Source organism: Erpetoichthys calabaricus, chromosome 1 (genome assembly GCF_900747795.2).
Source record: "Erpetoichthys calabaricus chromosome 1, fErpCal1.3, whole genome shotgun sequence".
In the NCBI taxonomy this organism is placed as follows: Eukaryota; Metazoa; Chordata; class Cladistia; order Polypteriformes; family Polypteridae; genus Erpetoichthys; species Erpetoichthys calabaricus.
In genome coordinates, this window is record NC_041394.2 from 146,066,034 (window position 1) to 146,126,981 (window position 60,948).

General features: G+C 38.0%; 1 protein-coding gene across 1 annotated transcript; it reads left to right on the forward strand.

The window, feature by feature from the left end:
• The first annotated feature begins 6,924 nt into the window (after positions 1 to 6,924).
• lemd3 (LEM domain containing 3) lies at positions 6,925 to 57,487 on the forward strand. The gene is made up of 13 exons (XM_028806991.2): positions 6,925 to 8,370; positions 38,527 to 38,567; positions 38,882 to 38,951; positions 43,494 to 43,570; positions 44,141 to 44,223; positions 46,017 to 46,162; positions 46,344 to 46,445; positions 46,667 to 46,769; positions 48,134 to 48,303; positions 48,668 to 48,749; positions 49,086 to 49,191; positions 49,489 to 49,567; positions 55,467 to 57,487. Exons 1-13 carry the CDS (start codon positions 6,969 to 6,971, stop codon positions 55,628 to 55,630), a joined length of 2,625 nt encoding a protein of 874 aa, XP_028662824.1. The 5' UTR covers positions 6,925 to 6,968; the 3' UTR covers positions 55,631 to 57,487.
• Positions 57,488 to 60,948: the final 3,461 nt, after the last annotated feature.

Here is a 60,948-nt window from a genome sequence, read left to right on the forward strand (position 1 = left end):
GTTATGGCACTGGGGATAAAGACAACAACATCACTGAATCAATATATACTGAAAATTGACATAGTACAAAAATGGACACTTAAAGTGACTCCTGGAGCAGTAATGTAATAGGTAAGTTCTGGCACCTGGTGTAAATAAGAAGTTTGTGTTATTCAAGAAAACAAACAGATGTCTGGGAAACAGGTACTGCTACCTTGTATGACCTGGGTCATTCAACAAGTAGCTTTGCTGCACCATTTTTGATTTTGAAGAAACTTTGAAGAGCTCAGAAATATTTGTTGATTATTAAAAAAAAGAAAAAAAAAAGCCTTAAGATAGGGGCACTTTCCTTCACCACATACAGCTCAAAATGGGTACTTTTAAATGAACTTTTGCATAAGTCCATGTTTCTTTTTTCAAGGTCAAAGTTCATCTTACAAACTGCATTTCTTACTACTTTTAATTAATAAAAAATGAAGGGCTTGGAGAAACAAGTCAGTTTTATTTATACTGTAATATGTTTGCATGGATACTATGGTATTAGAAAAAAATTACCTGCTACACAGTCATCTTCATGAGATAACCATACCAAAAGTGTTCCAAGTTTGTTAAAAAAAAATTGTAGCTTCTGAGCCAAAAGAAGCATGGTTTGGAAAGATTATTTTTTTTCCCTTAACTTGGAAGAAAGTATGGTGTTCATACAGATCAAAAATTGTGTTGTTATGCAAAGGGGTTTACAAGCTGGGAGGCTCTGACACTAATCTCAATTGTTTTTTATCCTCTTATTTCATAAAGCAGTTATATTGTTGAGTAGGGGGAGAGAGAATAAGCTCATAAGCAGAAAAAAAACAAACAAAAAAAATCATGTGCTTTATTGTACTGACAATAAAATGGATTTTAGCACTCCAATATGTCCTGGTGATTGTGGTGAATGTTAATAGAGGACAAACTAAGCTTGAAATTTTGATTACGAAAAAATCACATCAATTTTGTGCCAGATGCTTCTGCCAGGACACAAAATTTCTGTCTAACCTCAGTAAATTAAAAAAAAAGTCCTATTTTCAGTTCTGTCTCTTTTTCTCTAAAACCTTGATAGCATTCTTACTAATCACACTAAATGTTAAATTTCTACATCATCCATCCCTCTCTTCAAAACTCTTGTATAATTTTAATAGGTTTAGTATAAAGAATGTTATTCAGACAATTTTCTTCAACGGTCAGTAAAACCTTTTTTTAAATTAAATCTAGTTTTATCATTCTAAGTAATGAATAATACAAAGTTATTTTTGAATTTTGGCATTGCTGTAAGTGAAAGGAAACAAATGTACGATTTTGATTTTTTTCTTGAATGGATTCTGCAGTTTTCATTCTCTCTCTTTAAGGATTTCTGCCAGTTTCTCTTACTGTTCACTTAACTCATTATAACGTGAACTACAGTGATATTCTTCATCTGTGGCAGAAATCGCAAAGTCAAATGATTTACTTAAACTACAAGCAACTTTTCTGCAATTTCAGTCATTTTCATTTTGAGACCAGATAATTTGGCATCTGTTGACAATTTAGCTACTTTTACAAGGGAAATACCAAGAACAAAACATGTTTCATTTACAGAGTCAACCAATACAAAACCAGGTTCATAAATGTCATTGTTTTTATTTTCTCTCTGAGCTCTTTAAACTAATTGTTTAAGAGGTTTTTTCAAACACTTGAACTACAGGGTTTTTCCAGGAATTAGAATCATAAATAGGATTCTTGGCAGACATACACTTAATACAAGGTTTTTATTGTCAGAAATGGGATCTCAGTTGACTGTCTACTGTAAATTAAAATTTTGTGAAAATACCAATTGTGCATTCCATGTTGCATTTGTCAATGAAAGATACACAATTACATCTTGATTATAAATATTGAAAAATGTCACTTTAAAAATAAAACTAGAGTGAGACAAAGTAATAAAAACAAGAACCATTTGTAACTATCACACAGTACTGAGGGGAACAGGACACTAATAAAAGGCACCATGACACTGGAACAGCACCTACTCTGTCAGAGTTCAAGTGCTGCTGAGCCAGCAGACACCGGTCATACCTGTGAAGACAAGCCTGGTCCTGCTGAAACATGCACACACCTGTTGGAGCTTGCTAGTGAAGCATGACTGGAAATGTCAAGTTAACAAAACACCCTACAATATAACATATTAACAATTTAAGTGTTTTTATTAAATAAGAACATTAAAAGAGAGTGAGATTATTGTATCATTTCAGTGTACTTTTCCATATGTACAGAGCCTCGTAGCTCCAAAACCCATTTGGACAACAATACAACTATTGTATTGTTTGGAATTGGATACATTGTGCTTTCTTACCAATTAAGTTTAAAAAAAAAAACCCTCTTCCCCTACATGCCTTTTTTGAGGCTCAAAAACAGTATTTTGATCAAGTCTCTAAATTCTTAGGGTGGTTATCTCAAGAAGTGGACCACGTAACAGGTAATTTTGTTTTAAATACAAGTAACAAAATGTTACAGCATATAAGAAAACACTCTAAATTTTTATGCTGTCCTCAGTGAAGAACACTGGATAAACCTCAATGAGATTTTTTTTAACAAATAAGCAAAAAATATATTTTGAGCTCAGGAAAGTAGGTGTAATTCATATGTGAATTTTAATCAAAATCAAAAATGGTGAAGCAAAAAAAGTTTTGGAAAATCTGTTGAATTAAAATGGCATAATTCACATGTAAATTTGGAAAACAAGGCAAATCTGAGTTAACTGTGATTAAAAATGACTATGATTAGATTTAATGTGAAAATTAATAGAATAAAGATGGTGGGTTTTAATTATCAAAATATTTAAAAAGAATTATTAACTGACTCAGAAATGCCTAAAGCCTTAATTGATAATAATTTTAACAGTGTTCTAGCTTGGCAATGATTTGTGTGGTCCTGTGTTTTCTCAAGATTGTGAGAAATCGAACAACCTCAACATCCATCCATTATCCAACCCGCTATAAAAATTTTAAACAATTATTGACAGGTGCTGTACCTAATTGCTGGTTTAAGTGTAATTCTGCTGCATGTTACATATGTACTGTCTTTCTTTAACTACTGTTAAACTGTAGGATCTATGTGTCTGTACAGTTCTATTTTGCACTATGTACATTAGGCCATTCATCTACTATTCCTATTTATTGTAACTATCCATCCACCCATCCATTTTCCAACCCGCTGAATCCGAACACAGGGTCACGGGGGTCTGTTGGAGCCAATCCCAGCCAACACAGGGCACAAGGCAGGAACCAATCCCGGGCAGGGTGCAACCCACCGCAGGATTTATTGTAACTATTTAATTATATATCATCCTAATGTCTTATGGACCCTATATATTTCTTTGCACAACCAAGCCCCACTATTGTAAAATGTCACTATTCTGTAGCAATGTATGTTATAGTAAAGATCCTAATCTATTTTATGGTGCCCTCCATAATGTCTGGGACAAAGACACATTTTTCCTTGATTTACCCCACTGCTCCACAGTTTAAAATTACAAATCAAACAATTCATACATGATTAAAGTGCACATTGCAGAGTTTCATTTAAGGGGATTTGCATAGATTTCAGTCAAAGCATGTAGAAATTACACTTTTTATCCTGCCCAAAATATTTAAGGGTGCCATTATGTTTGGGACAATTAGTATTACAGGTATTTGTGATTACTCAGGTGTGTTTGATTGCTTCATTAGTGCAGCCACAAGACATCTAGGCTTGCTTCTACCCTTTGTAGTCTGTAGATGCCATTGTTCAACATAAGGACAAGAGGTGTACCAATTAAAGTCAAAGAAGCCATTATGAGGCTGAAAAACAAGAATAAAACCATTACAGACATCAGTAAAACCTTAGGATTACCTAAATCAACAGTCAGGAATGTCCTTAAGAAAAAAGAACACACTGATGAGCTCAATAGTCGCAAATGGACTGGTAGGCCAAGGAAGACCTCCACTGCTGATGACAGAAGAATTCTTTCTATGGTAAACAAAAAACAAATGCCTGTCCAATAGACCAAAGACAGTCTTCAGGAGGCAGATGTTTATGTGTCTGAGACTACAATACGCAGAATACTGAGGCCACATTCAAGATTCAAACCACTAGTTAGCCACAAAACCATGAAGGCCAGATTACAGTTTGCTAAAAAGTACTTGCAGGAGCCTGCAGAATTCTGGAAAAAAGACTTGTGGACAGACAACACAAAGATTAATCTGTATCAAGAGTGATGGCAAGAGGAAAATGTACAGACAAAAAGGAACTACCCAAGGTACAAAGCATACCACCTCATCTGTTAAACATGGCTTTGGCATGTATGGCTGGCACACTTATCTTCACTGATGATGTAACTGCTGATGATGGCAATTGCACAATGAATTCTGAGGTGTGAAGAAACATCTTGCCTCCTCAAATTATAGTAACATCCTCCAAACACATTGGATGGCACTTCATCCTGCAAGGGGATAATAGTCCCAAATATACTGCTAAGGCAAAAAAGGTGCTTTTCAAAGCTAAAAAATGGAAAATTCTTGAATGGCTAAGCCACCCTATTTAAATCCAATTGAGCATGTCTTCCATATACTGAAAAGAAAACTTAAGTGGACAAGCCCCCGAAAAAGCAGGAGCTGAAGATGGCTTGCCAGAGAAGATACTCAGCACCTGGAGATGTCTATGAATTGCAGACTTCAAACAGTCGTTGCATGCAAGAGGTATGCAAAAAGTACTAAATACTGTATGACTGCTTTAATATACCTACCACTGCAATGTCCCAAATGTTATGGTTCCCTGAAAAGAGGGGACCATATTGAAAAAATGTTGTCATTTCTACATGGTAAGACCAAAATGTATGCAAATACCCTTAAATTACAGTCTGCAATGCACACTTTAATCATGCCTTAATTGCCTGATTTGTAATCTTAAACTGTAAACCAATGAAAAATGTGTCTTTTTCCAAATGTTATGGAGGGTACTGTAGGTGCACATAAACTGATACTGTTGCTTGAAGAGCTAAACTCTGCAGATTCCCTCTCTTCTTCATTTGTTGTCTTAATTGGACTTCTACCTTAAATAAGCAAGCCTAGTTATTATTATTTCCCTGTTTCTATGTTTTTCCATCTACAAAGAAATTACAAACTGGTTATTTTATATTTTTACTAAATGAAACAAAAATTTGTTTTCCTTTCATTACTTTTTAATGTTCTAATTATTTAGACAATTATATACTAATAAGCTCACAAGTGGGTAACACTTAAGTAATTGCTCCTTTCACAGGTGTGCTAGTGTCTGCTCTGCTCATCATTAGTTGCCTGTGTTCAGATACACAAACAAAGTATAATCAACAGAAAATGTGAAATAAAAAATAAAACAAAAATGTAAAGAAACACAAAAAATACAAACATATTAATTTCCTATAATTGTAAATCTGAATCTAATGCACTCTTCTAAATACAAATAAAGCCTGAATTAGTGTAACCTGCCCAAATTCGTGGTGTTCACATGAAATGTAATCATTTACTTCATAAGGCAGAAATACATAATAAAAAGCAAGAGTAGTTGCATCAAGTGTTTGAAATATTAAAATATATGCTTCAGTGTAAATATATGAAGTCTAAATATTCTCGATTGTAGTATAAATTCACCTACCAACAGAGGTCCATAGAGGGCTAGATACGTAATACAGAATTACAAATCAAAAATAACATCCCATCCTGAAATAGTCTAAATAAATACCCTACTTGTTTATGTTTGAAACTTGTCATTTTTAACCTTCTGGGAATGGCTCTTAAAGAACTTGAATTACTGGTAAAGGATCAAGGAAAAATATTACCATATTCATGATCAGCCACCTCAGAATAACATAAAATGACAATCCACATGCCTATATTATCAATTCCCCCTTTTTTTAACGTTTTGTGAAAAGAACTATCTTTGACAACTCATATTCCTTCAGGGGTGAACTCCTGGAGTCGGTTGGTGTGGTTTATCATAAGGGTGTATTTTCCTGCACAAACTATTTTCCAAAAATGGCCTAAAAACAAGGGTTTTTCAGGTTTATAAAGCCCGAAAATAGAGGGGGCCCCAAAAAGCATGACTTCTTGCATGAGGGTAACACATGTGGGGAGTTCCTCGTACCAGTGAGTCAGGAGGCGCCGAATAAAAAAAAAACTTTAAAGTGATTTTAAAGCGTTCATAAACAATTCTTAAGGACAGAATAAATGAAAAACAAAACGGTTCAGCTAACAATGAGATTAAATGGCAATTAAAGGTAAAAACTTGAACTTGAGAACTTTTCTAGTTTTGTAATTACGGAGGATTGTATGGGCGATGTTGGACTAGCTTCTGTCCCATTCTCCTACCATAAAATAAGCACGCTTTTTAACATATCATATGGATAATTTTAATAATGGACTTATAATGTATTTATTCACTGCCCACTTCGACAGTCTTCAGAGAGCAATACGGCAAATTCCACACAAAATAATTTTCATACAAAAATACGCTATTCCTGCTTTTTTGCCCACGTAACTCCATGAGTTACTGACTCATTCCTTAAACGTTCTTGCTCGAGTACCCATCAACACACGAAGCCATGGTTGTTATCGTGTGCTACAGTAGTATACAGGTTGGGTAACTTTCTTGAGAAATACAGATCAGTCCCTCTAAATAAAGAAATTACAAAACAAATTGTATTACTATAGACGCCTATTTCATACTTTAGTGTAATTTCACTTATACGCATATGATTGCGTTTAGTTTTCTTGTGCATCACTGTCTCTCTTTAAGAAGCTTACCAATACTTTTCTTACTTATAGTAGGTGTTCCTTGCAGGTAAGGCACCAAAGTTCCTATCTCTTTACGCGAGATGTCGCGCGCGACTCCCAGAAGTTTCATTTCTTCGCTTGCCTGACGTCACTTCCTGCAGAGCCCTGTGCAATTGTCGAGGGCAAAAAATGGCGGCTGCGCAGCTAACGGATGAAGAGCTCTTAGCTGAACTTAATCGACTCGGTTGTTCCCCGGGTCCAGTTACCGAGAGCACTCGACCGGTATATTTGAAAAAGTTGAAGAAGCTACGAGAAGAGCAACAGAAGGGGAGTAGGACGAACAAAACGAGAAGCGGCGGCGCGGCGGGAGCGTCTGCGCCTGGAGCCAGGCCGGCCAGCCGTGACGTCACCCGCATGAGCGCCAGCGGCGGCAGAAGCTCTGGAGGTCGGCTGGCGCTCAACAAAGAGTACTTGGAGACAGCGAGCAAACCGCTTTTGGGCTTTAGCTCGGACGAGTCGGATGCAGAGGTGAACCAGAAGGGCGACCTGCACAGCACATCTAGTCGAAGAAGAGATCGGTCGTCAGGGCAGCATCACCACCACCATTACTACTACGAGCAGCTTAGGCCGGCGTTCCCCAGCAACAGAAACCAAAGGCTGGACGTGAGTAGCGATCCAAACTTTGATAATTTAGAAGGGAAGAAGAGCAGGGAAGGGAGCCCATTCTGGTTGGGAAAGAGAAAATGTACTACGGACTTATTGTACAGTACGGAGCCTTTAGTCAACGGTGAGATCAACGAGGAAGATGAGCGAGAGCAACGAAACGGCCGTGGGCTCAGTAGCAGTCGGTTCGCATACAGCTGCAGCAAGCCGCAGGAGGAATACTCCGACTCGGAGGAGGATAGGGATGAAGAGGATGACATGCAGAAGCAGCACCACCCCCGTAGTCGCCGTCTGAGTCCCAGACGGAGCCTGACTCCTTCCGAGCTGTCTGCTCATAAAAGTGCCAGGGGGTTGGAGAACTGCCAGGAAAGAACAGGAGGCGGCGTGAGCGCAATGCGCGACAAGTATCCTGAAAGGAGTCTAGACGAGGTGGAGAGTATAGACTGGCGGGGGTCCGCGATAGGCAGTATTAGGGAGAGTGCCAGTCGCCGCCCCCCATACTCCGAGAGAAAAGCTGACTTGTCGGCGAACGTAATGCTCAGCAGCCCGACTCTTGACAGTAATCATGTGGATCTTGGAAGTTTCTCTTCATTCACAAAGCCCAGAGTGTCCATATACAATAGCTTCACCGACGCCACCACTACGACCACCAGCAGCAGTTGCGGTAATGCTTCAGTTCGCACTAATCACTCGAATCATACCATCTCCAACCATGTAACATGCAAAGTCCCCCAGATCAAGAAACTGACTGAGCCGGAAGAGGAGCTCCTGCAGCAGTTTAAGGGGGAAGAGGTGTCCGCCACCAGTGGAGTCAGTGCCCACTACCTGTCAATGTTCCTTTTAACTGCCGCTTGCCTTTTTTTCGTCTTGTTGGGTCTTCTGTACCTAAGGATGAGAGGCTCTGGAAGCGTTGAAACTGCCGTGGCAAGTGAGTAAAAGATTTTTGTCACTTTTTTTTTCTTTTCCATCCAGGCCCAAAGTACGTTGCTATGTTGATCCTTCCCCCCTCTATAGGTTAATAGTTCTCTTTTCCACAAGTACTAATTTTGAGGCTTTTGTAGAATTATCAGCTTTATTACTGTAATGTCAACTTAGACAACATCACCTGCACAAGAATTACTCATTACTAAATCATTTCAGAACTGAACTATATATGTAGGCAGCCTGTCTATTAGAGTTTACTTTCACTGCACCTAAAATCGACAGAGAGCAGATTTTCCATTGCCATTACTGTGGATAATAACAAAAGTAACACTGTAACATTCTGAAATCAACCTAATAGAACTTAGGATTATGTGAGTGAGAACCTGACCTGGCAACATTGGGCCAAAGGCGGGGGACACCATGTCACTAAAACCATGTTGGAATTATCAATAAACCTAATGTGCATGTCTTCTTGATTTGGACCTGAATAACCCATAAATACACAAAATGAACGTCAGAAAACTCTGTACACAAAGTGAAATTAAATATTTAGTTTTAGTGCACTAAATTACAAACTGGTTATTTTTTTGTTAACATAGAAAGTTAATTTTAATCACATTTTTTTCACAACATAAACCTAAATTGCCATGTTTGTATCCCAGATTGTAAAAAATGTGTAAAACCAGCTATTTTTTATTCACCTTGGGGCATCTTACGATAGCTGCCATTCTGTTGTAAAATCTGCTTTTATTGAGGTCTTTTTTATAATGTAATTGACAGGGAGTTTGTTTTCATGTTTTAGGTAAAGTTAGTTTAATCAAGTCATATACATATTATTTTTTTAATTTAACAATTCTAGAATTCCCCCTACTATTTTTAGTTGTGCAATTGCCCAAAGGAGGAATGTGGTTAGAAGAAATGTGTTAAGAACCACATCTAAATGTTAAAAATCAACTTGCATTCAAAGCAATACCCATCTGTCAGTTTGTACTTGTATCAGTGTCGTACTGTATGTAATGTTTGTTTCTGAAATTACATTTATTATGCAGGTTAGGATTACAGTTGAGTTGTCATGTATTAGTTTGGGAGTTATTGTTTTTTTTGTTATGTAGATGCTTCACTTTGCGGAAGCTGCCTGATTAGTTTACTTGAGTCTAATTCATGCCAGGGAACTTTCAGAATGTCACATTGAATCTTTGAAATTTAAGAACATTTTTAGATTGATGGTGAAATTTTGTGGTGTGGTGGAGTTTGCATTTCCTCCCCGTGTCTGCGTGGGTTTCCTCTGGGTGCTCCGGTTTCCTCCCACAGTCCAAAGACATGCAGGTTAGGTGCGTGACCCTGTTAGGATATAGCGGGTTTGATAATGGATGGATGAATGTTTATACTGCAGTTGTTCTTTGCTGTAGCTGACATCAGCTTTAGGTGTGTTCTATACATTTGTTTTTTTTGGAGGGAAGTGTTCTTTAAGCTAGTAAGTTTAATGTATGTTTATTACAGCAGCTATGAACTGTAAGCAGCATCCAAAAAGCCACATCTCAATGTTGGGAACTTTTTAAATTTTTTTTGCAAAGTAAGTTTCTCCAGGCCAAGGTAAAATACCAGATGAAATTGGCACAAAAGTCAAGGCAGGCTCATTCACAAAATACAAAGGCAACAAATCAGTCTGTAAGAGAAGAATTGGTACCAAGAAAAAACAAATACAGAACACAGGTAGAAACACATGGGGTCACTACAATGATTTGTCGAGTATGGTGAGAAGCTGCTCTAAACGGTAGCTTTGTTATATCTGTAATGGAAATCAAGTGAACTAGGACATCTGCGAAAGCCCACAGAATCAGTTGAGAAAGATAGCTCTGGAAAAAAACAAAAAAAAAAAAATTAAAACAAGGTCTAATTCAAAGATTGATACCAAAATTGAGTTCTGTGACCCCTAACACGAATATGCAGATGTATATTGTAATAATGATATCTTGAAGGGACAAGTAATTTTAAAACAAATTATAACACTAGCAAGCAATATAAAAAAAGTCATTATTGTCAAGGATTGGCTTCTAATTAAGGTTTTGGTTTGTATTTGAAACCTGCAGCCACTGCAGTGGGCCAGGTAAGAACTTAAGAACTCCAGTGCTATAGCAGCAACTGGTACTACGGGCTGTCTGGCTGCTTGGAGGTATACAACAACAACAACATTTATTTACAGTGCATCCGGAAAGTATTCACAGCGCATCACTTTTTCCTCATTTTGTTATGTTACAGCCTTATTCCAAAATGGATTAAATTCATTTTTTCATCAGAATTCTACACATAACATCCTGTAATGACAACGTGAAAAAAGTTTAATTGAGGTTTTTGCAAATTTATTAATAATAAAAAAACTGAGAAATCACATGTACATAAGTATTCTCAGCCTTTACTCAATACTTTGTCGATGCACCTTTGGCAGCAATTACAGCCTCAAGTATTTTTGAATATGATGCCACAAGCTTGGCACACCTATCCATGGCCAGTTTCGCCCATTCCTCTTTGCAGCACCTCTCAAGCTCCATCAGGTTGGATGGGAAGCGTCAGTGCACAGCCATTTTAAGATCTCTCCAGAGATGTTCAATCGGATTCAAGTCTGGGCTCTGGCTGGGCCACTCAAGGACATTCACAGAGTTGTCCTGAAGCCACTCCTTTGATATCTTGGCTGTGTGCTTAGGGTCGTTGTCCTGCTGAAAGATGAACCGTCACCCCAGTCTGAGGTCAAGAGCGCTCTGGAGCAGGTTTTCATCCAGGATGTCTCTGTACATTGCTGCAGTCATCTTTCGCTTTATCCTGACTAGACTCCCAGTCCCTGCCGCTGAAAAACATCCCCACAGCATGATGCTGCCACCACCATGCTTCACTGTAGGGATGGTATTGGCCTGGTGATGAGCGGTGCCTGGTTCCCTCTAAACGTGATGCCTGGTATTCACACCAAACAGTTCATTCTTTGTCTCAGACCAGAGAATTTTTTTTCTCATGGTCTGAGAGTCCTTTAGGTGCCTTTTGGCAAACTCCAGGCGGGCTGCCATGTGCCTTTTACTAAGGAGTGGCTTCCGTCTGGCCACTCTACCATACAGGCCTGATTGGTGGATTGCTGCAGAGATGGTTGTCCTTCTGGAAGGTTCTCCTCTCTCCACAGAGGACCTCTGGAGCTCTGACAGAGTGACCATCGGGTTCTTGGTCACCTCCCTGACTAAGGCCTTTCTCCCCCGATCGCTCAGTTTAGATGGCCGGCCAGCTCTAGGAAGAGTCCTGGTGGTTTCGAACTTCTTCCACTTACAGATGATGGAGGCCACGGTGCTCATTGGGACCTTCAAAGCAGCAGAAATGTTTCTGTAAAACTTCCCCAGATTTGTGCCTCGAGACAATCCTGTCTCAGAAGGTCTACAGACAATTCCTTTGACTTCATGCTTGGTTTGTGCTCTGACATGAACTGTCAACTGTGGGACCTTATATAGACAGGTGTGTGCCTTTCCAAATCATGTCCAATCAACTGAATTTACCACAAGTGGACTCCAATTAAGCTGCAGAAACATCTCAAGGATGGTCAGGGGAAACAGGATGCACTTGAGCTCAATTTTGAGCTCCATGGCAAAGGCTGTGAATTCTTATGTACATGTGCTTTCTCAATTTTTTTATTTTTAATAAATTTGCAAAAACATCAAGTAAAGTTTTTTCACGTTGTCATTATGGGGTGTATAAAAAAAATGTATAAAAAAATAAGATTAGGCAATACTAATGACAAAGAATAAAGTAAGGTTTGATGGCCAGGAGGACAGAAAAAAAAAAAACACTCCAGACAGACTGGCAAAAAAAAATCTACAGGGGTTCCAACACCACAAGACTGCCCAGCCCCCACTGGGCATTCTACCAAACATACATGATCTAAATCAGTCCTCATGGTTTTCAGGCCTTGTGTGAAATAATTTGATGATGGTCCTGTGGACATCTGGGGTACTGCCTTCAGTCCATTAATGTAGGGAATGCAAGGTGCCTTGATCAGGTGAAAAACAGAGAAAAGTAGGGATTAGTATAGTATCTTTGTGGCCAAGGGGTTATTATGAATCACATCTGAAATCTGGATCTTTGAAACAAAAATCCAGCAACAGTGGATTAGAATTTTAGTATTTTCACATGAATACCCTTAGTAAAATTAATTTGATAATTGTGATACAGAGGTAAGCTAATAAGTGACTATTGACTGTAGGTGGGTTACTGTAACTCGGTCTGAAACACTTGCTTATAAAGCATGTTTTTTTTTTTGTGTCAATATCTTGCTTATGTCTTTTTTTTTTATAAAGGAAAATAAATGTATCAACTGCTGTCATCACAATTTAGTTTAAGTGACATACACTCAGATAAGCACCACAATTCCAACATTTGCCCATTCATTTTTAGTAGTAAAAATCATTGTGCTTCTAATAAAACTATACCTCCAGTTTTTTCGGGTTGGCCACATTAGGTGGTGGTTGTGGTGGTGGTTTGACCACAACTTATTGAACAGTTAATTCTGCTGCTTGTCAAGAGTATTGATTCATTACATTAAGAAGATGAATGTGTAATCTCTTATTTGGGCGAAAAATGACTGTTTTCAACTACACCTCATCAATTGATCATGTAACCAGATCTTCAAAGCATGCACAAAAACAATTTTTAATCTTACACCGTAAAACTGCCATAACATTGGACTTTTATTTCAGCTTTGTTTTAGCTCTGAAATTAAACTTTTAATTGGAACAGATGATACTTACAAAACTGCACTGAAATTCAAGCCCATCTATCATACTCTGGAGCAACATTAATTTATGAAAAATTTTTTTAAAACCTACTTAAGAAAATATATAGCTTATTAAGTTTTAAGTCTATGACAAAATATTTGAGAATTGGCATTTGTGCAGAAAGGCAAACAATAAACACAAATGTGACGCTTCCAAATTTGGTACATCACCACAGAATGAATTTAGCCTGTGGTAGCTTTTTGTCCCCATTTACTCCCAGCCAGTGAATGTGGCACAAAACTGGGAATTGTATATACAAGTCTGATTATAATTAAGAGTTGATAAAACCTATAGAACATGGCCTGTGTCAACAAGGTAGTTAAAGCAGTTGCTAAAGTAAAACACATTTAAGTTACCCACTGAAAGAGCTGGTCCTCAGGGTAAATTTAGAGAAGCCCTCTTCTTCTTTCGGCTGCTCCCGTTAGGGGTTGCCACAGTGGATCATCTTCTTCTATATCTTTCTGTTCTCTGCATCTTGTTCTGTTACACCCATCACCCGCATGTCCTCTCTCACCACATCCATAAACCTTCTCTTAGGCCTTCCTCTTTTTCTCTTCCCGGGCAGCTCTATCCTTAGCATCCTTCTCCCAATATACTCCGCATCTCTCCTCTGCACATGTCCAAACCAACGCAGTCTCGCCTGTTTGACTTTGTCTCCTAACCGTCCAACTTGAGCTCACCCTCTAATGTACTAATTTCTAATCCTATCCATCCTCATCACACCCAATGCAAATCTTAGCATCTTTAACTCTGCTACCTCCAGGTCTGTCTCCTGCTTTCTGGTCAGTGCCATCATCTTCAACCCATATAACATAGCTGGTCTCAATACCGTCCTGTAGACCTTCCCTTTCACTCTTGCTGATACCCGTCTGTCACAGAGTACTCCTGACACTCTTCTCCACCCACTCCACCCTGCCTGCACTTTTTTTCACCTCTCTTCCACAATCCCCATTACTCTGTACTGTTGATCCCAATTATTTATACTCATCCACCTTCACCAACTCTACTCCTTGCATCCTCACCATTCCACTGACCTCCCTCTCATTTACACACATGTATTCTGTCTTGTTCCTACTGACCTTCATTCCTCTCCTCTCTGTAGCATATCACCACCTCTCCAGGGTCTCCTCAACCTGCTCCCTACTATCGCTACAGATCACAATGTCGTCAACAAACATCAAAGTCCACGAGGACTCCTGTCTAATCTCATCTGTAAACCTGTCCATCACCATTGCAAATAAGAAAGGGCTCAGAGCCGATCCCTGATGTAATCCCACCTCCACCTTGAATGCATCTGTCACTTCTACCACAGACCTCACCATGGTCACACTTCCCTCATACATATCCTGTACAGCTCTTATGTACTTCTCTGCCACTCCCGATTTCCTCATACAATACCACAGCTCCTCTCAAGGCACCTAGTCATATGCTTTCTCCAGGTCCACAAAGACGCAATGCAACTCCTTCTGACCTTCTGTATACTTCTCCATCAACACCCTCAGAGCAAACATCACATCTGTGGTGCTCTTTCTTAGCATGAAACCATACTGGTGCTCACCTATCATTACCTCTCTTCTTAATGTAGCTTCCACTACTCTTTTCCATAACTTCACGCTGTAGCTCATCAATTTTATCCCCCTGTAGTTACTACAGTTCTGTACATCCCCCTTATTCCTAAATATCGGCACCAGTACACTTCTCCACTCCTCAGGCATCCTCTCACTTTCCAAGATTCCATTAAACAATGTGGTTAAAACCTCCACTGCCATCTCTCCTAAACACCTGCATGCTTCCACAGGTATATCATCTGGACCAACAACCTTTACATTTTTCATCCTCTTCATAGCTGTCCTTACTTCCTCCTTGCTAATCTGCTGCACTTCCTGATTCACTATCTCCACATCATTCAACCTCTTCTCTCTCTCTCTCATTCTGTTCATTCATCAGCCTCTCAAAGTACTCTTTCCATCTGCTCAAAACACTCTCCTCACTTGTGAGTATGTTTCCTCTCATACAACTCATCATAGGCCTTTTCTTTAGCCTTCGACCGCTTCTCTCTTCACCTTGTGCCTTATCTCCTTGTACTCTTGTCTACTTTCTGCATCTCTCTGACTATCCCACTTTTTTGCCATTCTCTTCCTCTGTATATTCTCTTGTACTTCCCCATTCCACCAACAGGTTTCCTTTTCTTCCTTCCTCTGTCCAGATGTCACACCAAGCACCCTTCTTGCTGTCACCCTTACTACATCTGCTGTAGTTTCCTGACTGTCTGGTAACTCTTCATTACCACCCAGTGCCTGTCTCACCTTCTCCCTAAACTCAACCTTGCAGTCTTCCTTTTTCAACTTCCACTATTTGATCCTTGACTCTGCCCTCACTCTCTTCCTCTTCTTGATCTCCTACGTCATCCTACAGACCACCATCCTATGCTGCTTAACTGCACTTTCCCCTGCGACCACTTTGCAGTCTTCAATCTCCTTCAGATTGACTCTTCTGCATAGGATGTAATCTACCTGTGTGCATCTTCCTCCAGCATGAATGTGACTGAGAGAATAAAACTGAAAAAAAAGCTAACTTTTAGAAATGCCATACATTTACAGCTGATCTGACGCTGTTCATTTTCAAATAAAATTGCATTAGTGCGACAGTGTTTTCTGATTGGTACTATTCAGGTCATAAAATGATTTCTTCAAAATGTCACATACAGTGGAACCTCGGTTCACAACCATACTTCGTTCCAAAACTCTGGTCGTAAACCGAGTTGGTCGTGAACCAAAGCAATTGCTCCCATAGGATTGTATGTAAATACAATTAATCCGTTCCAGACCGTACGAACTGTATGTATATATATATATATTTATTTTAGTTTTTAAACACAAATATAGTTAATTATACCATAGAATGCACAGCGTAATGGTAAACTAAATGTAAAAACATTGAATAACACTGAGAAAACCTTGAACAACAGAGAAAACTAACACTGCAATAGTTTGCGCTCTAGTGCTAGGAACCGCTCGCTAAAAACACTTTTTTAATGAGTTTTAAGCACAGGGGAAAAAATGAACATTTGAAAAATCCGTAATTTAATAAACCACCAAGAAAAGTAACATTGCAACAATGCAGGCTACGAACCAATCACTGTAAATAGAACTGAAAACAAAAACAAGTCTTCTCTACCTTATGCGTCCCTCGCTCGCTCGCTCGCTCTCTCTCTCTCTCTCTCACACCAGTGTGTGTGTGCGTGCGTCCCTCTTTGGCGAGCCTGGAGCGCCTGTGTGTGTGTCTGTCTAGCACGCTCCTGTGTGTGTGCGCGCCTCTCTCTCCCACGCCTGTGTGTGTGCGTGCGTCTCTCTTTTGCAAGCCTGGAGCGCCTGTGTGTGTGTCTCTCCAGCGCGCTCAAGTGCATGTGCGCACACCTCTCTCTCCCGCGCCTGTGTGTGTGTGCGTGAGTCTCTTTTGTGAGCCAGGAGCGCCTGTGTGTGTTTCTCTAGAGCGCTCCTGTGTGTGTGTGCGCCTCTTGTGCTCCTGTGTGTGTGCGGGGCTCTCTCTGTCTCGTGCTGCCTGTGTGTGTGCCCCTCTGTCTCTCGTGCTGCCTCTCTCTTGGGCTGCCTCTCTGTGTGTGTGTGTGTGTGTCACGCTCTCTCGCTCTCTCTCTTGCTCGCTGCACAGGAAATGCACAGGGAGAGACTGAACATGTACAAACCGAAAGGGAACCTGGCTTGTTTGTATACCGAGTGTGTGGTCGTGAACCGAGGCAAAAGTTTGGTGAACTTTTTGGTTGTAAACCGAGTTGTACGTGTACCGAGACGTTCGTGAACCGAGGTTCCACTGTATATTTGTCTTTCTTTTTTGCCTGGTGCCGCGTTTACATCATGCACCAGAAGGCGTGAGCTTTTTCAGTGCGGGTGGAGCACGCAGGTGGCTGGTTGCTTGCGCTATATCACAGTTGACTTGGTGGCGATCAACGCACATGTACTGTACAAGGCATGCACGGGGGCCACTGAGAAAAGAAGAGTGTACTTTGCTCACCTTGCAGAGGAGCTTCGCCGTCGCTTCTTACAAGAAAAGGCAATGGGTAAAGCAAAACAGGATGCAACATCGACAAGCCTCTGTTCCAAGACCGCCGCTCCTCCCAGCCCCTTCAGTGTAATAGTAACCACAGCACAGACAGAAGTGTGTACATTGCAACAGGTACACATGTTGTAAATGTAGAAAGGACGGCCCTTGGTTGTGTGTGAACTGATAACATTTGAATCTGATGATTGCCTATAGCGTGGAACTGACCTCTCTGTACTATTCTTTCCTCTGCATGTCCTGGAGTACAACAGAAACAGCCCCATGCACCCAAAAGGGGTGGTAAGATCGAAAAAAAAAAATGCGGTCACTGATTACAAGTGCAAGATGTTATGCAAATGAATATGAATAATATTGCATCAGTGCCACAATGTTTTCCAAAATGTGCTATACAGGTTATAAAATGAGTTATTCCAAATATCATATATACCTATGTCTGTTTTTTTTGTCAATGCGGCTTTGACATCATGGACCATAAGGCGCATACTAATTCAGTGTGAGCGGGAACACTCAATAAAACTGAATAAAAAAAAATTCAAGTGACGATGAGATACGAAGAAGGCAGATTCACCAGCGTTTGTGTGTCAGCTTTTATCCCTCCAGATCGTAGAATTTCCAGTTCCATTGTCTCAAAACACCACTTACATCTACAATTATTCCCAGTTTCAGATAAAAAGTAACCGCGTCAGATCTGGGGTGGGGGTGTTGTATCATGATGGTGACTGAGAGAGTAAAAGTGGGGGAAAAAAACCCACTAACTTTTACAAGTACTATAAATTTACACAGGCTGTTATAGACACAAATCAAATGTATGGTTTTATTGTATAATATTAACGAAAAGTGCAGCTCACGACTCTAAATAGTAAATTTGCCCGGTAACTGGTTTCGAACTCGTGACTTCTGGATTATAAATTGGCAGTTCTAATCACAGCACCACGGAAGCTGTCTTATCGTACTTACACCTTTTGTGAAAGTGTTTATTTGATATTTGGCCATCAGCCTTCACATATTATACAGGTCATGTCTACATTTTGTTATTTATTACTTAAACATGAAAAACGTTTCTGTTTTAACAATGTCTTACATGGTTTGTTGTAGACACAAAACACACATCAAATTATTTCCCCTTACAATTCTGGGTAGCTCACTCCCAGATAATCAATCAAGGCAGGAACTGGGAGAACTTCTTGCCTGTTCTGAGCTGGTGGGGGGATGGTATAGCAGGCTGCTTGCTGCTTGGGCTTATAGACACATTTAGAAGACAAAAGACGCTGACGGAGAGGTGCGAAGGGATTTAAAGTGGGCCCGAATTACGAGTTTTTTCGTTGGCTCTGGTAATTCTAGTGTTAAAATACGTATTCACCACAGCCATGTCCATCCTTTTGGCAAAATCCACTATCATCTGACCTTCTTCATTCCTTTCCTTGACACCATACCTATCCATCACCTCCTTGCCTCCTCCGTTCCCTTCACCAACATGTCCATTGAAATCTGCTCCAATCACCACTTTCTGTTCGTTGGGTACACTGTTAATCACTTCGTCCAACTCACTCCAAAAATCTTCTTTCTCATCTATTGCACACCCAACTTGTGGGGCATATGCACTAACAACATTCATCCTCACACCTCCAATTTCCAGCTTCATAATCTTTACCCCTACCCCATTTCTCCTACTATCCACACCATGATAGAACAATTTGAATCCACCTCTGAATCACCTGGCCTTACTCCCCTTCCATTTAGTTTCTTGCACGCACAATATATCAACCTTCCTTCTCTCCATAATAATCTGCTAACTTTCTCCCTTTACTAGTCATACTGCCAACATTCAAAGTTCCTACCCTCAGTTCCACTCTCTTTTCCTTCCTCCTCTCCTCCTGCCTCCAGACACGTCTCCCCCCTCTTCTTCTTCTTCAGCCAACAGTAGACCAATTTCCGCCAGCACCCTGTTGGTTAACAGTACTGGTGGCGGTCGTTGTTAACCCGGGGCTCAACCGATCCGGTATGGAAATTTGTATTGTTGTCCGCATATTGATTTGGCAAAATTTTACACCGGATGGCCCTCCTGACGTAACCCTCCCCATTTATCCGGGCTTGGGACTGGTAAAGAGAAACCCACTGGTATGTGCATCCCTGTGGCATGGTTAAATTTAAAGAAGCCCTCTACTATGTAAAAAGTCAGTCAGTCAGTCATTGACAGGGGTCTAATGGAGCCAATCCCAGCCAACATCCATCCATCCATTTTCCAACCCGCTGAATCCGAACACAGGGTCACGGGGGTCTGCTGGAGCCAATCCCAGCCAACACAGGGCACAAGGCAGGAACCAATCCCAGGCAGGGTGCCAACCCACCACAGTCCCAGCCAACAAGGCAGGAATAAATCCCCGGGCAGGGCGCCAGCCCACCGCAGATGTAAAAAGTAATAAATCTTATAATCTTACCCATATATGTTGCTATTATGCAACATACCATGAACTCTAGTGACTAGGGATATGACAATACCAGAATTTTTGTATTCGATACAAACACCAGTGAAATTTCACATTTTGATACCATTGTTTAAAAAAAAAAAAAAAGAATCGAGTAGTTTCCCAGCTGTAACATAAGTAACCTATCATTCACATTCATAACTATAGTCATATAAAAAGTTTGGAAACCCCTCTTAATTCTTTGGATTTTTGTTCATCATTGGCTGAACTTTCAAAGTAGCAACTTCCTTTTAATATATGACATGCCTTATGGAAACAGTAGTATTTCAGCAGTGACATTACGTCTATTGGATTAACAGAAAATATGCAATATGCATCATAACAAAATTTGACATGTGCATAAATTTTGGCACCCCAACTTCAACTTTGTGACTGATGCTTGAACATTATACTGAAGAATTTATTGATATTGAGTTGAATTCATCCGACCCTCGACTTTAACAAGGGCCTCAGTCCCTGAACTAGCCACACAGCCCCACAACTTGATGGAACCTCCACCAAATTTGACAGTAGGTAGCAGGTGTTTTCCTTGGAATGTGGTGGTGGTGTTCTACCACCATGCAAAGTGCTTTTTTTTATGACCAAATAACTCAATTTTTGTCTCATCAGTCCAAAGCACTCTGTTCCAAAAAGAATCTGGCTTGTCTAAATGAGCATTTGCATAAAACAAGCGACACTGTTTGTGACGTGAGTGCAGAAAGGGCTTCTTTCTCATCACCCTGCCATACAGATGTTCTTTGTGCAAATTGCACTGAATTATAGAACGATGTACAGATACACCATTTGCAGCAAGATGTTCTTGCAGATCTTTGGAGGTGATCTGTGGGTTGTCTGTAACCATTCTCACAATCCTGTGCATATGCTGCTTCTGCATTTTTCTTGGCCTGCCAGACCTGGGTTTAACAGCAACTGTGCCTATGGCCTTCCATTTCCTGATTACATTCCTTACAGTTGGAACTGACAGTTTAAACCTCTGAAATCGCTTTTTGTAGCCTTCCCCTAAACCATGATACTGAACAATCTTTGTTTTCAGATCTTTTGAGAGTTGCTTTGAGGATCCCATGCTGTCACTCTTCAGAGGAGAATCAAAGGGAAGCACAACTTGCAATAGACCACCTTAAATACCTTTTCTCATGATTGGACACACCTGTCTATGAAGTTCAAGGGTTAACGAGCTAATCCAACCAATTTGGTGTTGCAAGTAATCAGTATTGAGCAGTTACATACATTCAAATCAGCAAAATTACAAGGGTACCCACATTTTTTCACAGCCAGTTTTTCACATTTGATTTAATTTCATACAACTAAATACTGCTTCACTGAAAATCTTTGTTCAGAAAACACCCCAGTGCTCAGATGCTCTTAGGAAATGAAAGACATACAACTGTTGTCTTTTTTTGTTGAAAGTAGCTAGCTGCAAAATGTGGCCAGAGGTAAACCAGTTCTCCACTCCTGACGTCAAGCTTCCCCTTCCCCTCGGCCCGCAGCATGTGTCTCAGATTAGCGTGAATATATCGTTGCTGCAAGCGAACTGTGATACTTAGTGTGATGGGAGAAGCCGCAAAATCAATCACAATGCTCAAGCAAATTATAGAAAAACACTTATATAAATCTAAATCCGTTAAGTAGTTCTCTCATGAAAAGCAGACAGACAGACATTGGATTTTATATACAGTGCATCTGGAAAGTATTCACAGTGCATCACTTTTTCCACATTTTATGTTACAGCCCATAATGACAACGTGAAAAAAGTTTACTTGAGGTTTTTGCAAATTTATTAAAAATAAAAAAACTGAGAAATCACATGTACACAAGTATTCACAACCTTTGCTCAATACTTTGTCGATGCACCTTTGGCAGCAATTACAGCCTCAAGTCTTTTTGAATATGATGCCACAAGCTTGGCACACCTATCCTTGGCCAGTTTCGCCCATTCCTCTTTGCAGCGCATTTCAAGCTCCATCAAGTTGGAGGGGAAGCGTCAGTGCACAGCCATTTTAAGATCTCTCCAGAGATGTTCGATCGGATTCAAGTCTGGTCTCTGGCTGGGCCACTCAAGGATATTCACAGAGTTGTCCTGAAGCCACTCCTTTGATATCTTGGCAGTGTGCTTAGGGTCGTTGTCCTGCTGAAAGATGAACCGTCGCCCCAGTCTGAGGTCAAGAGCGCTCTGGAGCAGGTTTTCATCCAGGATGTCTCTGTACATTGCTGTAGTCATCTTTCCCTTTATCCTGACTAGTCTCCCAGTCCCTGCCGCTGAAAAACATCTTCACAGCATGATGCTGCCACCACCATGCTTCACTGTAGGGATGGTATTGGCCTGGTGATGAGCGGTGCCTGGTTTCCTCCAAACGTGACGCCTGGCATTCACACCAAAGAGTTCAATCTTTGTTTCATCAGACCAGAGAATTTTCTTTCTCATGGTCTGAGAGTCCTTCAAGTGCCTTTTGGCAAACTCCAGGCGGGCTGCCATGTGCCTTTTACTAAGAAGTGGCTTCCATCTGGCCACTCTACCATATAGGCCTGATTGGTGGATTGCTGCAAAGATGGTTGTCTTTTTGGAAGGTTCTCCTCTCTCCACACACGACCTCTGGAGCTCGGGTTCTTGTTCACCTCCCTGACTAAGGCCCTTCTCCCCCGATCGCTCAGTTTAGATGGCCGGCTAGCTCTAGGAAGAGTCCTGCTGGTTTCGAACTTCTTCCACTTACGGATGATGGAGGCCACTGTGCTCACGGGGACCTTCAAAGCAGCAGAAATTTTTCTGTAACCTTCCCCAGATTTGTGCCTCGAGACAATTCTGTCTTGGAGGTCTACAGACAATTCCTTTGACTTCATGCTTGGTTTGTGCTCTGACATGAACTGTCAACTGTGGAACCTTATATAGACAGGTGTGTGCCTTTCCAAATCATGTCCAATCAACTGAATTTACCACAAGTGGACTCCAATTAAGCTGCAGAAACATCTCAAGGATGATTAGGGGAAACAGGATGCACCTGAGCTCAATTTTGAGCTTCATGGCAAATGCTGTGAATACTTATATACAAGTGCTTTCTCAATTTTTTTATTTTTAATAAATTTGCAAAAACCAAGTAAACTTTTTTCACGTTGTCATTATGGGGTGTTGTGTGTAGAATTCTGAGGAAAAAAATGAATTTAATCCATTTTGGAATAAGGCTGTAACATAAAATGTGGAAAAAGTGATGCACTGTGAATACTTTCCGGATGCACTGTAGTTAGATATATACTGTAGAGACAGAGAGAGAGATGATTTTATTAAAATGCCAACAAAATACTTTGTTAGAAATATTTTAAGTTACTAGTAATTTATTGCAACATGTAGGGAATCCTTATTCTGTTGTGATTTATGCCAAAATTACAAAAGTTTTCCATTTTGTTGGATTTGGGGGTGGCTTACAGAAACCAACTTTGGTAGTTCAGGCATGTTTGAACAGTTTATTTTCATTTATTGTCTTGGAGTAAAATAATGAAATCAAGATTGTATTCTGAGAATCAGTGCACTTTGATAATAATTTTTTACATTCATATAGGGCTTTTCTCACTACTCAAACCACTTTGCATGAGTCTTGAAAATAGTCTTGCAATTTGAACTAAAAGCTATATATAAAAAATGTTCACTTTGGTGATAATACAGCAGTGCTTTAACACATGTCAAGAAGAACAACGGAGATATGGATAGAATGTGATCGTTTCACTTGCACTTGAAATTATTTGCTTCCAGCCAGTTTCTTATTCATACAACTTGTGCAAAATACTTACTTATTTAGCGTTAAGAGCCAGTCAAAATATTCTGCAGCTTTTTTTTTTTTTGAGTTTGCGTTTTCAACATTTTGGGTCTGATTGGATTCAAAGGAGTTAAATCAAGTTGGAGCAACTTCATTTTCAAAGTTTTGCAACAAGACAGTTGCCTTTGTTAAATCGCAGTTCAGTTTTGCCCAGCTCAATGGCAATCTTGGCATATCTAATGGGTAAAAAGTACTCTGGTGTTTAATGGGTACAGTAAAGCGTTAGTGGATGTTGGACAGCCCTTATTTTCATGGCTTTGTAACAAGACAGATGCCTTTGTTATATATGAGTTGAGTTTTGCTTAACTTGGGGACATGGGTCACATTGACAGAAAAAGTTGGCACATACCCATATCTGGGGAATAGAATTAACTGGGATGTTTAATGGGCATTGTAGAGGGTTAGATGGCATTGGGCTAAGAGAAAAGACTGATGATGCCATTCTTAAATTACAGTTGAGCTTTGCCCAACCCAATTTTGGGTACATGGGTCTAATGCACTGACACATTTTTCATACTCTTAAATACAATATCTAATGAACAGATGTCACTGTAACGTTGCACAGGCATTAGAAAGGGTTAGATGTCATTGACCCACCCTAATTTTCAGAAATTGTGAATAAGTTTGTTAAAGTATAGTTGTGTTTTGCTGTACCAGTGCGGTTGCATGGGTCAGACTGACTGTCAATGAAGGAAATTAACTGTGATGTTTAATGGGCACCGTAAAAGGTTAAATGGCGTTGGAGCACCCTAGTTGTCACAGTTTTGAGAAAATGAAGATGCCTTTGTTAATTTGCAGTTGAGTTTTGCACCGACCAATATGAGTACCAGTCTTAAATTGACTGGCAAAGTTGGCATATTCCCATTTCTAATGTCTCGGATTAACTTTGATGTTTAATGGGCATTTTGTAACAAAACAGATTCCTTTTTATTTTGCAGTTGAGATTTGCCTGGCCCAGCCTGAGTTCATGGGTCCTCACAGGTGGTGCAGTGGTAGTGCTGCTGCTTTGCAGTAAGGAGACTGTGGAAGATTGTGGGTTCGCTTCCCGGTTCCTCCCTGTGTGGATAGCGCTTTGAGTACTGAGAAAAGCGCTATATAAATGTAATGAATTATTATTATTATTTATTATTATGGGTCAAATTGGCTGGCAAACTTAGCATATCCAGTGAAAAGGCATCATTGTGATGTTCAGTTGCCATTGTAAACCACCCTAATTTTAATAACTTTGTTACAAGATGGATGCCTTTTTAAAATTTTACTTGAGTTTTTCTGTGCCCAACATGGTTAGTTACATGGGTTGTATTGACTGGCAAAGTTGACACACTGTTATCTAATTAAAGGGATTTATGTCATATTTAATTGGCACAGACAAAGCAAAAGAAAAGGACATTATTCTTCTTGGGATAGGCTCCAGCTTACCAGTGACTCTGCCTCTGCTTAGGATAAAGTGGGTTTAGAAAATGGATGGATGAATGGATAGATAGATGGACACATAAAATTATTCTGAAATGAGATTTTATTTAAAATAATAAAATTAAATGCAAGTATTAATTAAATAGGTCATGAAATATGCCTTTTGTTCGTTATTCCTTTGTCAGTCAGTCATTGTCTAACCTGCTTACCTGAAGAGGGTCACAGGGGTCTGCTGAAGCCTATCCCAGCTAGCATAGGGTGCAAGGCAGGAACAAACCCTGGACAGGGTGCCAGTCCATTGCAGGTCACACACACACCCACACCCCAAATACACATTAAGGCCAATTTAAGATTGCCAGTTCACCTAACCTGCATGTGTTTGGACTGTGGGAGGAAACCCGTGTGGACTGGGGAGAACATGCAAGCTCCACACAGGGAGAACCCGGGATGTGATCCCTGGTCTCCTTACTGCGTGGCAGCAGCGCTACCACTGCACCACCGTGCCGTCTCATTCCTTTATATATATATATTTTTTTTTTCTTTGACATGGTGTGCATTATGAGCTAAGTCCTGAAATGATAACTGTCACTTTTACTCCTCAGAATTGAGAGGGCAGGCTCTAGTCAGTACTGCTTGTGTTTTGATTGGCGAATCATCTCCAAAGTGGACAAATTTACTCTGTTCAACTTGAAAGCCTGTGCCTCGTGTTCATGCTCAAAGTTGTGACTGTGCGCATCAAATAGGAGGACACGAAAAAGTTTACTGTGAGAAGCAGTAACTTTAATTCAAGAAACTCAGAATTCATCGTCGGCAGTCTTTGTCTGAAGTGCTTTCTCAAAGTGTAGCACTTGATGCCCAAAGGCACTTGTGCCATTGACAGTTCACCAATGAAAAAGCAGACTAATCGCTAGAATCCGCCCTCTGAATTTTGATGAGTGAAATTGACAGTTATTACATGTTACACGCGGTATCACTGAATTAAATGAGGAAATAAATGCATAAAGAAATAAGCAGTTTTGTGACATATTTAATTATTCATACTTATTTAATGTCAGTTAGTCAGTCATTTTCAAACCCACTTAGTCCCGAACAGGGTCCCAGGGTCTGCTGGAACCTATCCCAGCTAGCCTAGAGCGCAAGGCCGGGAACAAACCCTGGACAGGTTGATCACACCCACAAACTAGGGCCAGTTTAGTACTGCTAATGCACCTAAATGCATGTCTTTGGACTATGGGAGAAAACCCCCGCAGACATGGGGAGAAAATGCAGACTCCTATATTTAATGTTATTATGTATTTACTGTCATATTTCACTGTACTTTATTGTGCTTATTTATTTTTGTCCTAAATATTCCTCCATTATGAGGGTGTAACATTCTCTACACTCATTTGTCAGTCTAACTCGCCGCTTCCTCAGCAAAATCGTGTGCATTAAATGAAATTGCTTAAAACCAGTGCCATCACAAGGGAGCTGCTTCAGAAGTTTATATTGTACAGAGCCCCTGATCTTTACACCTGTTTTGTATATATTCATATCCTCCAAGGGGTGGTCATAACTCTGTGCCGCCCACCCTAACTCTATGACTAAGTATGCCAAAGCCTGTAGGATGGGAGCTTTCTGCAACATCTCGCTCTTCTATACACATCACTCAGCTAAGACATTGTGTAAAGTTTAAAATGCACCGCCTGGAGGTTGTTAATTTCATGCTCTCACTTTTTATTGTTGATTGCATGCTTTCATTTTTTCATTTAATTTCATTATGTCAGCTTTATTTTGTTTTTATGTTTTGTCCTTCAGAGCCACTGTAAGGGTGCTAAGTATGAAGTACGATCGCTGTCAAAAATAACCCCAATCTTTCCACCTTTGTGGCACATGTGCAGTAACAAAAATCAATTGTTTCTTCCTTGATCGCAAATGTCTTGTGTGTCCAATGACGTAGTTTTGACAGTTTGGTCACACTTGAGAACTGTGAGCATAACTTTCAGAAGTGTCTCAGCTGGCCTAGGAACACTTAGAATTGCCGAAAATGTAATTATGATTCATTTGTGAGACTTGGAAGACTGCCTTGGCTTGCCAAGTCTGTTATCATAAATGTCACTAGGACAAGTAAAATAAAAATTTAAGCAAGACCTAGAGAACAGCTTTTATGTCTTAACATTAAGCTAAGATCTCCTTCCAGATGCAGTTCTAGTTTTACTTACTAATTCTGTTTCTACCTTGTTCTTCGTGTGTTTTAACAAATTTGTATTCTTATTTGGACTACTACTATATTTAGTAATTGTTATACTTGTATTTTAACTGAGAATTGTTCATAGCACTGCACTCATAGAAGAGCGTCATACAAAAAATGTTATTTAAGTTATAATACTTAAATTACAACTAGATATTTATATAAAAGGTGCAATAAATTATCTCAACAAAGCTTCAAAATTTGCATTTTTTAAACCAGTGTGATTTGTTTGGAAGTTCACAAAATAACCAAGGTTACATGTTATCTTAATTACAATGATAACAAAACAAGCAAATACAATTGATGTGTCTATGATAAACATGGGATCCAAAGGAATGAGCTTTGTTGTACACTACAGTGAGTTTACTAATGAACAGAAAGATTATGTAGTGTGATGATGGCCAACTACAATAGTGGTTTATTAAATGAATAGTTTGAACTGAAGGATGTGCCAACTGTATTAAGCAATAGGTCTGTTACCACATTGTGAAGTCATTGGTGTGAATCAGTTTGCTCTTTTGTGGCTGTATGTACCTGTGTTAACACAACAAAACATTCTTACAAACTAGATACTCTATATAGATGTTGCTTACAATTCCCATGCAAGACAAGCATATGAGATCTTACACCATATATTATGTTTCTTGTTTTTATTAATAGATTCTGTAGCTTTTTGATGCCTGAAAGACATAAGACTGCAACACCGCTTCCACATCTATCGGGATGATCTTTGCTTTTTGTTTCTGTAATCATGAAATAAGAAATACTTGTATAGGTGTAGGTTACAAATAAGAATTTCAGTGATGCAGATAATATTTAAGGAGGAGTCTGAAATGTGAGAAACTCCAGCATCTGTTTGGATGCAGTCTGCTGTCCACTCTTAACTGATATTCTTTGTATCCAGAAATAAGCAGAAAAACTTGAGATTTTTGTAGTGAATCATCTTATGTTTACAGTAGAGGATTTTTAGGTTATTCTTAGCTCATGTCATTGTTCAGATTTAAGATTACAAATACTATGTTTTTTTGAAATGGCTCTTGCCTGCTTTTACTGAAAAAAGTCAACTATTTGTTTAGCTAATTATAATAAACTAGCCTAAGAATAGGAACAGAAAACGGTGAGAAATGAATTCAGAAATCAAGAAGAAATAAATACTTCTTGAAAGACGCAGTTGTGAAATCCGGCTTTCCGAATTTACGTACTATGGCCATGGAATCCTGATAGTTTCGTTGCATGTATCTTGGACTTCCTGGAAATGTGGACAGTAATATGATCATTTTGCCTACACGTACGTTGTTATTTTCAGCGTTTGCTTGCAGTGCGTGTGATAGTCCTTTGTATTGTTCCACATGCAGATCTTGTTGATGTAATCTGAGATAGTTGAGACGCGTGCCCCCTGTTTTAACAAATGCATCTACGACGTACTGTTGGAATAGTTTGCCGCTGGAGTGCAAAATACTAAATGTATTCCTCATTGCTAATCTGTACATGTAAAATTGGCATTACGTAAGCCTTATTCGCTTGGCGGTTCTTTAATCGGGAACATGTTGTAAATCTTTGTGCCAGCCAATGTCTCTGTAAGGGAATAAAAGTGGGTAAACCATAGGATCGCAATTCATATTGAGTGTGGAAATCTGTTTACAGGAGTTGCGTATGGGATAGATGCAAATGTCCCTTTTGGCAGGTGGTTCGCCATCTTCTCAGGCGAAAATCGCTGCAACATCGGTGTGACATGTCGAGGCATTGTATCGTCGTAAATCCTGCCTAGGGTTTTCCTTGAAAACCATTCGTACAGATGCTGTTGGATTGGACTGAGCGATTTCATGCATGTGTTTTTGTGATTTAACGAAGGGATTGATGGTTCTGAGCATGGAATCTAGCTGGAGAAGTAAATTTTCACTGCATGCAGAATTTGCTTTATTTTGTAAGCATACTTCAGTTGCTTGCGCTGTGTCAAAAACATACAACTGTCCATATCCTGGAGAGGCAGAAGTGTTAGCGTATAGTGGAGAGATTTGGTGAACAATTTGCCCGTGTATTTTAAAACAGTATGGTCCGTGGCCAGGAGGTTGAATCATCTGTGCACCCATGGAAGCAAACACTAGAGGAGAGTTGTATTCTCGAATGTGTTCACGATAATTTTTAGCTTCTGATGTTTGCTGTGTAAGAAGCTGTTGTAAAGACACAGGTGGCTCCCACAAAGGTAGTAAAGCTACTTTACCTTTGTGGCAGCACCTCGAGTACTTGTTGGATGTGTTACGCTCAGCAGGACAGTATAGTGCATGACAGTGTTTGCACTGCTGGTCTGGAGTCCCAATGTTGTACTCTTGGACGGGAAGACAGGAATGATGTGAAGAAGTACCTGCGGTAATGGGAAGAGGACTGTGTGTATGTCTGCTGAGACTGCGTTGGTTTGGAAATGTTGCTTTGCAGATGTCACATTGCAAGACTTGTGAATGAGTTTTGTTGTGTTTAGTCAGGCAATCCTGTGTAGTGAACTTCTTATTGCATTTCTGGCACTCATATGGTTGTTGGGAAGAATGCCTTTTCTTGTGTTTAGCAAGTGAGGTTCTGTTGCAGGAATTGCACTGGAAGAATGTGTTACTGGAGTGGGAGTAGGGTAATTTTTCAGCAGAGGGAATTTTGGTGTGTTTGTGAAGATAGTTCTGCGCTGTGAAACGTTTTGTGCAAGTGTGACACTGAAACAATTTGTCGTTACAGTGAATTTTCTTGTGTTTGGCAAGGCTGGGTTTTGTTTTGAAAGGTTTACTACAAATGTTGCAGAGAAAGGTTGTACCAGTAGACAAAACTATAGTGTTTTGTGGAAGAGAAGAATGACTGAGGACTGATGTGTTGGTGTTATCAGACATTATATGCTGCTGAATCGGTAGGAGGGCTTCATAGTAGCTATTGTCCAGTTGTCCCGAGTACAGAAGGTAAATGAAGAGAGTATTTCCAGAATTGTAAATGTAAGGCGGGATGTTGGGGTCATGTTTGAAGTAAATGACAATGATAGCATGGAGAATCTCTGAAAAAGCTTGAATTTCAGCTTCACCACCATAAACTCCAGATGTTGCCAAGTATTGATAGTGCTCCTGACTTGTTGCGATAACTCGATTTGCGTTGGAAAGAACAACAGGAAGAACGTCTCCAAATCTGTCCCAATGTGATGCAACAAAATCCCTATGTCGTAGTGAGAGTGCATTGCGTTCGTCAACTGTTTGTGTCAAGAAATAACCCACTGATAGGAACAGGCAGTTGGCGGATCCCGGAATATAGATGACATTGTACAAAAACCCGTTGACCGGAGAAGATACTGTCGTTCATTTTATGACAAAGGCTTAGGAAACAACTGTCACAGTATATCGAAAATAGCAAGGTGTATGGGAGGCTACAGGCTTCGTGGGGAAGGGTTTGGAAGAGAACGAAAAGGAATCAAGAAATGCCGTGTCGGCTGCGTGTGGGCGGGACCGGTTTTGAAGAGGTGCCGCAGGCAGCATGTGGAAGGGTTTGGAAGAGGATGAATAGGAATCGAGAAATGCCGTGTCGGCTGCGTGTGGGCGGGACTGGTTTTGAAGTGGAAGCAGGACGAACCAGAAGAGAAATATATATGAGATACATCTATGTTTCTTCCAATTCAGTATCCCTTGAATACTTAAGTATTCTTAAAATTATCTTTAAATGTATTGCTTTGTACGTGTGGGTCAGCCACAGTACTACCTCCCATTGCATTTTATCCTTTTACTGTCTATGCTGCTTTATATTAAAAATTAAGACAGTTTGAACTGCTTTGATCCTCATATTGTTACGGTCATCTACTCTTTCACAGCCTTTAAATAATGACATGGTTTTGTTTCCAAGCCATGCATGTAGTTTCAAATAATAGTTTTTAACTATTTTACTTTTTTACTAGATAAACCAAATAGAGTTAGGATTTACTGAGGCAGTGCTGGGCGGTATACCGGTTCATACCAAAAAATGTTTTTTATTTTTGTTATGATATGGATTTTTCTTATACCACGACACCGGTTTAAATAGCCTAAACAACATTCAGAACATGGCGCACCGGGAAACTGTTTAAGGGGGACCTTTTTCACTGCTGCACTGCTAAACATGAATGCATTGGAGTACATGCGTTAGTGGAGGTATTGAACGGTGAAAATGGACAGAGAACATTCTGAAACTGAAGCTGTAGCAGACGATAAAGTTGAACATGATGACACAGAAGAACTTTTGCCAAAAAAGGAGCAGTGCCTGTTGTCTGTAGATACTTCGGTTTTAAAAGGTCGGATGTGGACCATTATGTTCAAATGTGTGAATACTGTTTCTATACTACTGGATAATACTGCAAGCCAAGTTATACTTGTTTTATTTTTTTTTTCAATACTGTGTAATAGTGTGACGGCATGTTGAATTTATTCTCGAAATTTTCACTTTATTCTCGCTGTTTGTCGAGATTAAAGTCAAAATATTGACTTTATTCTTGTAATTTGTCATTAAAGTAGAACATCGTAAACTAAACTTCATCTTAAAATGAATATTTAATTTACTAGATTTTCTCAAACCCCGTCTTAGGTTATGTAGTACATTAAATGCTTTGTGTTAAGTGTTCCCTGAGCCATGTTAATCGCTACGTGCTTCTTAAACTGACTTCCTCTTGCCCTAAGAGGCGCAGGCGGCAATGACCACACAGAATACATTAATTTCATGATATTCCTGCTCCCTGAACTTTTAGAATGCTAAGATAAATGCTTGATATCATTTCCATGATGAAATGCATTAAAGCATGTATTAATCATGTGAGGGCACGGTGGCGTTGAGGGTGCACTGCTGCGTTGCCGCAAGGGGGTCCCAGGTGTTCCCTGCCTTGAATTTACATGTTTTTCTGGTGGGTTTACTCCGCGTGCTTCAGTTTTTTTCAAAGTCATATAGGATGTCAGGTTTTGTTATGCTATATTGACCTTCCAGTGTATATATTGCTTGTATTCACCCTTAATTGTGCTGGTGCCACGTTCAGGATTTGCTCCTGCCTCGCACACAATGCTTGCTGGGATGGGCGCAACCCTGAATGGATGGCATAATTAAACATGTATAACGAATATTTTTTTAAAGTTCTGAACACTCCGTGGTCTCAGTTTATAACTAGGTTTAATTTCACAAAGACGTTTATCGTGTGGTGATTGGTTATGTGGAGAAAGAAAAAGGAAAGCTAGGAACTGCGGGTTTGGTAAGGCAGACAGAGACAGCACACATGCAATAAAAAAAGCCCGCTCAGAAGAACATCCATTGAATTCTGTGATCATGTCTCCGACCACCAGATCACAAACCCAGTATCTACACAATATTTAAGTTAAACCTGTACGATACCCATTCATACATCCAGTTTTTTGGAGCCTCATCACACCTGCCATAAAGTTCTCTACACTGAACATACACCTGGGGACCCCTTACTGCGAGGGAGCAGCACTACCATGCATGTTTAATACCTGCTTTAATGCATTTCATCATGAAAATATATCTTAGCATTCTACATTTTCAGAGAGCAGGAATATCATGAAGTGAATGTATTTTGTGCGGCGATCGCTGCCGACGCCTCCCCTTAGTGCAGAGGAAGTCAGTTTAAGAAGCGCCTAGTGATTAACAATTGGGTCGGGGAACACTTAACACGAAGCATTTAATGTGCTACATTAACTTATGATGGGGTTTGAGAAAATCTAGTAAATTAAACATTGATTTGAGGATGAAGTTTAGTTTATGACATTCTACTTTAATGACAAAATAAACTATGAGAATAAAGTGGAAATGTCAACTTTAATCTCGACATATAGTTGTTTTTTTTTTTTTTTTTTTTCTTCTTCACTGTGTCTGTATTTTTTTTTTCTTCACCGTGACCCTAATACTCTTCAATAGGGCTATACCACAAATAGCATTATAAATGCAAGTTGCAGTTTTATTATTTATGTGTATAGCTTAGCTTGAAGCAAGGTCCATATTAATGCAGTTTGCCTTAATGATGGTTCAGTTGGTAAAGATGTCATCACCAAGTTGCACTTGTTTTATTTTATTTTAATTTGGTGAATACTGTGTAATGCACCTGGGCTTTGAAGTCTTGGAAGTAATAGTATTATTACTGGAAGTTGCACTATTATTTATTTTATTGTTATTATTTATTAGTTTACACATTGTCCAGTTTAATGATGGTAAAGTTGTTTAAAAAGTCACTTTAACATGTCAGTGGACAGAGATTGTTAACATTAACAGAAAGTGTAGTTGGTTTACAAAAAATATTTACCATTTATTCCTTTTCTAAGACATGTTCAGTGCAATACAACTTTTGACAAGCACCTCTGGATATTTTACTAAGTCTAAATGCCTCTTTGGATGGTTGAAAATATGTTGTCAAAATTTTAGTATAAGTTGTTTGCAAACTTTGTTCAATAAAAAGGCTCTATATTTTGAAGCATCTGTCATGCAATGTGATTCCTTCTGTTCATTAGTGCCACCCCCCTTGAAAACTGTCACTTTATGGGGCCATGCAAATCTGTATTAATACTTGTGTGCACATTAAAATGTTTTTTTGTACAATGTACAGTTCTCATGACAGTGGAATAGGTTATTCTTAGCCAGTAATTGCAGTGGAAAATGTGGTTAACATCCATGAATGGGAAAAAATACCATCCAATACCGTGAAACCAGTATAATTTTGAAAAATACCGTGATATAGAATTTTGGTCATACCTCCCAGCACTATACTGAGGTCATATTAATTATCCAAGGCTAGACAAATATACAACACAAAAGTGTACCAAATACCAAAAAAATTTCAAGCATTTTTAAATTTTTGTTACTTCACCTTTTAAAGTACCATTGTTGAGGATCAGTATGGAGGATGAGATGTTTCCAATCCATACATTTTGAGGTCTCTTCTTTAGGAAATCCAAAGTATAGTTCCAGGTGCATTGTTCTATTTTGAGAGGTTTGATGATGACCTTTGACACAGTATAATTGTTTAGCTATAGTAAATAAATAGGGCACTGGCATACGTTTTTACTCTCCAGGGCCTGGGTGGCATTGAGGAGTGCAAGGCATATAGCATTCTCAGGTGACCGTTTGTGACAATATGCATCCGGAAGTGAACGTGACTATATGTAAAATTTTGTTTAATGTATTTCAGCTGTAGTCTTTATAAGCACTTTAATATGATTGGAGTGAGTGCCAGCAGTCTGTAGTTATTCAAAGAGTCCATTTTTGCTTTTTATAGGCATAGGGATAATTGTTCTTTAGTAGCAGGCAGGTACCACAGATTGTGTGTCTGAAATAATAAAGATGTCACTGTTGATGTCAGCTAATTGGTCAATACAGGTTTTTAAAGCATGCTCAGAAATTCCATCCAGACTGGATGCCTTATGTACATTAACTTGTTTTTAAATAGTAATGCACAGATTTACAAGCAATTAAATAGAAACCTTTTTTGGGGGCACCCTTTCTTAAAATGTCTTTTACTATGAATAGTTAATTGAACAGAAAATGAACTGATTATCAAAGGGTATAAAATTAAACATGACACTTGTTTTTCAGCATTTCATGCAAGATTATTGTATTGTTTTTGTTTTGTACAGTGAAAGTATAGGAGCACCATGCAAATGTTTGGGCACTCCAAGATATTTGAGGTCTCGGATCTTAATTAGCTCATTAGGGCTATGGCTTATTCATAGTCATTGTTAAGAAACCCCAGGTGATGCAAATGGCAAAGTTGTATAAATTCTCAGATTCCTCTAACCTTGTCCCAACAGTCAGCAGCCATGGGCTCCTCTAAGCAGCTGCCAAGCACCCTGAAAAATATAATCAATGCTTAAAAAGCAAAAGAATTCTACAAGGAAATAGCACAGCGTTTTCAGGTATCTGTTTTTTCAGTTCATAATATTAAGAAATGGCAGTTAACAGGAACATTGGAGGCCAAATTGAGGTTTGGAAGACCAGGAAAAAATTTTCTGGAAGAACTGCTTATTGGATTGCTAGAAAGGCAAATAAAACCCTGGTGTGAATGGAAAAGACCTTCAGGAAGATTTAGCAGCCCCCAGAGTGGTGGTGCATCTGTTCTACTGTGCAGTGACACCTGAGCAACTATATCCTTCATGGTAGAGTCAACAGAAGAAAACTTTTCCATTTTCCTAACAAATGAAGTGCAATTTCTTGGCAAATGTTCAATGCAAATGAACATCTAAACAAGTCTAATGCATTTTGTAAACAAGTCATGTGAACAATGAAGTCAAAATAGAGCTTTTTGAACACAATGTGTAAAAAAGAGCACCTCTCCAATTATTAAGCATGGGGGTGGATCGATCGTGCTTTGTTGGACTTGTGTTGCAGCCAGTGGCACAGGGAAAATGTCATTGATAGAGGGAAGAATAGATTCAAATAAATACCAGCAAGCTCTGGAAGTAAACATCACACCATCTGTTAAAAAAAGTTAAGAGGATGGGTCCTACAACAAGATAATGATCTGAAACACACCTCAAAATCTACAATGGAATACCTCAAGAGATGCAAGCTGATGGTTTTGCCATGGCCCTCACAGTCCCCCATCCTAAATATCATTGAAAATGTGTGGGTAGATCTCAGAAGAGAAGTGCATGCACAATGGCCCAAGAACCTTGCACAATTTGAAGCCTTTTGCAAGGAGGAATTGGTGAAAACACCCCAAGTAAAAATTGAAAGACTTTTAGCTGGGTACAAAAAGCATTTACAAGCTGTGAAACTTGGCAGAGGGGGTGTTACGAAGTACTGACCATGTCGGGTGCCCAAAATTTTGCTTCAGTCCCTTTTCATTGTTTTTGGTATAGTGTGCATTGGAATGATAGAAATATAAAATGTAATTTTATATTAAAGAAAAATATTAAAGAAATGTCATCTTTGTCTTTTTGCTGTTCCGTTCATCTTCTGCTCACTTAACTATTCACAGTAACTGACATTTTAATCAATGGTGCCCAACCTTTTGCATGCCACTGTACAGTAATCCCTCGCTATATTGCGCTTCAACTTTTGCGGCTTCACACTATCGCGGATTTTATACGTAAGCATATCTAAATATATAACGCAGGTTTCTGTGGACAATGGGTCTTTTTACTTCTGGTACATGCTTCCTCAGTTGGTTTGCCCAGTTGATTTCATACAAGAGATGCTATTGGCGGATGGCTGAGAAGCTACCCAATCAGAGCACGCAGTTAAGTTTCTGTGTGCTGATTGGCTCCGCGACGGTGCGCCGAATTCGATTCCGCTGCGTTAACCAGGAAGACTCGTCTCGCTCATTCAGCATCAGCGTGTTTCGCTGTGTAAAGAGTTAACTTTTGTGCTCTTTTGTGTTTATCTTTGTGCATAGTCAAGCCCTTCGTTATGGCTCCAAAACGATCCGCTCCTGCTACTGCTTCAGGGGCCGTGCCCAAGCGCCAACGGAAGATGCTAATGATTGCCGAAAAGATAAAAGGTTTGGATATGTTTTATTTAAAAAGGAGGAAAAGAATATAAGATCTACGGCCGCAGTGTCCTTCTAACTCGTTTTGTGTCCTGGTTAAAGTGGACGTTATAAGGCGGTAAGGTTTATAAGAGTGTGGGAAAGGTTTATAAAGCCTTAAAATATATATAAATAATAAAAATAAATATAAGGTCGCTACTTCGCGGATTTTCACCTATCACAGGGGCTCTGGAACGTAACCCCCGCGATAGGTGAGGGATGACTGTATATCATACGACTTTTACATTATAGATGGTGCCAGTAATGTTCAAGTTTCTAGTGTACGTTTAGCCTGCAGATAAAAAAGTGTAACTTATGATAATAAACGAGATGTTCCTTTGTATCATTGTAAATATGGCATGTTAGCTACATTAAATAAGAAACAAAAATATTTTCCTGCTGATCCAACAAAAGCTGCAAAGTTGGTGTCTCAAATGTGTGATTGGATACTATGTGGGAAAAGAATGCCTTAACTGCTGTGCCACAGTTGATATTATTGAGAGAAATGCAGACATTTACTTCCGGTACCAAAAATCTCAAACTGCTGGCACCGTACTGTTTTAAAATTTGGTGTTTTTGGTCCTTTTCCATGACTGGGATACTGTGCAACCGTGGCTACACATGCAGTACAATAGGGCTTCACTTAAAGATTATTTTGTATATGATTAACCTGTTGACTATTTTCTCGATCTAAAAATTTTAAAAATGGTATTTTTCATTAATAACATAATTTTATATCATTTTGTCCAACTTTAATCTCAACCAAATAATTAGGCTTTTGGGCTCTTTAGACCTTGTTGTTACAATGGATCCACTCTAAAACTTATTGCACATGTATTCTTAAAAAGACCATCTTAAATTGAGATTGTCGTTATCCATAGACACAGTGTGGTGTAGTAGTTAACACTTTGGATTTCATACCCTGAGGTTGTGAGTTCCAATCCCGCTACAGATATTGTGTGACCATGATAAGGCACTTCACCTGCCTGTGCTCCAATTAGAGAACAATAGAAATGGACCCAATTATATCTCAGTGTTCTATATTGCCTTGGATTAAAGCGAGCCAAGTAATAAATAAATACATCAAATATGCCTAGTAGTTATATTCATTATTAAGAAGATTAATAATGTCTGTGAAGTATACATCATACCAAGAAACAGACAACTCAAATCTCTTGACAAGAAAACTGAGGTAAAACCAATATTTTACACTTTTGCAGCTACAGAGTATTAAATAATTATCAGCTAAACTTTTCAGTAACAGTTAATTTTTACTCTGCCGACTTTGGTACAGCTTTGTGAGTTAAGGGCAGGATGAATGTATCTTAATTCAGATACGCCCTTAAAGAAAACCTGCACCAGAGTGCACGCAAACTCAGACTGGGACTAAGGCTTCTTTCAGCATGACAATTATGACAATAACTTGAAGTATACAACTAAGACAACAATGAAGTGAATGAGAACCAGCGATTCTGTGGCACGTGACATTAAGAAATTATCCTTTTACTTGTGTGTGTGTGTGTGTGATTTTTTTTTTTTTTTTTTTTTACACAGATATACAAGCCCACTGTGGGTTTGTACAAGAGTGTGACCCACAATAAACTGGCAGCCTATTCAGAATTCAATCCTCCTTTTGCCTAATCCTGCTGAGATATGATCTGGCAGTATCAAGCATTTAATTGTATTAAACAGTATTTGTCCATAAATGGATAAATAGATCTTTTAAAAGCATTACATATATATTTGAGTGATATTACTGTATTAACAAAGAGTGTATAACTTCAGATTATTGTAGACTACTTTTAACATTGATTTTGTTTTCACTTTTCTCCCAGTTAAGAGTCATCCTTTTGGAAGTGATTTTGACAGATCATATGTAAGTATCAACTTTGTTAGAATTTTTTAAACTATTATTTATTTTATGGTACATTATAGGTCATAAAGCTGTTTTGCTTTGTTGTATTGCTAGAGGATGATAAATTAAAATTGCTCATTCCATCTGTCTCATATTTTTAAAAATGTTTTTCATTGAGTCTGCAGTTTCAGTTTATGCTACCTGCTTTGCCATATCCAGTTTTTTTATGAATTTTTTATAAAACTTTTACATTTTTATGTACTGGAACGTCACTTGCCATTTTCCATCCATTTACGCCTTAAGAGAGTTTTATTTGTTTTTATTTATATTTTTAGGGGGATAAAGAAAAATCTGCAATATTAAACATTTTGCTTCACCTCCATGACCATTTAGCAAAGATTGCAGGTAAGTTGGCATTTTCCTGTAGCCCACAGCAGTTCTTTAAATGTGTGTGTGTGTGTGTGTATTTAGCTTATAGAGGTATGTATAGTTACTTTCTCATAACCAAAGTATAGGGAAAGTATTGTAATTGTCCAAAGATTCGATGTCAAGATTTTGATGAATCTTGACATTTTAGACCTCCCTGAGTCTGGAATTATGTCTGTGTGTGAATGTAAACACAATAACTCAAGTACGCTTTCACTTAGGTCAACCAAGTTTTGCATAATTGTTCAATATATTATTAATTTGATTTGATTTGTTGATTTGATATCTGGACTCAAATATAATTTGAATAAAAGTGCTTTTTTCCAGTGAACCCTCTAGCACAGACTATTAGACTGGATACCTTCCCATTTATGTTAGCAGATCAGTTCAAATACCTAGGGGTAAACATCACAAGTAAATATAAAGATGTATTTCAACAAAGTTTTAATATCTGCATGGAAAAAATTAAAATGTGAACAAATGGTCTACCCTCCATCTCACTTTAGCAGGGAAAATCACTACTGTCAAGATTAACATCCTTCTTAAGCTTCTTTGTCTATTTCAGGGCATCCCCATATACATTAATAAATCATTCTTTAAAAAATTAGATTCAATTATAACATCATTTATTTGAATTTGAAACATCCATGCATATAAGGGCGACTCTACAACAACCTAAAGCAGAAATGGGCACGACATTACCTAATTTTCAAATTTATTACTGGGCTTCAAATATACAAGCGACCTGGACATTGACACAAATTGATGAATATACACAAGCCTGGTCTGCAGTAGAAATAAAATCTTGCTGTACTTTTGTATGCCCTGCTTTGTGCCCCAGTAAATAAGTTATTGCCAATATACTAATAATCCAGTTGTTCATAATTCACTTAGAATATGGAACCAATGCAGGAAGCACTTTAAGACATAGAAGCTTTTACCGGTTGCACCTCTACATGATAATCACCATTTTCTGCCATCTCAAACCTACACAGTATTTAATGTTTGAAAAATGTCCAGGATTTAAACACTTGCAGAACTGTGTGTATATATGTGTGTGCTTCAAATTATCTTCCCATCAATGCAATTTTCCACTTTACTAAAAGGAACCTGCCCAATTTTCGTTACCTTCCACCCATTTGTATTCCAGAGGTAGTACTGATTAGTCTTGAAGACTCAAACAGCATCTCAATAACATATAAAAACATTTTAAAGTCATTTCCTTTCAAAGATCCCAGGGTATGATGGAGAAAAGATCTTTCTCTTAACATTTCAGAAAAAGAGTAGAAGGCAACCACGCAGAGAATACACTCTAACTCCATTTGCACAAAACATTAAATCCTTCAACTTAAAATCTTTTATCATGTCCAGTAGTTTAAACATTTATCTTGTTTAAAATTGCCCAAAATGTATCCAGGGCAAGATTCAACCCGTGAACGTTGCAATCTAGCTCCAGCCTCACTGGGCCAGATGTTTTGAGCATGCACCAAATTAACATTCTGGACAAAAAATTTTGAATGCCTATTGGACAGCCTTGGTTTCACAATCACTCCTAACTCATTAACAGCTGCGTTTGGTGTTCTCCCGGATGGGCTTAAAGTGGAGAAGGACATATTGATTGTAATTGCCTTTACCTCACTACTAGCATGTAGACATATTGTGTTCAGCTGGAAGAATCCCAGCCCACCTGTTGTTAGTCAGTGGGTAACTGATATTCTATACTATTTGAAATTGGAAAAAAAAATTCTTACTTAGAGGATCTGTTCAAAACATTTTTAAAATATATCAAGATCTAATTAATCAAATTTTAGAATAAGCATTTATATGGGGGGGGGGAGGGGGAGACATTCTCTTTTTTTGTTGTTTTTAAAGATTTGCTCATGCTTTTGGCTCTCCTCTCTTTCTCTCAGGGGGGAGTTGAATTCTAGTTTATTATGTATGACTTGAGTGTATGGAACGTTTGCTTCAAATAAAATCAGTACAATAATACAAATACAATAATAAAAAAATTAAACTTGTTATTGTGTGGTGCTTTATCAGAGTCCCTGGGTCTAGTTGCGGAAACCTCTGATAGCTGTTAGAAGTACTGATCCACTGCTCAACCTTAACTCAAGAAATAATTTCCTGGGTAGTCCCAGAACTAGCTATGGGCAGAACTTTAACGCTCCCTTTGGCCACAAGGGTGGTGGACTAAGATTAGATAGGAAAGAAATAGCGATCCAGACAGCAGTTGGAAAAGAAAACATTATTAGAGGATGTGAAGATGATGTAGAAAGTTTAGCAATGGAAGCTTTTTATTTTAGGTGGGAAAGTGTTATAGACACCCTGCCAGGACGATGCTTGTAGGACTACAATCTGTTTACAGTGTGGCTGTAGGGTTTATTTTCTGTGAATCGATACCTTGTTTTACTTCTTCGTAACTTCCATTTCCTGTGTTGTTTTTATAATAAAACACCTTTTTGTATTTTTTGTCTTCACTGGCATTATTTTGGGTACAAGGATAGCACAAAATTATGTTCACATCTCAGGTTTAAGTGCTAGGTTGAAGCTCTTATAAACTGTACCACATAGCATTTTGTACCTTGGTTACCTGTGATGAATATATATTGAAAATTAATGTCATAATACAATGTGTTGGTAGTGTGGTACCAATTTATTAATGGATACTAGTTGAAAAGCCTGCTGAAGCAGGCAAATGTATATTTTATGGTCTTTTATTATATTATATGGTCCTGGTTTCTATCATGAATGATCGCCAATGACACTATTGGTGTTTGCAGATTCTGTGATGCTGCTTCCGAGAGACATTGCTGCTCCACCTCATAAAGCATTTTAAATGCTTCAGCAAAAGGATTATTGTCGCTCATGAATGAACTCAGCAGGGTCATGAGGTTGGGGTTGCATTTATAGTTCTCTTTGATTTGCATTCTTTGTGCAGACGCCTCATCAAGATCAAGGATATAAAGTTGAGCAAATCGACGATGATCATCATTTTCAGGATGTAGAGCCCCAGATCTTTGATAAATCTGTCCATCAATACGAAAGCAGTAGGGCCCGTATCCAAGAGGAGAAGCAATTTTAGCACCGATTGAAGCAAAGGCTGTTGCGCTGTTAAATGACCTTATGTTGTCCATGAAGTTTTTTGAGTGTTCGTGTTGTCCCGTCATGAGGTTCTTCAGTAAAGCAGATACCCGTATTGGAGGTAAACTCACTTTTCCTTTGTGGCAACAGATGTTAAACAGTGTATCTTGTGGTTGTTCAGCAGGTAAATGTTTCGCACTACTGAATGTGCACCGTAATTGTAAATTTCCACAAAAATGTTGGTCGATGTTGTCCTCAATAACATATGTTCCAGTGGGTGCATGAAGATGCTGAGGTGTAGGTAATTGCGTGAGTGTTGCTCTGTGATTGCGGTCTTGTTGGTTTCGTCTTTCGCATCGACGGGATGCTTCCTCCTGTGTTGCATTTGCTCTGTGATTGCAGTCTTGTTGGTTTCGTCTTTCTTGCCGATGGGATGGTTCCTCCTGTGTTGCATTTACTCTGTGATTTCGGTCTTGTTGGTTTCGTCTTTCGCACTGACGGGATGCTTCCTCCTGTGTTGCATTTGGTCGCCGAGTGCGGTCTTTTTCATTTCGTTGACGTTTCTTTACGGGAGAAGACCGCTTCATCTAGCGGTCTTTTGCGAGGCATAATCGTCTAAGGTTTAGGATAACTCGTTCACTATTGTGAGGAAATGGTGTACTTTACCTGGAATATGTGGCACTAAACTCTTGACGTGTACAGGTATTCCGGAGGGCCATTAGAATACGATACGATTCCGTAGTCCAAACCAAAATTAACCAAACGTTCTCAACAATGCTAACATTATTTTCTAAACAAATATTAATCATCTGGCAACGCAAAACAGTCCCACGTTTAAACAAATTGTTATCATCACCTAGCAATGAAAGGGAGACTACGTACGTACGTACGCACGCATAGGCATTTTATATATGTGATTTACCATGGAACCCTCTGTAATGCTTTTCATGGCTTAACAGTTAATTGGGATTGTGGAAATACTGTACCTGAGAAACCCTGTGATCAAATAATCCTTACTCTGACTGCTAAACGATAAATTTCCAAGAGTCACCTTTGGTAGTTAATCTGGCTAAAACAATTAGTTTGTGAGACTGAGAAATATTGGAGTGGTTATAATCTCTGGCAGCAGTTATATAGCACCAGTAGTGTTGTATGCCTGATATTTAAATAAAGACCAAATCTCGGAGCTAGAAACTGAAGCCTTCAGAAAGCACTTTGCTAAGATGGTCCCTGGACTTTGCAAGACATTCTCTGTTCCATAAATTAACTCTAAATTTGTCTTGAAAGTAGAGCAGAGAGAGAATGTAAGATGTGTGTGTCTCTGTCTTTAAATTGCAATTTAATGTCCAAGTGTTTGTATTTGTCAGCTTATAATATAGGAGTCTGATTTTTAGTTTCATAAGTCTAGGTCTGTTATTCTTGTCCCTTCTTTTCTTCCAGGTGAACATGACTGTGGAGATCATTTACATCGTGGGAGCAGAAATCTGACCTTTAAGGAGGCTTCTGATTTTTTATCTGTAAGATGACTGTTTTACAAATTTTGTGTTTTTAATATTTGTATAATTGGTAGGATAAGTTCTGCAAGATTTAAACTATATATGAAATTTTGTCAATACTTAAAATGAGCTTTAGAAAATAAATTATTGTAGTATTAATGTATCATCATGCAAAAAATTTACTTGTCATGGAGAGTAAAGAAATGTGTGTTCCCTCTAACTATAATATGCAGAGCTTTCATACCTCTTTTTCCAAAGAGGGTGTACAGATAGGTTCTTCTTTTGGAAACTATTAAACTCTATGTTCCACTCTCCACAGCAAAAGCTCCTATTTAATCATAGTAGTAGCATTCATATGCTTTCCTGAACCAGCTATGAGTTCCTCCTTTGAGTTGTCTGCCCAACATATTCTTGCAGAATATCCAGACCACCTTACCTTACTCTTCTTGTATTGAAAAAAAATTGCCAGCTTTATTCAGATGTATAATGCCATTTGTGCAACTTGGCACATATGAAGTTTCTCATGAAGGACCTCTGTATTTCAGTTATCATCCAGTTACAAAATTTTAAAATGTAGCTATCCCTAAATAGGTTCAGAATATTTCTTCTGAAGAAAACCTTTCTGCTGCTCTGGAGTGGATTATTAAAAGTGGAGAAAGTGCAGCAGGAATAAGGTAAGGACATGTATTATGCTTACTTTTCCAGATGATGTTCATCTTAATAGTTGACAGTATTCATTCTTAGGTTTTTATTCTTAACCTTTTAAACTAATTAATGCAGTGGTTCCCAAACTCGGTCCTGGGGACCCACTGTGGCTGCAGGTTTTTGTTTCAACCAGATTCACAATTGATGATAATAATCGATAACAACTGATCTCATTTAATTAGCTGTTTTTTTTTTTACTCCACTCTTATTCTTCATTCAGAAAAACACAACAGCATGGTTTTTACATTTATAAGACATTTATTTATATTTTTTTCTAAAGCTATAAATGCTTAACTCTCTTAATGTGTTTTTCTATTATTTTCCCCTTTTCCTGTGTAGTTTGCTTTCTTCATTTAACCTTAATACTAACAATTAACAACCAGCATAGCAGACACCAGGAAGATGAAAGCAGCAACGACTTCAATGTCAGAGCTGCTAATTAGTAAATAATCAATTAAATAACCAGAACACCTGGAAAAGCAGACTGAGAATTAGGTTTCAAATACTGTTAACAATTAAAAAAAACTACATATTCCCCATATAACTACGTATTACATTTTAATAAAAATCTACCAAACTTAGTTTGTAATTTGTACATTGACTCCAAAACACGGAAACAGGGAAATAATGACTCACTTAATTAGGCTAAGAGGCCAATAAAAAATGGAAGTTGGTTGGAACAAAAACCTGCAGCCATAGTGGGTCCCCAGGACCTAGTTTGGGAACCACTGAATTAATGTCCTAATAAAATGTTACCAGTCTAACACAAACATTCCCAAACCTGCTTAATTCAAATTGGAGTGCATTAAAAGAGGAGAATTACACCTTTAACTGAGTCACTCACTGTGTTAAACTCAAGATATTGAACTTTTTAAGCAGTACTAATCAATCTATCATTCTGCTGCCCTCCTGAATACTACGTAATACCAAATCTGCTCAATCTTAGAACATAGAACGTCTGTAATTAACCTTATGCAAACAACAGTCGGAAACTTAAAGAACTGTCTTTTAAAATCATGTCTTTTATTAATTTGGAATGGAGTCTCTGCAGCAGTACCATTCATGGACACCCCAAACCATTATATTTACCACTACCAGGTTTGCCTGGGGTGCAAGTAGTCAAAGCAGTACATGTTTAGATCCCCATGAGAGAGAGAGGTTGGTGTGTTGATAGCGCATTGCCATACCCACCACACAACAAACCACCTGGATTTGGACCGGAGTGCAGCAGGCAACACTTCAGCACCACACTGGAAACGTGTGAGGTTGTTTACAGGGGGTGGAGTGCCAAACCTGCCACCAACCCCCAAGTTTTCCCTGTAAATTGGAAGACCTGCTTGCAGGGCTGGATGCAGATTAACGTCATACTCGGGATGAAGCAATTGCAGGTTAAGGGCCTTGCTTAAGTATCCAACGGAGTAGTCACTTCTGGCGTTTATGGGTTTCGAACTGGCAACCTTCCGATTGCCAGCACAGATCCCTAGCCTCATAACCATCACTCTGCCTGTGATAGTTCTTGATAAATCTAGTCCAACCAGAATGGGAATGTTAGGTCTTGGGGTAACAGCATCCAGGTTACCCACAAAGCTTGGTTCGGTTAATCCTAAAGAATTCACATAGAGTTGCAGCATGGGTTCAGAACTTATAAAAAAATATGTTGTTCATGTTGGCTTCTACTTTCTTGTGTAACAGTGTAAAGTAATTGTAGTTTTATTTTTGCAGTCAGTTTATATACGTTTCTTTGTACATCCCCCACCCCCAGGTTGATTGGGAGATCCCAGGAAGAAGACGTAAAAGTGGTTTCTGACATTAAATATCTGGAATCTACACATCCTAATATGTCTTTTATTTGTCGCTTCCGACGTGCATTTGTTGTTGTAATTAACAGAATGCTGCTTTTTGTCTTGGGTAAGATTTTCTTTTGATGGTTTTAAAATTCTGTTTATGTACAGGGTACCTTTGCATTATATAGAAGCTGTTTCATATTGCATTGTCCTTTAAATGTTTTACTTATTGTTAAGCATTTTTAACAGCCTGAATAAAAATGTATCCTTTCAATCTTTTAACAAACAATTTTACTTGTTGGCAGGCATCGGAATTGTTTTGTGTATTTTGTGGTACATGAAATACCGATGGAAAAAGGAGGCTGAAGAAACCAAACAGATGTATGACATGGTGGGAAAAATAATAGGTAAAGAAATCTTCAATGTGAAAGTATTTTTAATGTCATTCGCTCAAGCACCTTAATGCTTTAATCCAATTGTTATTTGGGTAAAAAGACTGTCAGTCAAAATTATGTTTGTACACTCACCCTCTTTGTCCCTTCACTTTGTATTAAAGATGGAACAACAGTTTTAAAATGGAGTTAGGATGCAGAAAGATTATTATTTTTGATTTATTGATTTCTTATAGATGTGCTAAGAAGCCACCATGAAGCATGCCAGGAAAATAAAGATTTGCAGCCTTACTTGCCTATTCCACATGTTCGTGATTCCCTTATTAAACCTCAAAACAGGTATATAAAATTTAAAAGATTTTCTTCATTTATAAAGTTTATTCATTAAGTAAAATTTATCAAAACAGTATTTACATCTTACTTTTTAGTATTTGAATATGTAGTTTTAATTTTGGGAGCTGCTTTTTGAACAGTAAGAATTAAATCAATATGTGTTAAAATTTTAACAAAAATACCTCCTTTGAATTTTTAACCAGTACCTGTTGAATTAAGTCTCCTGTTGTATATGACAGAAAAAGTAATCAGCTTACCTGGAAGGAATCAGTATTGTAAATATCAGTTAAAATAATAAATGCCTTTCTACACTGTAGTAATTGTTCCCCAGAATACTGCTTTTGTTAATATACAAAACAAATTTTCTGTTTCTGCCATGCAAGAAGAATTTGCTAGATGTATAGGGTGGTCCAGATCTAACTATGCAACTTTTAATGCAATGCAATAATTGCATAATTAGATCTGGACCGGGCGGCACGGTGGTGCAGTGGGTAGCGGTGCTGCTTTGTAGTTAGGAGACCTGGGTTTGCTTCCCGGGTCCTCCCTGCGTGGAGTTTGCATGTTCTCCCGGTGTCTGCGTGGGTTTCCTCCGGGCGCTCCGGTTTCCTCCCACAGTCCAAAGACATGCAGGTCAGGTGGATTGGCGATTCTAAATTGGCCCTAGTGTGTGCTTGGTGTGTGGGTGTGTTTGTGTGTGTCCTGCAGTGGGTTGGCACCCTGCCCGGGATTCGTTCCTGCCTTGTGCCCTGTGTTGGCTGGGATTGGCTCCAGCAGACCCCCGTGACCCTGTGTTCGGATTCAGCGGGTTGGATAATGGATGGATGGATCTGGACCACCCTGTATTTCTAGGAAACCACTCACATTTGCAGCAGTTACATCTGAAGCAACAGATGGGAGCTTTGATATCAATTGGCACTTTTCTTTGCATACTGCAATTTTTTTAAACTACAGAGCAAACAGACACCAGAACATCAGTTTACAGCTATGTTATTTTGCCGAGTAATACTTATTGCCATTAAATCATTAATTTTAATTCAGCTGAAAAACTTTACGCTTCTCATTTCATAGCAAGAGCAGGGAAGGCGAATGATCAAATAATATATTTTGGGTGGGGAACACTAATGCTCCTTTGTTTTAGTTATATGCAGTTGTGATTTTAGAATTTACCCTTTTATATTAAACCACACCAATGGCAGGCTGGGGCAAATTTTATTACTGCAATTTCACTTGTGCAGTATGTGTAATCCTGAAAACTGAGGTGGTGATTACTGAGAGAAATATAGTACAGTGGTAATCTGTAAATGTTTAACTTTCAAATTAATTAGTTTTGTCTGTGTAAGGTAATATATGTTATTTTTAAATTGTTGCAGGAAGAAGATGAAAAAGGTCTGGGATAGAGCTGTACATTTTCTTTCTACAAATGAGTCTCGTATGAGAACACAAACAGAAAGAATAGGTGGTGCTGACTTCCTAGTCTGGAAATGGATTCAGCCATCTTTAGCTTGTGACAAAATACCATCTAAAGTTTGGCAAGGAAAAGGTAAGGTGAAAATTGTGATTTTTTTTTTGCTGTTTTTGTTACGTCATTGCTTGGGGACTCCTTCACCAGTTCTGCTACAGTAGATTGAATTTTCAGTAGTGTTTCTCACAATGTAAGTAACCGAAGCTATAGGTTTTAAGTGCATGTTAAATCATAAATTCTGCCATTTTCCCTGTATAAAATGCTTTTTGCCATTTGTTGAATTTTTTTCTTATTGCAAGCTATCTTTCAGTTAGACCTCTATGGGGAAAAAAAGTTGATATGTATGTGTACGTTAACATGGCACTTAGTGTTAATGAGATTTATTAAATAAATATTACATTAAGCTAAAGCGTTGAATAATATTTCCTCTCTACCCTCACAGCCTTTCCACTGGACAAGAGAAATTCCCCACCTAACAGTTTAACACCTTGTTTAAAGATACGGAACATGTTTGATCCTGTTATGTGAGTATAATGTTAAATAGTTGTTTAGATTATGCCATGCAGTATTTAAAAACAATCATGAAAACATGCTTAATAAAAAGTTTGCTTTTTGCAAGACTTTATATGCTTGAATGGGATAGCATTGGTTTTTTTTTTTTTTTTTTAATTAAATAAGCAGACAATTTTTTCATATATGAAATTATCATTAGGGCAGTATTTTTACACAATTTGGCTAGTCTAAGATAAATGAATAACATCATCCATTAACAAATAAATAAAACAACAAATATACATATTGAAATTGGATCTTCTAAAAAAATTAATTTTAAAAATTTCCTTTTTGAAATATAATTTCAGGGAAGTTGGAGAAACATGGGATTTGGCTATTCATGAAGCTATACTGGAGAAATGCAGTGATAATGATGGCATTGTTCATATTGCTGTGGATAAGAATTCTCGAGAGGTGAGTGGAAAGTTTCCAATAAAGTAAACAAGTGTTGTGCAGTGGAGAGTTGTTTGCCATAAAATTAATAATTAACACAACTGAATTAGTAGGTCTTATATTTAACATGGCCACCACTAGCTCGTAATACATATACTTGGATCTATTATGTTTTATATTTAAACAAATAATGTTAAGGATAGATGTTACTAGGTTCCGTTTTTCAGTTTAAAAAATGCACAATTTGCATAGTTTTGTAACAATGTATTAACATTTACATTTATGTAGCAATTCGTTTGTTTTTTTCTTTCCTTCCAGGGATGTGTATATGTTAAATGTTTGTCAGCTGAACATGCTGGAAAAGCTTTTAAAGCATTACATGGTTCCTGGTTTGATGGTAAGTAACTGGCAAAAAAAATGCTTTTTTTTAATTTTTTTTATTAAGTAGTATTATTGAAGTTATGGAATGTAGGTACCACTGTTTTCATGTTGAACTAGATAAAAATAAAAACTATTAGGTGACCAACAATTATGTGCTGGGCAGCTGTTGTTGATTATTTATGGGTTATATGGATTGGGTTGTTTTTTTGTGTTAAACGCATGGGCACTTGTATCATTCATCAACTATTTTTCTTTGTTAGACTAGTACATTTTTGAAATAGTGATGCGTTGATTCAAAAACACCAGATCAGAACTAGTTCGTTTCCACTTAAAATATGTGATCGGCCAACTGGAATGCAAGTTATACATCTCTAGCTGGTTTTATGATTCTGGGATGGGTGGGGTGTTTGGGGGAGTGGTAAGATACACACATGTACACTGCTTTTCAAGGTCTCTGCTTCTGTCAGTAAACCAAATTAAATAATGTCTGCTGTGTTGTGTAAGTATATTAAAATGAAAAATTATGCCAGGAAAAGAGTGGAACTAAAGCAGAGATGTTTGGCACTACTAATTTAATAACACATTTAAGAGGCCATCATGCAGCATAATATATAGCACACCTCTGAATGTTAGACAAGGTGACGATATCACTGTGTCTATACAACTTTACATCGTGACAAGGGTTAATGTGTTCAAAGTTCTTATGCTAATGAGCCTGTGGGTAAAAAGAGAAAGTGTCACTTCTGGACATGATAAAAGCAGGAAATTCTTTCACTTTTGTTTGCTGTAAATATGGCAAGAATGAGTCCATGATTTGCTGCATTAGTAGGACGTAAAAAGAAAATTGCAAACATTTTTTTGCTGGTGCATAAGAAAACTGTGAAAATGTTTTTTTTGTTATGTGATCAGATATTATTTGAACACATTAAAAACAGTTACACAGACAAAACCCTTGCAGACTCAGATGGCATGAGCTGGTGCGAACCCCACACACTCACCAGGAAGAGGATTTGAACAGTGATGTCTATAGCAGCAAGAAAGTGTCTGACCTGGTGTGTCACAGCTGACAAAATATAAAATATGTTGGTTTGATTTTACAGAGTGGCTTTTGTGCATGTACGGTGGAAAAGAGGAAGAGATAGCAATGTTACTGTGTGGAAAATAATATACACATTTCTTCATTAATGTTGAAGTAATTTACAAGCATGTAAACTGTGTTCATGTGAATTAATATGTGCAGCAGTGTCTTGCGATATACCGAGGCTTTGAAAGCTACTGGCACTGAACTAAGTAGGGAACTCTTCATTTTTTGATGTGGGGACAGTTTGCTGAAGGCACTGTTAGTACCAGAGTCTTTTTTTAAGCACTTTACTTTCATTTGCTGGTGTACCAAATCTTTTGAAAATAGCAGTCTTGCACTTTAAAGTTCAGCTGTTAATTAAGGAATGTTCATAGATGTAAAACTGTGTTTCCAGTAATTATTCAATAAAGTAAATTTTACCAGCACAATCCTTAGTGGTAACATTTGAACAGATCATGTGACCCAAGGATTAGGCAGTACAGAGCCAGAAATCAGATTCAGACCCACTGATTTTTATTTAAAAAAAAAGGGGCGATTGGAGCTGGCCAGGAGAAAAGCAGTATAGGCAGCTCTAGAAAAAATGCAAAACTGTACATCATAGTCTGAAAACTGACTTAGGATAGGTTGCTTCTGTTAAAAGAAAGCATCTGATATGGTGAGATATTACAAATGTCTTTTTTAAAGTGTTTTTTTTTTTTAAACTAGTGATCCAGTTTATAGTATTTCAGAATTGCATGTTTACAAAATCATAACTGATTTTGTTCTCTTCAAAGAGAATACAAGAGGACTTAAAGTCCTTGGTAAAATTATAGATGTTAAGATTTGTCTCTAAAATATCTGACATAATATAATAATAATAATAATAATAATAATAATAATAATAATAATAATGCATTACATTTATATAGCATTTTTCTCAGTACTCAAAAGTATAGGCAACTTATATTAAAATATTAAATCCAGTTTTACACTCTGGTGCTATATATATTTAAGAAGCATCTGACTTCCCAATGAAATACATCAGGATTTAACTAGATTATTGAGACAGTTTGGATTGATTATAAAACCTTTTTTTGCAATATTAATATTTCAACATATTTTTTACACCATTTTTATGACCTGCTGCAGTAGTCTTTGTCTAGTCCACTGATTCTTAAATATTTTTCCCCCATCCCAATTTATACTTTTTTGTGTCTTCAAGACCCAGATTCACCACCAGTAGTCACCTGGTGGTGAAATCCTTTCTTGAAGTATCACTGCAGACAAGCATCCATTCCCCCTAGGAGAATTGCCAATGCAGGTAATATCAGAGCAATGGTGTTTGCTTTAACTACCCACAGCAACTTACTGATTGTAAGACACTCTGCAAACCCTACATGACCCTTTCCCATTAATTACAATTGTGAAGTGCGACTCTGCTCAACATTACAGTAAATCAGACTGGGTCGTAAACCATATTTTAAGTCCATATTTCAAAGGATTAAGATCAACTTTTTAAAAGCTGTTATTGGTCATTTTTAATGAAAAAATGTTATTTGGGCCTGTTATCTACGTATTAAGTAAATGTCTGGTTTATTGCATCAGTGGTAGATTTCTAAAATGTTTGGGCCAGCAAACCAGACTTCTGCAACCTTCACTTTTGTAAAGAGTTTGAAGGAGCAGGAGTTGCTGCCAGATTCTGACATGCCCTTACAAATGCAGAATTTTGACAGATACTGCCACCTAATGGGCTAAATGATTATGTCCACTTTCTAGCGGTCTTCCTTAATCTTGCCTTTAAAAACAGAAACACAGTTCCATTTCTCCTGATCCGAGACCATATGCAGCCAGCTATACAACGGAATAGACATTCTATTCTCCTTTCAGCCCTCAGTGGTTTCTTTCTCAAATTACACTGATAGTTTAAGCATAACTAGCACTTGCTGTGTTGCCACTCCTTTTAGCATCCTGGAGAAACTTTTGTAGTCTGTTCTTATTAGTGCCCTTCTTTTCATACTGGAATCGCTAGTAATTGTCAGAGCTGTTTAGTCAATGTTGTATTTCCCCATTTTCAAATGGCCAGGTTTCATTTTTTATTGATTGGATCTGCTGTTACTTACAATCACTGCAGGTTATGGTAAGATAATTGGTCTTTAAATAACATGTCTAGACAGATTAAACAAATTCCAACCACATTCTTAAAAAAAAAACAACAAAAAAAAAAAAACGTTCCCAAATGAGAACAAAATTAAGAACTTAAGTTTTCATTCTTCTTCCTAGAATATTGATGGCTACAGTATTTCTGGTGTTTGTTTTGATCAGTTGCAAACAAGTAAAATTATAAAGCACTTGGATATCTGACACAGAAATGTTTATAACAGGGTTGATATTAAGACCATAAAGAGTATGACACTTCATGCTGTCCATCTTGCATTACATTAATATTTTTCATTTACACAGTAAATAGTAGTAATAGTAGTTTTAACCAACAAAATCTGAAATGTACTGTATTAATCTTGTGTTTTCTACAGTTGGCATCTTCACAATTGTATTGGATTGTGTTGCAGTAGTATGTACAGCTAAGCACCAAATATTTGATTCATTTTAATTTCAGTGTTCCCATTTAAGTAATACATGTGCATTCTAACCATTATCTGTATCTGCAGTGTGCAGAGCTTTAATTCCAATGGTGCCTACAGTGGTGTGAAAAACTATTTGCCCCCTTCCTGATTTCTTATTCATTTGCATGTTTGTCACACAAAATGTTTCTGATCATCAAACACATTTAACCATTAGTCAAATATAACACAAGTAAACACAAAATGCAGTTTGTAAATGGTGGTTTTTATTATTTAGGGAGAAAAAAAAATCCAAACCTACATGGCCCTGTGTGAAAAAGTAATTGCCCCCTGAACCTAATAACTGGTTGGGCCACCCTTAGCAGCAATAACTGCAATCAAGCGTTTCCGATAACTTGCAATGAGTCTTTTACAGCGCTCTGGAGGAATTTTGGCCCACTCATTTTTGCAAAATTGTTGTAATTCAGCTTTATTTGAGGGTTTTCTAGCATGAACCGCCTTTTTAAGGTCATGCCATAGCATCTCAATTGGATTCAGGTCAGGACTTTGACTAGGCCACTCCAAAGTCTTCATTTTGTTTTTCTTCAGCCATTCAGAGGTGGATTTGCTGGTGTGTTTTGGGTCATTGTCCTGTTGCAGCACCCAAGATCGCTTCAGCTTGAGTTGACGAACAGATGGCCGGACATTCTCCTTCAGGATTTTTTGGTAGACAGTAGAATTCATGGTTCCATCTATCACAGCAAGCCTTCCAGGTCCTGAAGCAGCAAAACAACCCCAGACCATCACACTACCACCACCATATTTTACTGTTGGTATGATGTTCTTTTTCTGAAATGCTGTGTTCCTTTTACGCCAGATGTAACGGGACATTTGCCTTCCAAAAAGTTCAACTTTTGTCTCATCAGTCCACAAGGTATTTTCCCAAAAGTCTTGGCAATCATTGAGATGTTTCTTAGCAAAATTGAGACGAGCCCTAATGTTCTTTTTGCTTAACAGTGGTTTGCGTCTTGGAAATCTGCCATGCAGGCCGTTTTTGCCCAGTCTCTTTCTTATGGTGGAGTCGTGAACACTGACCTTAATTGAGGCAAGTGAGGCCTGCAGTTCTTTAGACGTTGTCCTGGGGTCTTTTGTGACCTCTCGGATGAGTCGTCTCTGCGCTCTTGGGGTAATTTTGGTCGGCCGGCCACTCCTGGGAAGGTTCACCACTGTTCCATGTTTTTGCCATTTGTGGATAATGGCTCTCACTGTGGTTCGCTGGAGTCCCAAAGCTTTAGAAATGGCTTTATAACCTTTACCAGACTGATAGATCTCAATTACTTCTGTTCTCATTTGTTCCTGAATTTCTTTGGATCTTGGCATGATGTCTAGCTTTTGAGGTGCTTTTGGTCTACTTCTCTGTGTCAGGCAGCTCCTATTTAAGTGATTTCTTGATTGAAACAGGTGTGGCAGTAATCAGGCCTGGGGGTGGCTACGGAAATTGAACTCAGGTGTGATACACCACAGTTAGGTTATTTTTTAACAAGGGGGCAATTACTTTTTCACACAGGGCCATGTAGGTTTGGATTTTTTTTTCTCCCTAAATAATAAACACCATCATTTAAAAACTGCATTTTGTGTTTACTTGTGTTATATTTGACTAATGGTTAAATGTGTTTGATGATCAGAAACATTTTGTGTGACAAACATGCAAAAGAATAAGAAATCAGGAAGGGGGCAAATAGTTTTTCACACCACTGTATTCTGTAATGCATAGACCATCTATATTTTATTTGTCCCTGCATTTCAGGCACAGTGCACCTGGATGGGTTATTTTTTTTATTAAGGTCAGGTTAGAGTCACTGAACTTTTCAGATCTCTTAGGAAGCAGCATGAAATCCTGCACCTATGTCAGTGTGTCAGAAATTTTTATATCACTTCTGATGTAAAATTGGCACAAAAAAATTAAATTCCTAGGTGTAGTGGTTTTAAGGTAGCATTTTTTATTAGGTCTGTGATTTAGTGGAATATGCTACATGCTACAGCCATATATTTTAGTAGTTTTGATAAATTGTATGTAGTTACATACCAGTAGAGTTCAACTCGATATCTATTTTGAATCTTTACAACTTTAATCAACTTTGATTAGGGATGTAATACACTGTGGCCGTAATATTCCCTGTCTCTTAAATATTTTTTTCACATTGTATTTCTGACTAATACTATTTGTTTATGAGCTGCTGTTCTGCATAAAAGAATGATTTTAAAATGCTTACATTGCTTTGTGTTTTTCTCCACAGGAAAATTAGTAACAGTAAAGTACCTTCGACTAGATCGATATCATCAACGTTTTCCCCAAGCTTTAAACTGCAGCACTCCTCTTAAACCATCAGACAACTTTCTGAACACTGTCTCACACTTGCGTCACAGGACCAGCACAATCAACTCTGTGGCAAAGTCATGAGAACTGGCTAATGCCTGTACACTGCTGTAGGACAAAATGGACTCTTGTCTTCCTTTTTATGCAATTTTTTCTATAGACTCCTGGGGCCATTTGAAGATATCTGCAGCTTAATAAATGATTTAAAAATGTAAAAAATAAACTCAATTCAATACTCGTGTTCATTATATGTTAAAAGAAAAAACAAAAAAAAATAATATCATACAAGAGACACACCCCCCTCCTCTAATCCCACTTGAGAGGGTAGTTAAATATTAGGCTTCCCTATCACTCACTCTTAACAAAGCTACTTTTACTACTGGCCTCAAAAATGAACTGTCTTAACTCAGCTTTGTTTGTGCATGAGCTGGTTAAAATATTGCCCCTATTTAAGCTTTAAAGTGTATAATAATGTGGATATTTATTATTTTCTACAGCTGTTTTGGGGGACATTATCTCAGTAGTATTACTATTATTTTTTAAGGCATGCACAAGCAGTTAGATGCAGTGCTGTATGTAAATTTTGGTGGTGGCTGTATCTTTTAAAGTGTCTAACTAAGCTTCCTGTTCATACTGTGCAGCACACTTAGCCAAATAGGCAGCACCTGTATTTAGAGGTGAAATAGACACATTTTGTAATGACTGATTATTCAGGCATTTTTTGTGGGGATGGGAGGGAGTTTGGGAAGCCATCAAATTTTTGTGTTTAAATGCTGACATTCAGCAAGTAGAAGGACAGCAAAAACAAGATACTAGCAATAAGGGTAGTTGTCAGACTTCCTGTATTTTTAGTCCTTGTTTTCTTGCATTAATTTAACTGCCTTTATCATTACATGGCATTCATTTGTTTTAAATACAGATGACTACTACCAACATGACAGATAATTAAATATAGCTGCCTTCTGATTAAAACAGATATTACTCTAAATCTTGGGGTAGGATATTTTTTAACTTGTATAAAGATTCTGAATTAAAAAAAACTAAGGTTTATTTAATTCTTAAATCATTTCACAAAGGAACATTTGTCCTGATTATGGCAAAAACGTATTACAAGTGCAATCCAAATGCTTTGATTTGTGATTAAGGTAAGCTGCTGAATTTTGGTTGTAGTTCATTTCAGGGTTATATTAGAATTTACTCATTTTTTGTTTACGTTTGATAATCTTCGTTTGTAAGAAACATTACAATGAAGCAGATGTAAAGAGAGAAATTTGACGTTAGACATTAGTTAATTGTATGGCTGTTTTAAAATAAAAAATGTCCATTGTGTACTGGCTATTTACAGAACTAAGATGTACAAAACAATGCACATTGTTACTAAAAATAAACCTGATGCACACTCTCCCACAGCAGAAAACCTTTTTGTGCCTTAACTATGTGCTTTTTAATGGCACTGCTTACTTGAGAATGTATTTGGTTTATTAAAACTATTCAGAAGCAAATTTTGTTGCACAGAGCTCATTGTGTATAAAATACTTTTCACCAGAGGAATCTTGCTGTATTTTTTGTGTGCATCATGGTTATGTTTATATTTTTGTAGATTTAGCTTGAATTCGGTGCACCTGAATTTTCTAAAGACCTGTTGCAAGAGTGAATGTAAAATATTGATGTGTCATTTTTCCAATGGCAGAGCTTGATTTTAGCTGCATCTTTACATTTTTCTGCTTCTAATGTATTTTATGTAAACACTGTACATTTAAAGAATTGTAATATGTACTATTATGCAGCGTATTTTCCATTAAAAAGACCAATGCTCCTACCTGCATAACAGATGGGAAATTGTATAATAGCCTGACATTTAAAAAGTTCAGATGTTTTAATGTAGTTTGTCACTTGTCTTGTAAAATCAATCTAATTAAAGATTTATTAGGGGTTTTTAAATTTGTGGGTTTTTTTGTGTGTTAAGAATTGGTTATTTGGTAAGAAGAAATGAAGACTATGTAGTTACCATTCATTACACTCTCCTGAGCATTGCTGTCTTGTGGTCATTGGATAAAATTTTGTTTGCATTGTTCATCTGTTTTTTCTTTTTTGAAAAAAAAAAATGCACACATTGCATTATAACTACGGGATTTGAAAGAAGAAAGCAAGTTGTCAGTAAAATGTCAATTCATGAAACAACTAATGCACAGAAGAGAAGAAAGAAAATGTCTTGATTTTGGAGAAGCCGCCAGGAGACAGACAATTAATAATCCTTATTAAAATGTAAAATTGTTGAATCAGTTTAAGAAGGTGAGTTGCAATTGAAGATGGGTTTAAATTCTTATGTTATAAGCTTTGAGACTATGCATTTTGGGTATTAAAGAATGAGCCTCAGTTATGAATTCTTCGTCATTCTAGTATATATACCTGTATTATTGAGCTGTGTAAAATGTTTCTACTACAATAATGTAGCGCCTCTCCAAATCAGAATGTATCTCTGGAAGTGGCAAAGCGAATTGCTTTATGAATTAGTATTTCTTCATCTCTAAGGTCCTTGTCATACCAGAATGTTCAGCTCTTTGCCATAACAAGATAGAGTACACTACCACTAAAAAGTTCTAGAACACCTCAGTTTTTCTTCAAATGTGTAACCACTTGAAATAAAATGAATGACCTAAAATGGTGAAGAGGTAAGCAGTAAACTGCCAGAGATTTAGATTTAACGTTTAGATTTGCAATAACTGAATAAAGGGAAATGGGCCTTCTTCAGGGAACAACTAATAGGTTACAACCTACAGATGATCTGCAACAATTTAAGTTAATTAAGCCTTGTAACTTGAAGCAAACAATTTGCACAAGTGTACCAACTTCTGTTGATTACTTAAAAACCCTGTCTTGAAATAGAGTTGGAACGGACTGTGTTGCCGGTTGCTGCACCCTCTGAATTACTACTTAGACAAAATCACACTGTAGAAAGTTGTAAATTCCAGTGAGAATGTCAAGAAAATTAGAATTAACAAATGAAATGAGAAAGGGCTTTTTTACCCTTAGAAATGTAGGCCTTGCAAAAAAAAAAAAAAAAAAAAACCACCATGAGTGTCAGTGAGTACGGTGTCCTATACAAGCCAAAGGCAATTGGAAACTGGATGGAAACTCTTGATTGGGTTGTGACTTTGGGTCTCTTCCTATCAAAAGACAAGTTTCTGAGGGTCACCAGCTTGTGCGTTAGGTGCCTCACAACAGCTTCAAACATAGCTTAACAGTGCTCCAAAAAAGCAAGTCTCAGTTTCTACTGTGAAGAGAAGACTGCATTGCAGGTTTGACAGGGAAAGCGGCAGTAAGAAAGCCAAAGAACTAAGAAAGAAAGTGAGGCTTGCCTGGGCCAGGAAATACTGACTGTGGATTACTGCAGAATGGAAAAAAGTCTTATGGACTGATGATGAATCAAAAATCTGAAATCTCTGGCTCATCACATAGGTTGTTTGCATGCTATCGAGTAGGTGAAAGGATGGTTCCTCAGTATGTGACACCAACTGTCAAACATAGAGGAGAAAGTATGATGGTCAAGGGTTCTTTTGCTGGAGGCAGAGTTGGAAGTGACTAGCATTCTGAATCACAAGGTTTACCATAGCATTTTGCAATACCTGCTGGTTTGCATCTAGTAGGTTAGGGGTTCATCTTACAGCAGGACAGTGACACAAAACATACCTCTACGTTATGTCAGAACTCTAAATTAAACTGTATTTCCATAAAAACTGAAGTGTTCTAAATCTTTTGAGTAGTAGTTTATGTTCCACTTTCACAGAGGAAGATGAGAGGATGATTAATCCAGTGCATGGACCCCTGGGATTGCGCATTTGCCTCAGGCAGTTTGTACTGTGATGAATCAGAACAATTTTGATTATTACACCTGTTGAGACATGATGACGTTCATCCTTCTGGGTGATTTCCAAGTCCTCATTCAATGACCTTGCACTCCCCTGCCACAGCTAGTTATTGCTCCTGCAAATATCAAATCTTGTGGCTGTAAGATTATCAGTACTTTTTGATCTATCTATTATAAAAAGAAATCCTGTCCCCTGTCCTGATAGTCTACGTGATCTTTCTCAGAAGATAATTTAAAGACCTGCGAGACGAAAGAGACCTGCCACGGTGCGTCTCACGGGAACATAGAACGAGAGTCTTGCAAGACACACCCTACTTACAAGCAATATCAAAAAGAAAAATCAGTAGTGTAAAGGCAGTCATGCAGCACACCACACAGCTCCAGGACTCTCAGTGCATATAAAGTGTATAAGGTCAATACGGTAGAAATGAAACGTCGACGATTAAACGAAGAAGAAAGAAAAGCATGGAGAAAAGAGACTCAAATGCATTAGACAGAAAAAAGAGCAAAAAAGAATAATCGAGGTGCAAATTCAGAAAATAAGGAAAGTAATTATCAGCCCGGAACAAGTGGAATTGAAAAAAAAGCACATCCAATCCGGCTCAGAATTAAATGACAGTGAGTAAAAGACAAAGTAGAACTTCATAGAGATGTTTACAAACGTTGGCGCTAAACACATGCAGAGCAGGTTAGAGACTATGAAACCAGGGAAATTAGGCTCAAAAAACAAAAACGGCGCTATACACGTGTGGAGAAAGTTAAAGGATATGAAAGTAGGAAAATTAGAAAATATAAAAAAGTAAAGATCGCAGTAGCGCAAACAAACAAACTGCCTCATTTAACTATGCATCAGTCTAACTTTGGTTTTGCACAATAATTACTACACTATTGCACCTTAACACTTAATTCTACTTTATTCACATAATTTTACTTATTTATTATGTTCTACTACACTGTTATCTTTCAATCTATGACTTTTTGTTAATCTAACTGATATTCTTCTAACTTTGCACAGTTTTTGATAAGCCGATCAGGATGCATTTCACTGCGTGTTGTCCTGTATAACTATGCATGTAACAAAGAATCTTGAGAATTTCAAAAACAGAGTTTACCGCACATGCATTTATTGGTTATTTTGTTAATGTATATATATTTATCTGTCTGCTTATTTAAAAACCTAAATTTACTCCAGGAGTCAAAAACGTTCTGTCTAGCCCTTGTACAAAAAACCTAGACAAAAGCTGGGGTATCACCTTGGTAAACCCATGTACCTTTGGAACTGCGAGAAGAAAATAGCACGACTTTACAGACAGGAGTCCAATGCAGAACTCTACTTACTTTGTTACTTTGTAAAAAAACAATTGTTAAATGCTGATGATGTAGATCGTTTTGTCTATGCTGAAATTCCAAACAGAGAAACCTATCCTGACCTCATTAAAAAGATTCAGCATATTGGGACTCGCAAGATTACAAATATTGTTTTTACAGAAGTTCTGAAATAAAAGTGAAACCAATGAAATAGGAACAATTCAAA

Bases quoted from the DNA above. Each gene is read 5' to 3' on its own strand.
- lemd3 (XM_028806991.2), top strand. From the start codon at position 6,969: ATGGCGGCTGCGCAGCTAACGGATGAAGAGCTCTTAGCTGAACTTAAT. The intron at 38,952-43,493 runs GTAAGTTGGCAT...CTTTTCTTCCAG, and splicing joins CCATTTAGCAAAGATTGCAG to GTGAACATGACTGTGGAGAT. The intron at 49,568-55,466 runs GTAAGTAACTGG...TTTTCTCCACAG, and splicing joins ACATGGTTCCTGGTTTGATG to GAAAATTAGTAACAGTAAAG.